Source organism: Schistocerca nitens, chromosome 10 (assembly GCF_023898315.1).
Source record: "Schistocerca nitens isolate TAMUIC-IGC-003100 chromosome 10, iqSchNite1.1, whole genome shotgun sequence".
NCBI lineage: Eukaryota > Metazoa > Arthropoda > Insecta > Orthoptera > Acrididae > Schistocerca > Schistocerca nitens.
The window spans coordinates 151431446-151503534 of record NC_064623.1 but is presented as its reverse complement, the minus strand read 5'-3'; positions in this window follow the sequence as shown (position 1 = coordinate 151503534).

The following is a 72089-nucleotide window of genomic DNA, read 5'->3' as shown; positions in this document are numbered from 1 at the left end:
GATTTCGCTAACGCACGCTTATGCAGCGGCGCTCGATTCGGAGGTAACCCAGTTCGAATCCTGTTGATGGATGAAGTTTTTGTTGTGTCTTCTTCTTACAGTCTAGACACAATGAGGTAGCTAGGTGCACGCTAAACTAACGCAGACGGGCGTGAAGTCTGAAACAGGATACTGGATGAAAACTATAAAGAAAAGAAGGGAGCTTCTTTTATACTTAACTTTAATGAATCCTTGGAATACATCTCTCTTGAATATTCGTTAGCTATAAGCACTGATACAAATGGCGCCTTGCTAGGTAGTAGCTCTGGACTAAGCTGAAGGCTATTCTATCTGTCTCTCGGCAAATGAGAGGAAGGCTTCGTACGTCTGGTCGCAAGCTATGTCGTCCGTACAACTGGGGCGAGGTCTAGTCCGTGTCTTGTGACCTGCCATGTGGTGGCGCTAGGATTGCGATTACACAGTGGCGACACGCGGGTCCGACATGTACTACAGGACCGCGGCCGATTTAAGTTACCACCTAGCAAGTGTGGTGTCTAGCGGTGACACCACAGTTTTAGCTGCCAGTATTTGGCCAGCAGAGGGAGAAGTGATCACAGAATTTGTGCCAATGTCCTGGATTAAAGTGCAAACGTGTCTGCAGAGTGTGATGTAGTGAGGGTGTGCGTCCATCGGATGGGGACATATTGCTCGGCAGCACTGACTTTCACCCCTTCCCTTCCCTTACCGTCGTCATCACACTACACAATCTCTACAGTGTACACGTAGCCGCTATACTCACCTACACTGTGCAAATACAAATACGAGCCAGCTCTCGCATGTCCATATGCACAGGGCCACTGTTGGCAGATGAAGAACATTCTCTCCGTCTAGCTGGCTGAACCCATGCTGTGGGATATTCCTGCCTACACAGTGCCACACGAAATTTACCTTCATTTAATTAAAAATGAGGATCTGTATTGATCAAGACTCTGATGCTCATTTTAATATTTATATAGCCTTTAATGTTTAATGGCAATTTTACACTTGCTCATTTTCGGGATTTTAGTTCTAATGATTTATAAGAGTCGAAACCAATTCACTGAATGCGATCAAGGAGATTGCGAATAGTCTTTTTCAAAACAGATCGTGTGCTCCAGTTTAACAACGTCAAATTTCGTTTACTACCCAGAACTTATTTGGCACTACTGGATTTCTTTTGGTGAGGAATATTCGCTTTTTGTTATGAACTCCTTGGTTAGTCATTCACACTTATGTTTTGCTTCTGTAATAGGATAATTCTTTCATTTCCCATTTACACTCCCCGTAAGAATTTCGGAAACACGGAAACTAATCTTTAAACCGGAATATTTCTGAATTAATAGCATGTAAAATTTTTATGCATATCCTTGAGTATCACGTAAATTAACTTGTTCACATTCCCCCCCAAAAAAGCCAGTTCACAAAACCATGATTTACTACTCGTTGCTTCTTTGTTGAGTTTGATCATAAAGCATCGTATCATCTGCAAAAAAGACTGCTTCAAACGAAATTTTAAAATATTGACACAGAGCAAGAACAGTAATGGCTCCAAAATCGAACCCTGTGGAACGCCCGTTGTTATTTCTCCCCAGACAGACGCTGCGGCGTCCGTTTCCGTGTTGTTCGAACTTACTACTGTAACAGTTCATTCCGTGTGTTTTTCCTAAGTTTGAAGCTAGCCGATTTGTAAGCTAAGCTGAGAGATTAACGACGACCCGCGGCGCAGTACGTAGAGTAGCTACCGCGCTCAGAGAATTATCCTTCTGGGCGAGCGCAGCGGTAGATAACCCGGTGCGGGTTTCGGTCCACAGGTCGGGCTCCGCCCTGGAGCTTAGGGCGTCCTCGTTGGCCGCGGCTGGCTTATCGCGGATCTGCATAGCTGATCCCGTGCCGCGCGCCGCATCCTCAGCTTGTCGCGCCGAAGCCGGAGGAACAGCCAGGCGGCGGAGAACACGGCCGGATGGCTGGCTGGTTTCTGCCCGCCTTAAGTGCGGCCACCTGCAATTAAGTGCTACCGCTGAGCCGCTACGCCCTATGACTTTGCTACGACTGTCACCACTCAAATACACAACTGTCTGTTATAATTATCACTATCTTGTTAGTCCCTTTTTAAATTCGACCTGAATACATTCCTCATATGACTTCTGCTGTGACCATAATTTCAATCGTCCGACCACACCTGTGGGTTCATTGATTGCTCTGGGAGACGGCTCATTTTAACTACCACATACAAAACATTAGTTTACTTTATTACGCGAATGAATAAAAAGGTGTACTTGATACAGTTCTTTGCCACATTGATGCTGGATACTTTCCAGCTGTCATTGACTATTATAGCATCACCTGAAGCGCTATATAACAAACGCTTCTCTTTAAGTACAGTGATTTACAGAATTGCACTTCCGTCTGAGACTTTAAAATATTCAGTGACGTCTGCTTCAGCTGAGGAACGTACTGCGCCAGGGCGCTTCCATGCTCGGCTCTATATTGACCTCCGTGTGAGGGCACTGCTGTGCTGAGAGAGAGGGAGTGACTTCTTCAGCCTCTCCCATTCTTCGTTATCGACTGCAGCGAGATACCGCTAATGTCTGTGGTTTTAGTGTGCACTGCTGACTCTGGTGTGACAGTGCGGTCTCTGAATGATACCATAACTTCAGTGCCAATGTTCTAAAAACTTTCCAATTTTACGCAAGATTTCGAGCCATGAGTGAATATTAAAGCGATCTGCCTTATTTTTATGAGATATTCGATGACAAGAATGACTTTCATAACACAACAATCAAGATCGGCAATCTCGAACATTGTTGTTGTTGTGTTGTTGTGGTCTTCAGTCCTGAGACTGGTTTGATGCAGCTCTCCATGCTACTCTATCCTGTGCAAGCTTCTTCATCTCCCAGTACCTACTGCAACCTACATCCTTCTGAATCTGCTTAGTGTATTCATCTCTTGGTCTCCCTCTACGATTTTTACCCTCCACGCTGCCCTCCAATGCTAGATTTGTGATCCCTTGATGCCTCAAAACATGTCCTACCAACCGATCCCTTCTTCTAGTCAAGTTGTGCCACAAACTTCTCTTCTCCCCAATCCTATTCAATACCTCCTCATTAGTTACGTGATCTACCCACCTTATCTTCAGCATTCTTCTGTAGCACCACATTTCGAAAGCTTCTATTCTCTTCTTGTCCAAACTATTTAACGTCCATGTTTCACTTCCATACATGGCTACACTCCATACAAATACTTTCAGAAACGATTTCTCGACACTTAAATCTACACTCGATGTTAACAAATTTCTCTTCTTCAGAAACGATTTCCTTGCCATTGCCAGTCTACATTTTATATCCTCTCTACTTCGACCATCATCAGTTATTTTACTCCCTAAATAGCAAAACTCCTTTACTACTTTAAGTGTCTCATTTCCTAATCTAATCCCCTCAGCATCACCCGATTATCTCGAACATACGTTTAAGTAATACCTGATCAAGATCGACACACTCAGACCTGATAAAAGTACTTGAATATATACTGCATTCTCTGTTAGAGAGAGAGAGAGCATGCATTGGTGATGTGGTATGACCGCACACCTACTAATAAAAGACATCAGTCACAACTGTCAGTCTCAACATATTCAGGGTCAGTGCATGCCATGAGTTTCTCAGCAGATTAAATATACCTTATACTTCCTGTAATATGCATGCAGAGAAATAACCATACAATCTGACTATGACAGTGAAAGACGTGTGTTTCATCCTGATTGACTATCCACGACTTTAATATTTTATTCGTTTTGCAATTCTTTCACTATCTTACAATTGCAGTGGGGTACCTTACGGCTTGACAATTTTCTACATAATATTATGCTGGTTAGTGAGAGAGGACGTGCGCAGGATATCTTGGTTATTTGTGAACCCAATCTAGCAGTCTCCCTGGAGTGGTCATGATGGCTTCCCTTTTCTCTCGTTGATCGTTGCTGTAGGGAGCGTCTGGGACCAGTTTGAATGCTATATACAGTAATAGTTGTCCTCCTTCCCAATCTCACAAGCTGTGATGCCAGCCCTGAAGCTTAACTTCTCACTCGCTTTTAACGCTCCAAAGTAGCCTCCCTGACGAAACTCTGACCGTCTCCTGACGTATCACGAGCCATTTTCCAGTGTTCGGGCGGCTAGCCATAACAGCATCGTGTTCGTGGCAATCCCGTGGCCTCTGATTGGCCGGGTTAGGAGCGCGCCAATTCTAGCGACCCAGCGCGCACAGGTATCCTTTGGAGACGTGAACCTCGGTCAGTTCTGCTCGCTGGTGGGGACTTGAGGTCGCGATGCTGACTTCGATAAGTATAGCCGTACTCAATGAGTGCCAGCTTGGTTACAGTGCACTTAGAGCACTAGAGATTCGTTATCGAGAGAGCACTATTTTCTTTTCGTTTCTCATAAATTTTGTTTCGTAGATTCGATAACTCGTGAGTAATGTTGGACTTGGCGTCTGATCATTGTCCTTTACGAGAGCGAGGTCAGCTATGGGCCCTATTAGGATAAACATTCTGGTCCTCAGAGTTGCAGTATCTGCTTCAGCATCAATTCTTTAGCCTTTTTCTTGTGATACGCGTATGGATTTTCGTTTCTAGATTGTAACTTCCCTAAATGGACTGATGGTCCTGTTTGCTAGAACACGCGACCACGTGGCGAACGGTTGGTATTGCGTACTGCTAATTCCATAGCAACTTCTCAGCCTTGCAGTGATTTTATTTTCTTCGCTTAAATGAGTCTTGTTATGATGGATATTAACGTGAGTGACCTGGTTTTCGGTGGGGATGCCACTTATTGTTATTCTGGTATGCATCCCTTACCCCGTTCAGGCTATGAAAGTGCCGAGTAGATGATGATAAGTCCACGGTTTTGTAAAAATGGTAGCGTACAGTTGTAGTCACAACCATCAGAACCCATATTCCTCTTCCCGCCACTCCTCTTTCTTCGCCAATGTAGAGAGAGCAGTATGTGGAATCAATCTTTCCTTCCTCCCGCAAAATTATATGTTCAGTAGCATCTGTATGAGAGGAAATAACGACATTATTTTATTGTACTTATGCAAGTTCTTTTTTACGCCCTTTTTAAATAATGATGCCATACTAATGTCTATCTGGATTCATCACTTCAATGAAACTCCCGTCCACACAAGAGCAGCTTGCAACTTCTTTCGTCCTTGTGGTCAGCAAATTAACTAATCAATAAGTGCTTTGCTCAATCGGTCTCCGTAAGGTCGTGCGGATCTCGGGTTTTCCTCTGTTGGAGCCGTTGCGAGCGTAGCACTTACTGAACCGCTGATAAGTAAATCAAAGTCTTTCCTTCTGAATAAGGGGAAAGTCATGGTTCACTGCGAGTCAAGAACATAATTCCACTTGATGCGGTGACAGTTGGTTGCCTTATCCTGAATGGGCTGTAGAGAGTTATAACTAACGCCTCTTTACTAAATTTATTTCTTGAGGAATCTTTCCCCAATTCCCTTAGAAAGGTATTTAAAAGAAACAAGTCACCGCTTTTAACAGTCTGTCTGAATAACGATTCTAATGAAAGCTGAACTTTTCATTGAAACGTGCTCGCATCAGCTACGACTTTAGACAAAGAACAAATGAACACTTCGCAGCTGTCCACGAAAGGATGGTAAATTATGAGTGGCCTTGGGATGAGAAATAAATGAAAAAAATTATTGTATATTTACAATTATTGTATATTTACAATTACAAAAACGCTGCTAAATCAGAGCGTTATATTCCATGCAATAACGTATTTCGGCAAATAGCTACGGTCAGGTTATCTGTAATTAAATGATATATAATTCTGAAGCAATATTTCTAACATCATAAGTAAATATTTATTAGAAAATGTTATTATAAAATTTGTTACATACCTCAAATGGATTTGACATCCATACGTTCTCGTGGCTCTCTCCCAGCCTTTTTGTTTTAGTTACACTCGATTAGCGTTGTTGGAGTAACAACGGTTGGTTATACTAGATATAACTTGTTTTCTGATATAATTTTCTGATTGTCTGCCTTTCCTTTAGAGCAATGTGACAACTTATTTGACAGATGTTCCAACCATTTTGTAAGGTTAGAGTCAGTTTTATTTATTATGCTGTAATTTCGGTAATCTTTGTTAGTGGTGTCGTTGGTGTAATCTACAATATCGCTGGTGTATCTCTCAGATAAGCTGTCACATAATTATTACTCCAAAGAAAAGGAAGAAAATCTGAAAATCGTATCAACATACAGCTTATATCTGGTATAGCTAACCGCTGTTACTCCAAGAACACTAATGTAGAGTAATTAAAACAAAGAGACTGTGACAGAACCACATTGACGTATTGTCAATGTTAATGCAATTCACCAACAGCCGGGTAATTTGAAACGTCCCCTTAGAAAAATTATATACGTGACTGTGCTTAAACTGACACACAATGTTTTTAGCGCAACGAAATCTGACTTTCAATAATCCCTACAAAAGAATGGCCCTGACTAACATTAACCTATACCTTTCACAAATCACTTACCTCACAAAAATCTTCGTTACTCGAACTACTGCAATATAGCTAGCGCCACTACTGCCAGCTAAATAAAAGATTCAAACTACTGAAGGCACTAACTACTGATAGGCATAGTTAACAAATGAAAGATTTTGATAGAGAACAAACAATGTATTTACCTTAATAGTCATAATTGACATCCAGTCTTACAAATTTCAAAACTCTGCCATCTCTCTCCCCACATCCACCACTGCTGGCGGCTCACCTCCAACTGCCGAACGCTATGCGCTGTAAACATCCCCAGCTGCCCAACACTACAATGGCAGACAACAACGCAAACTAGCCACAGACTGCACACAGCACAGCCAGTGATTTTCATACAGAGCGCTACATGGAGTTACCAATAAGAAAACCTAAACAGCCTACTTACATAGCCCCCATGCTCCCCACAAAAAATTTTACAAATTGTTTTTGGCACTGGCCAATAAAGATTTGGAAAAATTTTTCATAATTACAGTAAGAAAAATATTAAATGCACACACTTATTAATACAATGTTGGTCAAAAGCTAAAATTTTCTCACAGTCCATAAAGACAGTCCTGATCATTCATCACCGTAAAACTGCCGTTTCTTTTCTCAAAGTCTGAGCAGTAAAAGACAATGCACATGGAAGTAGTGGATTTCCATACAGTCTTGAAGAAGCAGTGTTGTCCTTCCAACGGAAAGACAGTGCTGACTCTTGACATGCAGACAGGTAATGGGCCACAACAGAGGAATCCCACAGCAGAGTCATTCGACGTTTTGAAGAATATTGGTAGGTAGGTCATCACAGAGCAGACCCACTGTAGTCCTGGTAGAGATTATGGTATTGGTGGGCCACCAGAGGTGCAGACCCACTGCAGTCCTTGTACAAATAATGGTATTGGTGAGTCAGCAAAGGTGTAGACCGACTGTAGTCCTTGTAGAAATAATGGTATTATTGGGTCATCAAAGATGCAGACCCACTGTAGTCCTTGTAGAGATGACCAGCAGCCATCTGTTGTGACTGTGCAGGTGCACAATCACCATTGAAGAGTCTTGCGGATAATGTAGCAAGTCCATAACCACTACTTGTGCAATCACAAAGTTTTTGGGATTGTCCTTAGAACCAACAATGCTGTTATCCAGTCCCTGGCTGAATTATTAACACACGTGCAAACACTAACAGTCCCTACTTCTCACATATTGTCCATATACTATGACCAACAGAAACGTGTGCAGTGAAATGGAACTTACAAGTTAATAATATGATGAACTGGTGTCAATTACAATTTTATAACATAAGAATACAATTACAAAGGTACAAAATACATCATTAAAGAACATAACAATACAGATAACATTTGTAGTACAGGCTTTACAAAAGAATCGAAATAACATATACATCAGTGTTACAGGAATTATGACATGAGTACATACATAAAGATCAGAATAACTTTCGAAACATCTACTTCACACATGAGCATTAAAACAGAACAGAATAAATAATGTCTAAACATCTTTACAAAGAAAATAACATATTATCAGAAAAATTCTACAACATAACTCTTATTAGCTAAACACATTAAGACAGGACAAACACAAATTCACATAGCATAATAACACAAAAATACAGGACAGGGTTTGGTTTCAGTGTAACATTTGATACTGCAGTCCACCCCAAAACTTCATTCCATATATCTTTCCTCTTATTTCAACATTTGTTTCCACCAGAAAAATTCTATCCAAACATGCTTTCGGTATTTATATGTTCACACATTTCTTACCTCATTATTTATTTTCCATTATCTTACCTCATCATTTATTTCCAAGAAAATCCTACCTGAACTTGTTGTCCCTAAACCCTACTTTTCTGTTCATATCCTCTTTCAAAATACTTTTTTGGCCAAACCATTTTCTTATAGCTTCTCAATGCATTTCTTCCAATTCATTATAGTTTCTTATATAGTCTACCCCCTCTTAAGCTAACTTAAATCTACTGAGCTCAGATGCTAAACTAAGGGACGAGGCAATGCAGCAGGACAAAACAATTAACACAAACAGCAATGACAAAAAATTCAAATTGGCGAAGCAATTGCAATATTACAACTAATATAAGGCACTGTGCAGCAAACAAGAAAAATAAATCCGTAGTAAAACTGGCTTAACAGCGTAATACAAAGTCAAATTCAGTAGCACTATGCCTGGCACACAGCAGCAGCAAATGCAATAACTTATATCTAAACATGACAAAGCTCAAGCAGAAAAAAATATTACATTAAAGACAACAATGCAGACAAGGGAAATGTATATTCACATCTTAATGTCTATGTAATTAAAGTGGTGCACCACAAGAAGTTATTCTACCAAAAAAATTGCCAAGTAGTTGAAAAGAAAATTCCGTATGCAATTCCTGTGAAGGGAAATGTCTTTTTATGCTCCTTCGTTTTTTTTTAATAGATCATAAAATTATTTACTGGATCTGTAGGCATAAAATATTTATATTAGTACATCTATTAAATTTTATTTTAACCAATGCAGCAGTGCAGCTAGAAACTAGATATTAAACAAAATGAATAAATAAATACATAAAGCAAGCCATATGGCATTTCTCTCAACTAGCAAGACAATAGCCGTGAAATGTTTCTCATCGTTTCATTAAGCATTTTATTAAATATCATAAATTAAGAGCTCCACAGAGTAATTATATGTTGTCAAGTTTGAGCGTGTCGTATTTGCGATGCTTTCGACAAAGAAATGTCAATAGCGAGGATAATGGCCTCTTTTTTTCTTCTACCTGCGCCTCTGAAAGGCACACACTAATGGCTTTTTTTTCAGGTGACTGTGGCGCAGCTGGGTGCTTACCGTGACCTACCTTCCTTACCGAAATATTTACGACAGCAGTTTCTGCTACAGTGGCAGTCTTATATAAAAAATTTCACAGGTCGAGAATTTGCGTTACAAATGTGTAGAAACAAAATTCTATATACATAACAGTGTTCAAAAAATTTTCGTCGGCGTTGTGATACATTTACACATATACAAACATTTCATAACTCTTAAAGTATGATTCTTGGTTTCCAACATCCTTTTTCACAAGTCAGAGTCCCTAACTGCTACTCATTATTCCTTACCTTATTACGCATATACATATTCGTCAACATTCTTCAATATTTCATCATTATAAATATGTAGCATAATCAAATTCCTCGTATAGCATCAGCTTATTGATCATAAACATACCTCAACAGCATAATACACATTGTCATCATAATAATAACATCATAAAAACTCAGCCAAATCTCAAAAACGTCGTAGCTTTTCAAAACCTAAAGAAAATTCTCTGCTCATTTCAATAGTGTGATCTACCTCAAACGTACTTTAAAAATCATGATCTCATACCCAATACATCATTCAAAGCTCTCATAGTATCGCAATGGTTCCGAAAAAATATGAACAGTTCACAAAGTACAGACAAGATACAATTTCATAAGTGGGAAGTTATCCAGCTGTGTAATTATGTAAACACCTGTCACTGATGTAGTAAAAAAATGTTTGTCTCTCTCAGTTAAATAATCAGATTGCTGTGTAATTCTGTCTTAGAGAACTATGGTACCGATGTGTAAAGTTGTATAAGCAAATACCATATTAGCTAGGGCTCCTTGTGCTTGCCAGACACATGGTACACAAAGTAAGCGTGAACCCCCCTGAGGATTAATGTAATTATACCCTCAGGTGTTAGAGATTACGGCAGTGGAATGAAATGTAGCACGGAAAACTTTCTTTGTAATTCAAAAATCTTGAAAAATAAATGGTTTAAGTACAAAATTAATCACTCAAATACGTGTACTGTAGCGCTAAACTGTGTGTCTTGTTGTAACATAATCTCTGTCATTACTTAAGGGTAAAAAATGTGCCAAGTGTCGTAATTATAGTCGTCGGTAAGCAAAGTTCTGTGGAACTCAATGTACTTACCTCGTAATAAACAAAAGCGAAATCCTATGCGTATAGATATCGTAGTTATCATGCTTATTGCCGTGATGAAGAAAGTACTGTACTGTAACGTATTGTTGTGCTACGGAAAAGGCTGTCTCATTGTAGCTATACCACAAAAGTTACTACTAAAACACGTTTTACTTTCCAGAATAATACATAAAAACTGTGCAGATATAAAACAGATATACCGCAAAAGCAACAATTTAAATTGTGTCACACATTAGTAGCGTCGTGATATAATTGTGTAGCTGTCAAAGAAACTAACCACTGTGTCATCTGGTATCTCACAGAAAGTACTTTAAATCCAGAATGTATTTTCAAGTAAACCAAAAGGTTGCATTAAAATCTCATTAGCAGTACCAGTATATGTCCTAAGTATGTAAGCCTGATAGTCGTTACATAATCGTGCAACTAACAAGCAAGAATGTACAAATACAACACTGTGTCATCTGTTCACTATAACAATGCATTCGTAATTTCTGTTTAAAAATGTTCCCTAGGTTCTAGGCTGGATAGTTAACTTCAAAACATTGTTGCATGTTAACAGTTCCTTAAGTCTGACAAAGCATACTAGAAATGTGAAGTGAAAAGTTTTATGGCAAAGACAAAGTTAAAAAGTAGATTATCTTTCAATAAACGGTTTTACATGTGGAATGTGGTGTAAGCCTTTACTCTTCCTACTATGCAAAGCTCGAGCTTCAACGGAATTATCATGTCGTATACGTCGGTAAAGAATACTGGAATTTTTCTCAAGGTTAGCGTCTATGTTATTTTTCCCTGAGCCAGCGGGCGCACGTGGCTGCCTACGGTGCGAGTCATTGTCTGTTTCTTTGTTGGCGCGCGTCGTTACTGGTATTAGGAGATCTGCAAATTCACCTTGTCGAGAGTGCCCTGCTCTGTTTGAATCCCGCCAGTTCTGATAGAATTCAGGCCTGTCGTTTTGTTGGTAGTTTACGTAGTTTCTTGTTTGTCGGTCATGTGGTGGAGAATTTCTCCCGGAATCGTAACTGCGCGATGAACTGTTGCGTCTTAAGTTATTCTGTCTCCCTTGATAATATTTATTTTGGTTCCCATATTGTCTGTTTCTCTGATTGTCTCTGTGATAGTCATTACTGCGGAGAGGTGATCTTTCCCTGTAGTTATTACTACTCTGCCAACGGTTGTCGTATGGGTGGTGTCTGTTTTGGTCACGATTTGTGTTGTGAGAATAGCCTTGTCATGTCCAGTTATTGTTTCTGTCGTCACGGAATTGTGACGGATGTGACCTGTAGTGATTGTTTTCCTGTTTTCGCATCCTGCGACTGTCTGAGTCAATTTCTAATTCTTGTAAGAGTCCCTGAAAAGCTTCAATGTCGTCTTTGCAACGTCCTGCCAAAATAATATTTCTTAAATGTTCAGGCAATTTCATTAAGCAAATGCGGATGAGTTCTGAAGGGCTGTATGGGTTTGACAGGTATTGATTCTTGTGCAACATGTCTTCAAAATATTTGAGAAGACTGGAAAATTCAGATTGTTCAAAGTGTTTCATCATCATGATACTATGTTTTACTCGGTCTTGCGTAGCTTGAGACCAATATGCTGAGAGGAAGCCATGGTAAAATTCTCCTTCACTGTGACAATCGTGAATGACCGATCGCATTCTTACAGCTGGTTCATTCTCTAAGTAGCCACTCATAAATTCTAATCTGTGCTCTAATGACCAGTTGGGAGGAAAACAATGAGAGAATTGATGGAGCCATGCTTGTGGATGAATGTCGTTGCCAGAATTCTTCAATGGTTTGAATTTACGTGTAGTAATGAACAGCTTATAGTCAAAATCATCATGTCGGCGAGTCGCATGTCGGTCATTGTTACGTCGTTTCGGCGGTTCCATCTCAAAATTCGGTGTACCTTGCCAATTTCTTTCATAATTTCCGAAGTGCCCTGAGTTATTATTTTGTGGCTGTGCCGTATTTCTATGTCCCTCTTCCCGTATTGGAGCGCGAGTGGCCTCTGAAATACGTAATTCTTGTATTACCTGTGTCAGCTGATCTTGTACTTCCCGGATTTCTCTTTGGTGTTGCGTATTAATTTGATTCTGATTTTGTTTGAATTTCCTAATTTGTTCACACTCTTCTGTGTCATTAAAGACTACCGGTTTTGTGTCATTCAGATTATCATCTACCTTCGTAGATAAATTATTTAGCTGATCCGAAAGTTCAACTACTTTCTCTGATAATGAACTAATTTCCTCCATGTGTCTTTCTACTGTGTCCTTTAAGTCTTCCTGAGTTTTTGCAAGTTGCGTAACCGAATCGGTAGATGCAACTGAGTCAATTTTAGCTTGCAAGGTCTCATGATTTTCATAAACAATAATTTGCAGTTCTTTTATGGCTGCTTCGTGATTCTGTAATGCATTTTCATGCCGCGAAAAAATAGGTTGAAAATGCTCACAAATTTGTGTTTTTACGTCGTTACAGACTTTTTGACATTTCGATTCGATTTTATGTAACTCAGTAGTTAAATCTTCACGTGTTTGTTCAAGCGTGGTGTGAAGATTTTGTTCCATTGCGTCTAACTGTTGCTGTGTTTGTCTCTGGTGTTGTTCCATTGTGTCTAACTTTTGAAGATTTTGTTCCATTGTGTCTAACTTTTGAAGCTTTTGCTGTGTTTGTCTCTGATTTTGTTCCATTGTGTCCAACTTTTGAAGCTTTTGTCCCATTTGTTGCATTAATTGTAGTAACAATGCACTGGTGTCTGAAACATGTTCCTCAGTGCTTTTCGACAGTGAATTTGCACCGGAAACATTCACATTTTGACAAGCGGAAAATGTGTCTTGACTCATTTGAGAAAACGGTGAGAACCTAAAACCTGAGTCTACAGTATTTGCAATATTGTGTTCTGTCATTCCCGATTCCTGAGGCGAGCTGCTGCCGACCGATCGATCGATAATGCTTCCTTGTTCACTACCTGTTTCACTGTCTACACCATTATTTGACGCCCGCTCCATTTCCATATGCACAGTTACCAAATTACTACTTTGAATGTCTGTCAATTCATTACACAGTGGTGCTGATAAGCTACGCTCGTCGTCACTATTATTTCTCAGTTTACTTTGGAGCCTAGTGTTACGTTTTTCACACGCCATTATTGTCACAATATTTCACACGATAACACAGAAAATTAGAGAACACATTTGCATAGCGCTGCAAATAATATCTAGTTAATTGCAAGCTGCGAAATACTTGGTGCAAATTTACAAGCGTGCCACACCTGTTTTACTGTACAGCAATGAAAGACTGCAATTACAAAGGAGATTCTCTCTACAATTACGCGCTAGCAATAAACAAAATCTACACTAATTACACAAACTACAAGAAAAAATCAGAAGTTTCCAGTGAGGTATCCTGGCAGGGTCGACATATGAAAGGTCCCCTTTGAAAAATTTATACATGACTGTGTTTAAATTGACACACAATGTTTTTAGCGCAACGAAATCTGACTTTCAATAATCCCTACAAAAGAATGGCCCTGACTAACATTAACCTATACCTTTCACAAATCACTTACCTCAAAAAAATCTTCGTTACTCGAACTACTGCAATATAGCGAGCGCCACTACTGCCAGCTAAATAAAAGATTCAAACTACTGAAGGCACTAACTACTGATAGGCATAGTTAACAAATGAAAGATTTTGATAGAGAACAAACAATGTATTTACCTTAATAGTCATAATTGACATCCAGTCTTACAAATTTCAAAACTCCGCCATCTCTCTCCCCACATCCACCACTGCTGGCGGCTCACCTCCAACTGCCGAACGCTATGCGCTGTTAACATCCAGCTGCCCAACACTACAATGGCAGACAACAATGCAAACTAGCCACAGACTGCACACAGCACAGCCAGTGATTTTCATACAGAGCGCTACATGGCGTTACCAATAAGGAAGCCTAAACAGCCTACTTACAAATTTAAAATGTTATTTTATTTTATTTTGAAGCCTACCAGTTTCAAGATTTCCTATGCCATCTTCAGGCCCCATATGAATCTGTCCAAATAAACGAAAACGTCATGTAGAGCCATAAATCTCTGGACGTCGTGTTTTCAATCTTTACACTACTGCCTCATTTATACACTCAATAGCAGTTCAGTGAAATAGCAATGAAGTGCTGAAACTGGTAGCCTTCAAAATAAGAAAATAACATCTTAAATTACACGGCTGTTGGTGAATTTCATTGACATTGACAATTACTCAACCAGTCGATGTCCCCTGTCCACGATGGACCAACAGAGATGATAATGTGTGGCTGTTAAACCCAGCTGCCATATGTAACAAATTTTATAATAATATTTTCTAATGAATATTTAGATATAATGTCAGAAATACTTATCCAACATTGTATACCATTTAATTACACATAACCTGACGGCGGATATTTGTCGAAATAGATCTATTGAGACGAATAAAACAATGTGACTTAGCAGCATTTCAGGAATCGTAATCACATAATGTTCTTAAAAGGCACATACAGTTCTGCGGGATCAGAAGACTATAAATTGCTGTAATTATTGACCATTACTCTGAAGAGGAACACGACACGTAAGCAATGAAATAAAAGATGTTGTTATTGTGACCACGTGAATCTTGGACACAAAGGAAGCCCATCTATAAAGTTGAAATTTGTGTGAATAGAATATAACATAAATCCTTCTTGCAACTAACGTTCTCGCCATCAGTTTCTGTGTTTTTCAGCCTAGAAATATCCATCGAAATGGAACATTAGACAAGGTCTTCGAATTTGAAGCCATAGAACCATAGGAAGTGCAGGCAGCGTCATCGAAAGGCGCCTGCCCTAGCAGTGGACAGAAATACAAGTGTATTTTGTTTCGGTCAATGTGGGCAAGCTAAACTCAAATCTCAGCTGCTCTGGCACAGGACTGATCAGCCAGGTACACGTCCAAAATTAGGTGTACCGGTATGCTTTCGTTATGGACTCAAAGAATGCAGCATCCCTAGCGGACGAAACAAAGTATGTTTGCACCTGGTCAGCTACTTTGAACTCGTGTAAATGACATGAGAGACGTATTGAAACAGACGAATTTCTGCAAAAAAGGGCTAATTTTGCTTCTCGAGCCGCATAAAATAGTAAATGATCAGCAGAGAACAAAAACAGTTATGGACCTCTGACTGAACCCTGTGGAACACATATGATAGCGTGGCAAGCCTCTGAAAAATTTAAAAAGAAAAAATTCAACTCAGGCCTATCAAAAGAAATGTATGTGGAATTTGTTGGTTTCTTCTGTCCCAATTAATGCACCTCTGTAGCATATTGGCGCTATTAATTGATAGACACACATCAAGATGCTACTCGATTTCTTGCCAACTGCGCTGTTGTACATCATCAACGACGATAATGGCATCAGCAATCATCTGCTTGAGATCACTGATGGCCCATACTTTTGTTCCTTACTGGACTTATTTAACAACTCTATATGGAGAAGAGATAAGTGATAATTGGTGAACCGGGTGGTCATGGAAATAGACCATTTCATCTGGCAAGTATAGCATGACCTTGCAGACCACTGTGCGGTGGTGCATCATAGCTACTTCTCAAATAGTCAGGACATTGTCACAATTATGACATTCTTTCGACTATGGACATTACATTGTGGGTACACCCTATAGTTATAGACTCATTGCTCTTTGTTCTGCTTGGCAATAAACTTTCAATCGTCTACAAAAAAGGACTGATTCTGGGTCTTGACTGAAATAAAACAAAAGTCATCAACGTAGAGTAAGAACATAATGGATAATGATCAAAACAGTGAAATTTTTATGAAACGTGAGCTGTGTGAGAGTCTTTATCGATACAGGCCTGTCTAGCGCAACGTCTTTGGCTGGTTGCCTGGTAACTTCGGGTCGGGCATTTTGCTCGGAGACAGCTATGTAGTGCTCGTGCATTAGCTGCGGCCAGTTCGAGTGTTCACTACAATAGTGCGACTTGTGGGCGGCGACAGTTTGCCGACGAGTCCTTGTAACGGCCGAGGGATTGACTTCGACGGTTGAGGCCTACTGGAGTATCCATGTGGACGTGACGACTGTTTACAGAAGTGGCTGCTCATTTCCTGCTTGGGCAGTGGCGAGTCCGAGGACTGGCGTCCGAGTCCCAGAATGCGCTGCCCTAGTTGGTGGACAGGGGGCTTGTGGCGATTTTAATATCATCCATGAACAACATGGAAACCATGGTGTACATCTACTTTTCTGCCGTCAGGAGCCGGAGAGGGGAATTTCTGAAAAACCCCTGTGTTCTGCCTTAGGTTCCACCATCATGATTACTGGGACTAATTTCCCTGTGTATATGTGACGTAAAGAACCTGTGTGGGCGCAATGGCACTGGTGCTGTCCGGCAAGAAGCACTGCTAACACCCTGCTTGTAAATACTACTCATATAGATATAAATACAAACATATTATAATATAAATAATAGTATTATAATAATATAAATATAATATAATAATATATATAGTATAATGATATAATAGTAATTAGAAAGAGAAGGATGAAATTTTGTGGACATATTAGTAGGATGAATGAAAGCAGGATCACAAGACAAATCTTTGAGATAGTAAACAAGAGCAAAAACAAGACAAAGTGGATCAGTAAAGCAGAAGAAGACATTAAAGAACTGGGGATGACTCAAGACAACATAAACAACAGAGAACAGTTTAGAAACATCATACAGAAACACACACTTAGACATGAACACACGAAGAACAGAATGGGGAAAAGATGGTCGGAGGAACGCAAGAGAGGACACAGTGAACGTATGAAGAGAATTTGGGAAGAACGAAGAAAGAAGAAGAAATCGTGACTACTCAAGTTCAGCCGCTCTCTCAAAAGTCAATAATCGAAAATAATAATAATTATATAATAATAATAATATAAATATAAATTTATAAATATTACTCATGAGTGGCGACTGTGGCTATTTGTAAATGTGCTAGTTGTATTACCGGTCAATACTTAATGATGAAGGCGATGATTTGGCAATGGAAGTTATGTCCCAAACTAGTCACTGTAAATAAAGTATTTATCTCACCGCAACGGTTGCAGACACATTTTTCCTGCATCTTGTTATAGGTTCATAAAATTATTTTTCCTTTAATAAAGAAGTGTGCTGTTTCTTGTTTTGTTCTGTCTTTTTAATAAGCGAGTGTGTTATCCTTTTAATAAGCAAGTGCTTTACCCTCGTTAAATTTTTGCAAAGTTTTCCCTCACATTTGGCTGAGCGTTGCTTTGTCAGCCTACTGGCTGGTGGGCGGACACTGTCCGTATGTATTCAATATTTTTTGTGTTTACAGTGCATATAAAATTTCGTGAGGCTGGTGGTCCTGACAAATACAGCTGACGTTTATTATTACTTGCTTTCGACTTGTCCTGCACCACTTCGGCGTTGATTGATATTTATATTTGATTCCTTCAGCCTCTCAAGTTGGTGGCTACTTACTGTTTGCTCTTCACCGTATCTTGATTGTTATTTGTTCTTACTGTCTGAAGACTAAATATTTGATCTACTTTGTTTCCTTTAAAATTGTGATTCAATCCTGTGTGCTTGTTGAAGTAGTATTTAAAAAAGACTTTCGATGTGTTTCAGGCAGCCTGTTGTTGGTTACAGGCCTCGCACCAGTCAGTAATTAAAACTAGCGCGATGGAGTGCCTTGTTTCCTGAAGGTTCCTTTTCAAGAGCTGCTATCTGCGTTTTGGTAACTCAGGTGAAACATGGTTGGCGACCTGAGGTGGATGGTTAAATTATGATGTTCATTGCTTAGAAAATTTAATCTAACTGCTGTCGTTAGCTAGTTGCCTAATACTGTTTATTGAATTTTACTTTCTTTTGTTGCCAACTAAGCGAACTTCTAATTGCAACTGTTTTAAAATTGCATTTAAACACATTGATTGCCTTGAAAGTAACAAGTCAATTACTGTGTTTATTATTCTATTACCTTTCATTGCGTCTGATAGTTGCAGTTGTTTTTCATATTCAATTGCTCGTGCCCTAATTATTCTGAGTGTTTACCAGATTGGAAAAGTTAATAGTGTCTACATCGTTTATCTAAAGTGCCTACCTGGGAGAATAAAAGAGCTAAAACTTCTTGTAACTTTTTATTTTGATCTTATTGTTAAATAAACTAATTAAAACTGTAACAATTTATTTGATCTTATTGCCAAATAAACTAATTGAAACTGTTACGATCTATTTGTGCCAGTGCCTTACCACTCACCAACCTAGCCCCCTATCGACTCACAAGGACTTCAACAAAGTCTCTTAACAAGTTCAAAAAGTTTTGTGCAGCAAGACCAGAGAGATGTATTTAAATTTTTTATCCCACTTAACAGACCTTATTAATTGTTGGAAGCTTGTTAAAACGGTACTCAATTCGTTGTCATGTGGCCTGTAGGAGGCACTCATCAATCCCGTTGGAATTTGTCGAAGGGCTTGCAAATAGTTTCTGTATCGGGTCCTTTTGGAACATTAAATCGTGTTTGAAAACTGCGCATTGTTGTCATACGACTGTGTTCTAACCTGCGGTGACCCAATAATAGAAAACTCTTTGTGTGATGGAAAACATGATTTCAACTTCTTCCTTCGGTATCCTTTCACGTTTCAGTGGTGGAAATTATCGTACAGTTTATGTGCACTACATATTGCGCTTACAAGACCATCAGATAACAGATTTTCGAACTACTTCGAAACTTCCGTATAACTTCCATATAATATTCTTATAGCTTTCATAATAAACATACCATTTGTTACAGTTGCCTATCTATCTGAGTTTTCGAGATATTTAATTTTGGAATCATGGATTCCTTCACTGGACGCTCCCTGTGAACACCATGTTGAATCCACACTTAAAACGTTGAACACTTGTTAATATTTCCATGACTAGACACAGAAATGTGACTTAAATTGATTTGCACATAGTCGCTTTAAATAAAGCGGCTACATGGTACAAATATTATTGTCTGTTTAAAAAACTGTAACTCATTGTTGCATTTCATGGAAAATAACCAAATAAACTACATTGGTATGATGCCATTACATTTTCTAGGAGACATATGAATCTCAACTTTATCTGTGATAAGGATGGATGCTGAAACAATGAATAAAATTTTTGACACAAACGGAACATACCTACAATAGCACAACAACTTTGTACATACTGGGGATCCTGTCTGTAGGTAGGTTGTACTGGGCGTGTCTGGTCAGCACAATGCTATGGTATGTAGTGATGAGCAAATCTTGTCTCAAAAGTAGAAGTATCTGAGAAGTAGAAGTAAAACATATTCATAACCCCACAGAACAAGTTTCTTCTGTATATCTACCTGAATAAATGTTTCATTCACTTATTATGAGTTACAGGGAAAACAGATTATTTGAAACACCCTGTAAGTACAGTGTCCAGATACATTAATGTGACCACATGTCAAAAGCCTGAATAACCACATTCCGCAGTGCAAAGCATTGTGAGATCAGGAAGGGAGCCAACGATGTTCTAGAAGGTATCGATAGGGATGTGGAGCCATTGCGGCCCCAATACCATGGCCAGCTAGGCATCTCGGTTGAGGATCCATGGTGTGTACAACCCAATCGAGGTGGTCACACAGATGTTCGATTGCGACTACATTCGGGAAATTCGGTGGCCTTTGAGTTGTGTGACACATTGCGTTGACCTGCTGGTAAATACTAACGTGCAAAGGAAAAACATGTTGGGGTGTACATGGTCCCAAGCGCTAGATTGTGTTGATCCATTGTGCCTTCTAGAATGACAAGATCACCATAGGAGTGCCATAAAAACATTCCCCAGAGCACAAAGCGCCGTTCTCTAGCCTGGACCATTCCAATGACTAGTACAGTGCGTCTGCTTTCAGATGTTTCAAGCCATACAAACCACCACCCATCTGTCCCATGGAGCATTAAATGTGCTTCATCTGAAAACACCTACTGTCGCCACTCACTGGACGTACAGTTACGAGTATAATGATGAAACTTCCTGGCAGATTAAAACTGTGTGCCGGGCCAAGACTCGAACTTTGGACCTTTGCCTTTCGCGGGCAAGTGCACTACCAACTGAGCTACCCAAGCACGACTCACGCCCTGTCCTCACACCTTTAATCCCGCCAGTATCACGCCTCCTACCTTAAACCCAAACTTCGCAGAAGCTCTCCTGCATACCTTGCAGAAATACCACTCCTGGAAGAAAGGAAGAGGCGTTAGTCGGGCTTGGGTAGCTCAGTTGGTAGAGCACTTGCCCGCCGAAGACAAAGGTCCCGAGTTCGAGTCTCGGCCCGGCACACAGTTTTAATCTGCCAGGAAGTTTCATATCAGCGCACACTCCGCTGCAGAGTGTTGGTAAGGAAATTATAAGCCTTCATTTTTGACGAAGGAAAGCAGCCTGCTACGGCGGAGGACCATTTATTAATGCGAGAACCGAATTCTGTCAACAATGGATTGGTTAGTAGATTGTTTTGTTTTCGTTCAGTAGGTTTTTTCAGTGAAATGAAACATCCGGTTGAAACTAGTCTGCAGCTACATCGATCTCTCCAGGTTCGAGAGGTTTCACTTAATGTGAGACAGCCAAGTAACTCAAGTATCTGTCGGTATGTCAATTATATGAATGTTTTCAATCAGTGTCTGGGGTTTGACTGAGCTGTTTTACATTTTTTTATCATTTCCAGTGGGGGGAGAGCGGCGCGGTGTGTGTGGCGCTGCCGCCATAGCCTCCTCCTGCTGCTGGCAGGGCCAGGGCAGCAGCCGGAGCGAGGAGGTGGCGCGGAACCGGTGTGTTGCGGCGCTGCCGAAACCAATCCCCAGATGCCGTCGCGCCACCTCTTCGTGCCGGCTGCCACCCTAGCCTTGTCCGCAGTAGAACGCTGACGTGGAACGTGCAGTGCAGGACGGGACGCACGCCGCCCAGTATCGAATTTTTATTTAATTAATTAATTAATTAATAATGGATATCATCACTCCTTTCCACTTAAACGAATGCAAACAGTCGCAAAACACTGACATTGTTGCTTTCTTCTTTACATATCCCTAAGAAAATGTAGTGAAGGCAGCAGAGGATCAAGTAGGTAAAAAGACGAGGGCTAATAGAAATCCTTGGGGTAACAGAAGAAATATTGAATTTAATTGATGAAAGGAGAAAATATAAAAATGCAGTAAATGAAGCAGGCAAAAAGGAATACAAACGTCTCAAAAATAAGATCGACAGGAAGTGCAAAATGGCTAAGCAGGGATGGCTACAGGACAAATGTAAGGATGTAGAGGCTTGTCTCACTAGGGGTAAGATAGATACTGCCTACAGGAAAATTAAAGAGACCTTTGGAGAGAAGAGAACCACTTGTATGAATATCAAGAGCTCAGATGGCAACCCAGTTCTAAGCAAAGAAGGGAAGGCAGAAAGGTGGAAGGAGTATATAGAGGGTTTATACAAGGGCGATGTACTTGAGGACAGTATTATGGAAATGGAAGAGGATGTAGATGAAGATGAAATGGGAGATAAGATACTGCGTGAAGAGTTTGACAGAGCACTGAAAGACCTGAGTCGAAACAAGGCCCCGGGAGTAGACAACATTCCATTAGAACTACTGATGGCCTTGGGAGAGCCAGTCATGACAAAACTCTACCATCTGGTGAGCAAGACGTATGAGACAGGCGAAATACCCACAGACTTCAAGAAGAATATAATAATTCCAATCCCAAAGAAAGCAGGTGTTGACAGATGTGAAAATTACCGAACTATCAGTTTAATAAGTCACAGCTGCAAAATACTAACGCAAATTCTTTACAGACGAATGGAAAAACTGGTAGAAGCGGACCTCGGGGAAGATTGGTTTGGATTCCGTAGAAATGTTGGAACACGTGAGGCAATACTTACCTTACGACTTATCTTAGCAGAAAGATTAAGAAAAGGCAAACCTACGTTTCTAGCATTTGTAGACTTAGAGAAAGCTTTTGACAACGTTAACTGGAATACTCTCTTTCAAATTCTAAAGGTGGCAGGGGTAAAATACAGGGAGCGAAAGGCTATTTACAATTTGTACAGAAACCTGATGGCAGTTATAAGAGTCGAGGGGCATGAAAGGGAAGCAATGGTTGGGAAAGGAGTGAGAAAAGGTTGTAGCCTCTCCCCGATGTTATTCAATCTGTATATTGAGCAAGCAGTAAAGGAAACAAAAGAAAAATTCGGAGTAGGTATTAAAATTCATGGAGAAGAAGTAAAAACTTTGAGGTTCGCCGATGACATTGTAATTCTGTCAGAGACAGCAAAGGACTTGGAAGAGCAGTTGAACGGAATGGGCAGTGTCTTGAAAGGAGGATATAAGATGAACATCAACAAAAGCAAAACGAGGATAGTGGAATGTAGTCAAATTAAATCGTGTGATGCTGAGGGGATTAGATTAGTAAATGAGACACTTAAAGTAGTAAAGGAGTTTTGCTGTTTAGGGAGTAAAATAACTGATGATGGTCGAAGTAGAGAGGATATAAAATGTAGACTGGCAATGGCAAGGAAATAGTTTCTGAAGAAGAGAAATTTGTTAACGTCGAGTATAGATTTAAGTGTCAGGAAGTCGTTTCTGAAAGTATTTGTATGGAGTGTAGCCATGTATGGAAGTGAATCATGGACGATAACTAGTTTGGAAAAGGAGAGAATAGAAGCTTTCGAAATGTGGTGCTACAGAAGAATGCTGAAGATAAGGTGGGTAGATCACGTAACTAATGAGGAGGTATTGAATAGGATTGGGGAGAAGAGAAGTTTGTGGCACAACTTGACTAGAAGAAGGGACCGGTTGGTAGGACATGTTTTGAGGCATCAAGGGATCACAAATTTAGCATTGGCGGGCAGCGTGGAGGGTAGAAATCGTAGAGGGAGACCAAGAGATCAATACAGTAAGCAGATTCAGAAGGATGTAGGTTGCAGTAGGTACTGGGAGATGAAGAAGCTTGCACAGGATAGAGTAGCATGGAGAGCTGCATCAAACCAGTCTCAGGACTGAAGACCACAAGAACAACAACAAGAAAATGTTTCCCAACCTGAGAAGTAAAAAACGAAAGACCATTCCTGTTTTATTATTTCGAAAAACTGTATGTAATACTGATTGAATACGTGGCCAATATTGCACTTTTTTTTTTTTTTTAAATTCTGGCAATAACGCAGACATAATGCGAAACGAATGTATAAACTCCTCACAAGGTCCACCCAACCACTACACACATATTCGTACTTTGTTCACGGCTATTAAAGCTAATCTATACGAGCAAAGTCTAGACAAAAATTTAGGTTTCAGAGATAAAAAGGAACTGTAATTTGTCGCTGCTATTGGTTCCCTGAAACTATCCTCACATTGGCTATAAGAGCTGCCGCGATACCATCCGACGAGCAGTCCTGCTGGCGCTTGCTTGCGGATTGTAGGTGACAAAAAAGGATTCCAAACGAAAACAGAATGATAGCAAGAAAAATGAAAGCGAACAAAAAACGTGATACGACTTGGAAAATGACACGCAAAGTATTGGAAACATAAAGTTACATTTAAATCATTTAACTGAATAAAAGTATTGATGAAAGTATTTTGATTAAATTTAGAAAAAAAAAATGTGATATCATTGAGATTTGAACTCAGGACCTTCAACATAACAGCTTTTCGTGCTAACCACTGCACCGTGACAGTAAAGCGGTAATCGGTGCTACATTTTTGACTCTAGTAACCCAGTAGCAACAGTTACTTGCAGCCTTCACCAATTCGGCTTTGTGCAATGTCGTGCAAAGCTTATTAAAGTAGGCCTACCTCTGTGACTATAATAACTAAATATATAACACTGAACCCGTCTTGTGCGGAAGCATCCAGTAGTGTGTATGTGTGTGTTGCTTTTGGCGTGATATGATGACCACCATGTGTGATGAAATCGGATCCAAACAAATCAAGAAAGAAAGCCAGACAAGAAGGCGGAATTGAACTGAATTACTGTTGTGGTAGTCTGGCAACAGTGAATACTTTGGACGAGGCGTTGAGCACTCTGACTGGAAGAAACCAGATGCATTAAGTGTCAACTATCAAGTAATTTTTATCAGGTTATAGTTACATGTTCATTGTACCTGGAACAATTTAATGCAGAGCAATATATTTCTCTGTTTATATGGTCAGAAGAAGACTTAATCATTCAGTACATAGTTAAAGGAATTTTTTTTTTGTGGTTTTTAGGGCGCACAACGTCAACGGTCATTAGCGCCCAGACTACTTTAGGAATGCACCGCGAGTCACAAGTTTAAAACAGCAACGAAACGGAAAACACGATGAAAGACATACTGACAGGCATAGGATTAAAAAAGAAAATAGCATAATCAAATGTCCTTTGAGAGGGTTGTCAAATTGATAAAATGAAGAACGCGAGCAGCTGCTCGTGCGTCATCCGCTAAAATGGCTTCTACAGTACATGGCAGGCCAAGATCGAGACGCAGGGTGTTAAAATCCGGACACGACGTTAAAATGTGGCGGACCGTCAGCAATTGCCCACATGGGCAGAACGGCGCCGGCGCAGCCGTCAGCAGATGGCGATGGCTGAACCGGCAGTGGCCAATTCGCAACCGGGCCAAAACTACCTCCTCCCGCCGAGAAGGGCGTGAGGAGGACGTCCAAGCCACGGGAAGAGCTTTCAAGGCCCGAAGCTTGTTGTCTGGAAGTGCAGCCCAATCGGCATGCCACAGCGATACAATGCGCCGACAAATTACCCTGCTACAATCTGACGAAGGGACACAACAAGAAGCTGTCCGAGGCTGGAGGACCGCAGCCTTGGCCGCGGCATCTGCAGCTTCGTTCCCAGGGATACCGACATGGCCAGGAACCCACATAAAGCTAACCGGAGAACCGACGTCCACCAGCTGCTGAAGAGAGCGTTGGATCCGGTGCACGAAAGGGTGAACCGGGTACGGATCACTGAGGCTCTGGATAGCGCTCAGGGAATCGGAGCAGATGACATATGCAGAATGTCGGTGGCGGCAGATGTAAAGAACAGCCTGGTAGAGGGCAAAGAGCTCAGCTGTGAAGACCGAACAATGGCCATGGAGCCGGTATTTGAAACTTTGTGCCCCGACAATAACAGAACACCCGACCCCGTCATTGGTCTTAGAGCCATCTGTATAAGTGAAGGTCATATTAATGAACTTCGAACGAAGTTCGACAAAACGGGACTGGTAGACTGAACCGGGGGTAACCTCCTTCGGGAGCGAGCAGAGGTCAAGGTGGACGCGAAACTGAGCCTGGAGCCAAGGTGGCGTGTGGCTCTCGCCCACTCGAAAGGTGGCAGGGAGTGAAAAATTAAGGTGTTGAAGGAGGCGACGAAAGCGAACTCCAGGGGGTAGCAGGGCGGAGACATACAACCCGTATTGACTGTCGAGAGAGTCATCAAAAAAGGAACGATAAGAGGGGTGGTCGGGCATTGCCAGTAGCCGACAGGCATACCGACAAAGCAGTATATCGCGCCGGTAGGTGAGTGGCAACTCACCAGCGTCAGCATGAAGACTCTCGACGGGACTAGTATAAAACGCTCCGATCGCAAGTCGTAAACCCCGATGTTGTATGGAGTTGAGGCGGCGTAAGATGGATGGCCGTGCAGAGGAGTATACGAAGCTTATTTTAACTTTGGCAAACCCATTCATATCGATGTCTTCATGTACACCTGAGGTGTGTGTATCCCAGTTAATATTGTACACCACTCCTTTGCTTTACCCAATTAAAGTGGCAAGAGTGGTTCCCCTCAGATGGGTAATGCGGCCAGTTAAAGCACTAAAACAGTGCTTTCAGTTGAATGACGAATGAATACAAGCTTGAACTGACAGTTATCCAAGTGAAACCAGCCTTTAGATTTAAAGACTGGTTTCACTTGCAAAGACAGATGAATAACTCAGTCAGTACTCAAAACACCACAGGATTGTGTCGATTGTTTTCATTCAGTTGCTCCCAGAGATTGGTTTCACGAGAATGAATGAATAAAAATGCAACCAACGCGTAAAACTACAACCGACTGGCAGTTATCAAAGTGAAACCAGCCTTTAGATTTAAAGACTGGTCTCACTCGGAAAGACAGATGAATAACTCAGTCAGTACTCAAAACACTACAGGATTATGTCGACTATTTTCATTCAGTTTCTCCCAGAGACTGGTTTCACAAGAATGAATGAATAAAAATGCAAGCAACGCGTAAAACTTCAACAGACTGATGCGACTGTTTCCAATTGCTTGCTCCCATCAACAGGCCCATGTACAGTAAAGTTCGCTGAATGTTAGTGGAGGAGACACTGCTTGTAGCCCCTTCTTTAATATCGGTCACTAGTTGCTCAACAGTTGCACGACTATTCACCCGCACACACCGCCACAGTTCAGTTCTATCATCTATGGCCCATGGAGCAGCCTCAGTGCTCGTTTTGAATAGCGCCATTTTGCCATGCACGGTATGCTTTAATCACAGTGGCAGGCATAGAGGCTATGCTTTCACCATTGGCCCGAAAGCCAGTCCTCATGCCCTTTGGGACGTCAGATAAATCGCTCTGTTTGCGCATTACGACAAGCAGCGCACTGTCCCTGCGCCCCCTTACAATCTTTTATACAGCCTGAACTGCTAGTGCTGCCACCTGCTACCCGTGAGTGGTTATTGCACTTTGACTTGGGAACATACGACTAGTTGGTCTTCACACTAATGTGACTGGACTGTGTACTTTCTGTAAGCAAAACCGGCACTGATTCAGCTAATTTGGTTCACACTCCTTACATAACTCTGTTCGGTGGTTCCGCAACCAAGGCCCTAATTTTCCGCTTCTCCCCTCCCACTGTTTCCACAAGCTCATACCACACACACATATACACTGCTGGCCACCGTAAATGCAACACCAAGAAAGACAAGAGGTAGCACAACAAGATTTATTTTGTAGATAACATGTTGACCAAGTATCAAATGATTACGTTTACAGACGTCTGTGACATGTGGTTCCTGCCAGAATCAGTAGCCAGAGTAGCCGCCATTGTTGGAGATCACCGCTGCCACACGTCTCGGCATTGAGTCAAAGAGACGTTGGATGTGTTCCTGGGGTACAGCAGCCCAAGCAGCTTCCACACGTTGCCAAAGATCATCTGGTGTGGCAGCTGGGGATGTAATCTGGGTCACTCGTTGAGCAACCATGGACCACATGTTTTCTATCGGCGAAAGATCCGGAGAGCGAGCCGGCCAGGGAAGCAATTCAATCTGGTTATTGACGAAGAACCTTTGGACAATGCGTGCCACGTGTGGTCGCGCATTATACTGTTGAAATATGGCTGTGGCCGAGCCCTGAAGGTAAGGAAGGACAACTGGCACCAGCACCTCGGATATGTGGTGCCGGCTATTTAAAGTACCGGCAATGCGTACTAGATGCGTGCGAGAGTAATATCCAATACCGCCCCATACCATAATACCCGGTGCAAGACCAGTGTGGCGGTGTATAATGCAGCTGTCCAGCATCCTCTCTCCACGGTGTCTCCACACTCGAATCCGACCATCGTGGTGCTGCAGACAGAAGCGTGCCTCGTCAGTAAAGACAACGTCATTCCATTCTGCCGTCCACATCCGTCTGTCATCACACCATTGGCGACGGAGACGTCTGTGGTTCTGCGTCAATGGTAGACGAAGCAATGGACGTCTTGCGGACAGACCACTCTGCTGTAAACGGCGTCGAATGGTACGCGCAGACACTGGATGATGCGTTACAGACGCAATGTGCTGTGCTATGGTTCGGGATGTCACTGAGCGATCCGTCACTGCCATGCGCACAATTTGCCTATCAGCACGTGCAGTGGTGCACCGAGGTGAATGCAATCGACCACGTCGGTCCGTCGTACCCTCCTGCATCCAACGGTCACATATCCGCATTACAGTTGTTTGGTTTCGTCCAACACGACTAGCGATTTCTCTGTATGATAATCCACAATCTCGGTAAGCCACTATCCTTCCTCTGTCGAACTCGGATACATGATCAAAAGATGTTCGCTGTTGTCTACGAGGCATAACTGATCGTCTTGTGGAACAACCACAAGGTAAACACACGTGCCGAACGTACACTCGTCGAAATCGCCAAGCCTTAAATGGCGCTATGAGGTGGCGCCACAGGCGCGCGTGATGTGCGTCTGCGCTGAAATTCTAATCATTTGCATATATCATCGCTGCAAACCCATGGTGTAAATTTCACTTGATTCGGATGCTTCCTTCAGGGTGTTGCATTTACGGTGGCCAGCAGTGTACGACAGCTAACACAAGGCTCACCCCAAGAGTAGCATAAACGTGTTCTCTTTCAGTGTATCATCTAAGTTTGGTGCTGCATGAATCAACATATAAGGCACATAATGTCCATTGTGCATAATCGTACGTCAAGGTTTCAGTTACAAGGCATAATTCTGTCAGTACTGTCATATGAGTGTTGCAAAGAAAGTAATGCACCACACTTTTTTCTTCAACAATTCTTTATTGGACATAATGAGATTTACATATATGAAAGAATGGTATTTTATCTACACACCCTATTTTTCCACGTAATCTCCATCCAGTTCCTATGACCTTCGTCCAGCACGAGACAAGAGCGGGTATGCCTTGTTGGTACCAATCCTTGTCCTGGTAAGGAAGCCAGTGCTTGAACTGACAGTTATCCAAGTGAAATCAACCTTTAGATTTAAAGACTGGCTTCTCTTCGAAAGACAGATGAATAACTCATTCAGTATTCAAAACACCACAGGACTGTGTTGACTGTTTTCATTTAGTTGCTCCCAGAGACTGGTTTCACGAGAAAGAAATGAATGAATAAAAATGGAACCAACGCGTAAAACTACAACAGACTGATGTGACTGTTTCCGGTTGATTGCTCCCATCAACATTGCCATGCACAGTAAAGTTCGCTGAATGGTAGTGGAGGAGACACTGTAGCCCCTTGGTTAATATCGGTCACTAGTTGCTCAACAGTTGCGCGACTATTCACCCGCACACACCGCCACAGTTCAGTTCTATCATCTATGACCCATGGAGCAGCCTCAGTGCTTGTTTTGAATAGCGCCATTTTGCCATGCACGCTATGCTTTAACCACAGCGGCAGGCATAGAGGCTATGCTTTCACCATTGGCCCGAAAGCCAGTCCTCATGCCCTTTGGGACGTCAGATAAATCGCTCTGTTTGCGCATTACGACAAGCAGCGCACTGTCCCTGCGCCCCCTTACAATCTTTATACAGCCTGAACTACTAGTGCTGCCACCTGCTACCTGTGAGTGGTTATTGCACTTCGACTTGGGAACATACGACTAGTTGGTGGTCACACTAATGTGACTGGACTGTGTAATTTCTGTAAGCAAAACCGGGACTGATTCAGCTAATTTGGTTCACACTCCTTACATAAGTCTGTTCTGTGGTTTCCGCAACCAAAGCCCTAATTTTCCGCTTCTCCCCTCCCACTGTTTCCACAAGCTCATACCACACACACATATACGACAGCTAACACAAGGCTCACCCCAAGAGTAGCATAAACGTGTTCTCTTTCAGTGTATCATCTAAGTTTGGTGCTGCATGAATCAACATATAAGGCACATAATGTCCATTGTGCATAATCGTACGTCAAGGTTTCAGTTACAAGGCATAATTCTGTCAGTACTGTCATATGAGTGTTGCAAAGAAAGTCATGCACCACACTTTTTTCTTCAACAATTCTTTATTGGACATAATGAGATTTACATATATGAAAGAATGGTATTTTATCTACACACCCTATTTTTCCACGTAATCTCCATCCAGTTCCTATGGCCTTCCTCCAGAACGAGACAAGACCGGGTATGCCTTGTTGGTACCAATCCTTGTCCTGGTAAGGAAGCCAGTGCTTGAACTGACAGTTATCCAAGTGAAATCAACCTTTAGATTTAAAGACTGGCTTCTCTTCGAAAGACAGATGAATAACTCATTCAGTACTCAAAACACCACAGGATTGTGTTGACTGTTTTCATTTAGTTGCTCCCAGAGACTGGTTTCACGAGAAACAAATGAATGAATAAAAACACAACCAACGCGTAAAACTACAACAGACTGATGTGACTGTTTCCGGTTGATTGCTCCCATCAACATACCCATGCACAGTAAAGTTCGCTGAATGGTAGTGGAGGAGACACTGTAGCCCCTTGGTTAATATCGGTGACCAGTTGCTCAACAGTTGCACGACTATTCACCTGCGCACACCGCCACAGTTAATCTTCACCTCTATCATCTATGGCCCACGGAGCAACCTCAGCGCTCGTTTTGAATAGCGCCATTTTGCCATGCACGGTTGCAACTGTTGAGCAACTGGTGACTGATATTAACGAAGGGGCTGCAAATAGTGTCTCCTCCACTACCATTCAGTGGACCTGCTCATCAACCTCAAAAGGTCTTCCACGAATGGCATCCTTTAATGGCCCAAACGAGTGGAAGTCCGAGGGGACTAGATCAGAGCTGCAGGGTGGATGGTGTAACACTGCCCAACCCTGTTTTGCGATGTGTTCAGCAGTCCTCAGACTTGGGTGGGGCCGAGCGTTATCGTGTTGCAGCAAAACATCTCCTGGATTGCTGGGGCGCCAAAATCGTCAGAAGCGTTTCTTGAGTTTTGTTAATGTATTGACACATGCTTCTGAATTACTTATACCGCCTCTTGGCATCACATCAATGAGAATCACACCTTCACAGTCCCAGAACACGATGATTATGACTTTACCGGCGGACGCAGTTGCTTTGAATTTTTTCTTCTGTGGGGAGTGGGAAAGGCACCATTCCATCGACTGTCGTTTTGTTTCGGGCTCAAAATGGTGAACCTAGGTTTCATCACCTGTCACAATCCTGGACGAGAAGGCTTCGCCCTCAGCTTCAAAACACTGCAACAAATCAAGACAAGTGGTTTTTCTTGAGCGATTTGTGCTCCACCGTTAGACACCGCGGGACCCATCTTGCACACACTTTTGAATATCCAAGAGAGCGGATAATTGCACCCACACTTCCTTTGCTAATTGACAGATGCACGCCAATTACCGAGTCGTAATGCGTCTGTCCTCGCGAATGACAACTGCAGCTCACTGCAACATGTCAGGTGTGACAGCCGTGGATGGTCTCCCCGACCCCTGAAAATCGTGGAGCTCCGCCGAACCGCCTTCTGATGACCTCACCCTCCCTGCCCAGCAACTAACTGTACTGTCGACAGCAGATGCTCCGTAGACTTTGCACAAGCATTTGTGAATGAACCACACAGTTTCTTTCTCTGCAGTGAGAAATTCAATGACGACACGTTGCTTGTAACGTACATCACCTACACACGCCATTTTGAAACTGTCCTGCAGCTACGCTATCTGTCGGAAGTGACAGAAACTTGGCGCGCCCACTCAGCAGACTTGAAATAATACACTCCTGGAAATTGAAATAAGAACACCGTGAATTCATTGTCCCGGGAAGGGGAAACTTTATTGACACATTCCTGGGGTCAGATACATCACATGATCACACTGACAGAACCACAGGCACATAGACACAGGCAACAGAGCATGCACAATGTCGGCGCTAGTACAGTGTATATCCACCTTTCGCAGCAATGCAGGCTGCTATTCTCCCATGGAGACGATCGTAGAGATGCTGGATGTAGTCCTGTGGAACGGCTTGCCATGCCATTTCCACCTCGCGCCTCGTGCTGGACGTGCAGACCGCGTGAGACGACGCTTCATCCAGTCCCAAACATGCTCAATGGGGGACAGATCCGGAGATCTTGCTGGCCAGGGTAGTTGACTTACACCTTCTAGAGCACGTTGGGTGGCACGGGATACATGCGGACGTGCATTGTCCTGTTGGAACAGCAAGTTCCCTTGCCGGTCTAGGAATGGTAGAACGATGGGTTCGATGACGGTTTGGATGTACCGTGCACTATTCAGTGTCCCCTCGACGATCACCAGTGGTGTACGGCCAGTGTAGGAGATCGCTCCCCACACCATGATGCCAGGTGTTGGCCCTGTGTGCCTCGGTCGTATGCAGTCCTGATTGTGGCGCTCACCTGCACGGCGCCAAACACGCATACGACCATCATTGGCACCAAGGCAGAAGCGACTCTCATCGCTGAAGACGACACGTCTCCATTCGTCCCTCCATTCACGCCTGTCGCGACACCACTGGAGGCGGGCTGCACGATGTTGGGGCGTGAGCGGAAGACGGCCTGACGGTTTGCGGGACCGTAGCCCAGCTTCATGGAGACGGTTGCGAATGGTCCTCGCCGATACTCCAGGAGCAACAGTGTCCCTAATTTGCTGGGAAGTGGCGGTGCGGTCCCCTACGGCACTGCGTAGGATCCTACGGTCTTGGCGTGCATCCGTGCGTCGCTGCGGTCCGGTCCCAGGTCGACGGGCACGTGCACCTTCCGCCGACCACTGGCGACAACATCGATGTACTGTGGAGACCTCACGCCCCACGTGTTGAGCAATTCGGCGGTACGTCCACCTGGCCTCCCGCATGCCCACTATACGCCCTCGCTCAAAGTCCGTCAACTGCACGTACGGTTCACGTCCACGCTGTCGCGGCATGCTACCAGTGTTAAAGACTGCGATGGAGCTCTGTATGCCACGGCAAACTGGCTGACACTGACGGCGGCGGTGCACAAATGCTGCGCAGCCAGCGCCATTCGACGGCCAACACCGCGGTTCCTGGTGTGTCCGCTGTGCCGTGCGTGTGATCATTGCTTGTACAGCCCTCTCGCAGTGTCCGGAGCAAGTATGGTGGGTCTGACACACCGGTGTCAATGTGTTCTTTTTTCCATTTCCAGGAGTGTATATACGTAATGTGTTGCATTCGTAACACTGTTTTCGCCTGAGAAAAAAATGCGGTGCATTACTTTCTCGGCAACCCTAGTATTAAAGGAGACGTTAAACCTTTTCATCAAGAAATGGGCTCATTGCATTCAGATGATACCAAGTCCAAGCCAGATCTCTACGTATGTCTCACTGCTTTCAGGGACAACAAACATTTTATTTTCAGTATTTCATATGACTGTTGACCGAGTTAAAAAATTTAAAATACTGTCCTAATCTACTCATGAAGAGGAACAGTCTTACGTTAAAGACTGAACACAATAAGTGAGCTGTTCAAGTTAGAAACTGTGTTTGCATCTTGAGGCGGCTATGTCTGTGCAGTATTTGAGAATGGGAGCACTTAGCGACTGCCAAACAACTTCACCTCAAGCAATAAATCTTCAGCATCACGCATGACGTTCCAGATGGTGATCCCAGGGGCCTCGACGCCACAGGTACAGCCGTGGAAGGTATACGGCTACCGATGTTGGAAGAACTTGTGAAAAGATTTTTCAGATCTAGTTGTTGGATGATTACAATGTCAGTCTCTGCTTGAGAAAGAATATAATCAAGCTGCAGTCACTAGTATATAATCAGTTCTCTTCGACAAAGTTTAACAATGTACTTAAATATGCCTGATGCAAACAAGATATTTAGAGGACAGCACGCCACAATTTGAAATTCTATTGAATTCTGTTGTACACTACTGGCCATTAAAATTGCTACACCATGCAGATGATAAACGGGTATTCAATGGACAAATATATTATACTAGAACTGACATGTGATTACATTTTCATGCAATTTGGGTGCATAGATCCTGAGCAATCAGTTCCCAGAACAACCACCTCTGGCCGTAATAACGGAATTGATACGCCTGGGCATTGAGTCAACCAGGGCTTGGATGGCGTGTACAGGTGCAGCTGCCCATGCAGCTTCAACACGGTACCACAGTTCATGGAGAGTAGTGACTGGCGTGTTGTGACGAGCCAGTTGCTCGGCCACCATTGACCAGACGTTTTCAGTTGGTGAGAGATCTGGAGAATGTGCTGGCCAAGGCAGCAGTTGAACATTTTCTGTATCCAGAAAGGCCCGTACAGGACTCCCGTACATGACCTGCAACATGCGGTCGTGCATTATCCTGCTGAAATGTAGGGTTTCGCAGGGATCAAATGAAGGGTAGAGCCACGAGTCGTAACACATCTGAAATGTAACGTCCACTGTTCAAAGAGCCGTCAATACGAACAATAGGTGACGGAGACGTGTAACCAATGGCACCCCATACCATCACGCCCAGTGATACGCCAGTATGGCGATGACGAATGCACGCTTCCAATGTGCGTTCACCGCGATGCCGCCACACACGGATGCGACCATCATGATGCTGTAAACAGAAGCTGGACTCATCCTAAAAAATGACGTTTTGCCATTCGTGCACCGAGGTTCGTCGTTGAGTACACCATCGCAGGCGCTCCTGTCTGTAATGCAGCGTCAAGTGTAATTGCAGCCATGGTCCCCGAGCTGATAGTCCATGCTGCTGCAAACGTCGTCGAACTGTTGGTGGATATGGTTGTTGTCTTGCAAACGTCCACATCTGCTGACTAGGGATCGAGACGTGGCTGCACGATACTTCACAGCCACGCGGATAAGATGCCTGTCATCTCTACTGCTAGTGATACGAGGCCGTTGGGATCCAGCACGGCGTTCCGTATTACCCTCCTGAACCCACCGATTACATATTCTGATAACAGTCATTGGATCTCGACCAACGCGAGCAGCAATGTCGCGATACGATAAACCGCAATCGCGATAGGCTACAATCCGACCTTTATCAAAGTCGGAAACGTGATGGTACGCATTTCTCCTCCTCACACGAGGCTTCACAACAACGTTTCACCAGGCAACACCGGTCAACTGCTGTTTGTGTATGAGAAATCGGTTGGAAACTTTCCTCATGTCAGCACGTTGTAGGTGTCGCCACCGGCGCCAACCTTGTGTGAATGCTCTGAAAAGCTAATCATTTGCGTATCACAGCATCTTCTTCCTGTCGGTTAAATTTCGCGTCTGTAGCACGTGATCTTCGTGGTGTAGCAATTTTAATGGCCAGTAGTGTTATTGTGTTCTTCGCGGTGTATATTATGTGAAGGAATTTTGTTCAGTTTATATGCATGGTGTATAAAAGTTATGTTTTAAGCATTTCTGTTCAAATTGGTTCAAATGGCTCTAAGCGCTATGGGACTTAACATCTGCGGTCATCAGTCCCCTAGCCTTCGAGCTACTTAAACCTAAGGACATCACACACATCCATGCCCGAAGCAGAATGCGAACCTGCGACCGTAGCAGCAGCGCGATTCCGGAGTGAAGCGCCTAGAACCGTTCGGCCAAAGCGGCCGGTCATTTCTGTTCATATTGTCATTATTGTAAACAAGGAAAAAAAAGATCAATGTAAAACGTAAAATAACACATTAAAAGATAAAAGAAACATAGGTAAATAAGTAATTAGAATAATAATGTTTGTCTAGGTATTTTAATTGGGAATGTTGAAAATACTCCGACAGCGCGTTTTGTACTGCATAGTTTCCAAAAATTCTATGTCAGAAGCGAAGTTTATTACATGTGGATAAATGTGGCTTGAAAGCTTCTATCACCTATGTCTTCATCTTTCAAAATTAATTGACGGTCATGGGGTATTTTTCAAAATTTCAGACTATTCCAGAAGTTAAATGAAGTTGAATGTACAGTTCTCAAGATCGTTAAATATATATCAACTTTTAGATGACAAACATTTTTTATATGTCATCGTTTCGAAGATATTCTCTCTAAACCTAATATGCCAAATTACCTTTTGGTATGTGTTTCACCCCTTAAAAGTGAAAATGGGCACAAACAAAATAATACATACTGAATTATTTTTCTCCGTTTAAAGGCTCATCTAGTTCCATTACGATAGTTTATTGGAATATATGAATGTTCCTTTCCAAGCCATTCCAGCTAACATAATGAATCACAATCATACAGCCTGGAATATTCACCAGCAGCAAGACATGCAGCTGTGAAGCTTCCCTTACATGATTACCAGCTATGATTTTGACTTTTTCATTACTCTTTGGGTGAATAATCTGAAACTAGTAAAACCAACGTAATAAAACCAAAGTAATCTTTGGTCCCCTCCCCCAAAAGCAACCAACCAATTAGCCAACGTAATCGGGGTTCTTCGTCCTCAGCTATAAAGCTAGCACGTGTAATGTCAAATAATTAACACATTAACCCATTTGTGAAATGATTAAATGGCCGAAGCTGATTTATACATGGGAGTTAAATTCTGTAAACAATCAAGATACGGCCTGACTTAGAGTATTCTGTTTATATTCAAGACAAACTTCTGATTTGTTTAAATTCTAGATTCATGCACAGTGAGTTGTTTTCAACCCTGGTTGTTGCGACACTAGAACATTTCATTCTACAAGCATTTTGTATGTTTCTTACACGGGTTGTTATGGAGGATGATCTCCATACTACTTGTGTGAACAACTATAGCACTCTAGAACTTTAGCATGCCTACAGATTCCTGTCTCTGAATTACGTTTTTCATGATGTAGTCAGGCAAAACGTTTCGATTAGTGTGTACATGGTTAAAGATTATTTATTACTCGTTATAAACGTTATGACGTTGTAATAGTTGAGCGGAGAACTGTCTGATCACATCGACATTAGTATAATTCACCAACCGACGGCTCCACAACCTGAAAAATCATTTGCTTTTGTTCCTGCAAATGGTAAGAAAAAATTTAATGCTCCAGAAATATTTTGGCTGTTGCATAACATCTATGTGAAATTTTATATAATAAGACCCCTTAACAAAACCTCTAGAGGGGTGTAACATAAATTATAAAAGCTAATCTCTACGAGCTAAGTCAACACAGAAAAAATTCAGTTTCAGCTGCTATTGGTTCCCTGAAACCATCCTCACAGTGGCTATAAGAGCTGCCGCGTTACCAAACGACGAGCAGTCCTGGCTGGCGCTTTCTTGCAGATTACAGGTAACAAAAAAGGATTCCAAACGAAAAACTGCTGTGCGAATGGATTTTTCGTAGTTACGTATATCATCTTCTTGCGTGAGTTATAGTATCAACTCGGCCTCCTCTAGAAGTTATCTAAGAAGCCACCACAGTGGCGACGAGTGTTTTAGCGTCCGACACAACGCAGTTTCTGGGGCTTAACACCCGACCCGCAGCCGCAACAGTACCTCGGTCCCCAAGTGCCCGCTTGAGATGTAGCAAAACTCTTTGCGATCAAAAGTATCCGGACACCCCAAAAACATACGTTAGTGTGCATTGTGCTGCCACCTACTGCCAGGTACCCCATATCAGTGACCTCAGTAGTCATTAGACATCGTGAGAGGGTAGAATGAGGTGCTCCGCGGAACTCACGGACTTCGAACGTGGTCAGGTGATTGGTTGTCATTTGTTTCATACGTCTGTACGCGAGATTTCCACAGTCCTAAACATCCCTAGGTCCACTGTTTCCGATGTGATAGAGAAGTGGAAACGTGAAGCGACACATACAGCACGAAAGCGTACATGCCAACCTCGTCTGTTGATTGACAGAAACCACCGACTGTTGAAGAGGGTCGTAATGTGTAATAGGCAGACATGTATCGAGAACATCACACAGGAATTCCAGACTGCATCAGGATCCACTGCAAGTACTATGAGAGTTAGGCGGGAGGGATATCATGGTCTAGCTGCTGCTCATAATCCACACATCACGTCGGTAAATGACAAACGACCCCTCGCATGATGTAAGGAGTGTAAACATTGGACGATTGAACAGTGGAATATCGTTGTATGGAGTTACGAATCACGGTAGAAAATGTGGTCAACCGATGGCAGGTTGTGGGTATGGCGAATGCCCGGTGAACGTCATCTGCCAGCGTGTGTAGTGTCTAGAGTAAAATTCGGAGGCAATGGTGTTTCGGTGTGATCGTGTTTTCTACGAAGGGGGCTTGCACCACTTGTTGTTTTGCGTGGCACTATCACAGCCCAGGCCTGCATTGATGTTTTAAGCACCTTTTTGGTTCCCATTGTTGAAGAGCAATTCGGGGATGGCGATTGCATCTTTCAACACGATCGAGCACCTGTTCATAATGCTCGGCCTGTGGCGGAGTGGTTACACGAGAGTGGAAGCTGTCAACAAGGCTAAGGGTGGGCCAACACCATATTGAATATCAGCATTACCAATGGAGGGCGCCACGAACTTGTAGGTCTTTTTCAGCCGGGTATTCGGATCTTTTGATCACATAGTGTATCTTTTCAACATGGGTGTCAATGGGCATACTTTCTGTGTCCACAGAACGTGAGAAATATAGCTGTATTTCTGTCAAGCCAGTCCAGTGTATTACAGTCTCTTCTACACAATGTGTGCTACGTCCTCCGGCAATGGAAGACAATTCAAACTCGGTACGAAGCTATAAATTGTCCGTGTGTGCCTGTACGCATTATCAGGAAAGCTTCTTCAGTTTTCTCCTCCATTTTGATGTTTCGAGGTAAATTGATTTGGTGCAATGGCTACAAGTTTGCTTCCTTCAAAGGGAGATCAGATTGAGAACAGAGAACTTTGTATTTTTACCATTCTTTTCCAGGGAGTCATCCTATGCCGACTATCACTTGTTTCTTGGCTGTCTTGGCAGTGCTCTTTCAGATGTAAGTGTCGCTTTTGTTAACAGTAGTTTTATATTTCTGAGTCCATATTCCGAACAGCTTGCATGTACCTGGTAGTTTGTGCGTCTTGGATGAAGAGTACGTTGTGTTATTTCTCTTGTAAATTAAAAATGCTAGCTGGGCATACGAGGAATTCTGACTTCTTCTTTCAATATTCCCAACGATGTCCATCAAAGTCCAACATTATTAGCTTCAGTTTTTCATGTGGACTTTGTGTTTTATTTTCAGAGTATAACACTGTAGTAAGAGTCCGTGTAGTTTGTGAATATGAATAAAAATTTAGTAGCTTATAAAATCGACTTTCGTTTAGTAGCCTTGCTTTCCTAGAGCTTCTCCCATCAAAAGATGAACCTTATTTAACAAATAGAAATAAACGAACCGTTGTATCACTGTAATGACGTTTGTTTTGTGCATAAGAGCCAGATTACCAATGGAATATTGCATAACATGCAAAGATATTTTTTGCTGTGACGAATGGGTAGTTATCGCAAAGTTATTACTTCGAAGCTCAAATTATTACTATCGCAAACTAGTTTCACTTTTCTTCATGTTTTTCTCGAGAAATCGGAAATATGCTATGTAATAGATTTCAAGAGAGCAATAGGCTCACAAAATTGTCGGCACCACCTGATACATGTAACCGCCAATCCGCTGTATGTACAAGGCGTATCGCCAGTTTCATTATATTCTGAAGAGCAAAAGAAACTGGTACACCTCCTTGAAATCGTGTAAGACTCTCGCAAGCACGCAGAAGTGCCGCAACACGACGTGGCATGGACTCGACTAATGTCTGCAGTAGTGCTGGAGGGAACTGACACCATGAATCCTGCAGAGCAGTCCATAAATCCGTAAGAGTATGAGGGGCTGGAGACCTCTTCTGAACAGCACCCTGCAAGGCATCCCAGATATGCTTAATAATGTTCGTATCTGGGTATCTGGAGACCAGCGGAAGTGTTTAAACACAGAAGAGTATTCCTGGAACCAGTCTGTAGCAATTCTGGACGTGAGGAGTTTCGCATTGTCCTGCTGGAATTGCCCAAATCCGTCGGAACGCCCAATGGATATGAATACACAGTATTCTTATGTACGTGTCACATGTCAGAGTCGTATCTAGACGTATCTGGAGTCCCACATCACTCCAACTGCATAGGCCCCACACCATTACAGAGCCTCCACCAGCTTGAAGTTCGGTACACAGAGAACACGGAGTTTGATTAGTTATACAGTAGGTAACAAATATGGAGTAGAGAAAATATCTGTTGACATGCAAGGTCCATGGATTTACAAGGTTGCCTCCATACCCTTACACGTCCATCCGCTCGATAGAATTTGAAACGAGACTCGTCCGACCGGTCATCAACAGTCCAATGTCGGTGTTGACGGACCCAGGCGAGACGTAAAGCTTTGTGTCGTGCAGTCATCAAGGGTACACGAGTGGGCCTTCGGTTCCGAAAGCGCATATCGATGATGTTTCGCACGCTGACACTTGTTGATGACCCAGCAGAAAAATCTGCAGAAATTTGCGGAAGGGTTTTACTTTTGTCACTTTGAACGACTTTCTTCAGTCGTCGTTGGTCCTGTTCTTGCAGGAATAGGATAATTTTAGTTCAGTATTTACCCAGATGTTGTTGAGACTATGAGTCATCTATAATGGGAGTTGTTGTTGTTGTGGTGTTCAGTCCTGAGACTGGTTAGATGCAGCTCTCCATGCTACTTTATCCTGTGCAAGCTTCTTCATCTCCAAGAACCTACTGCAACCTACATCCTTCTGAATCTGTTCAGTGTATTCATCTCTTGGTCTCCCTCTACAATTTTTACCCTCCACGCTGCCCTCCAATACTAAATTAGTGATCCCTTGATGCCTCAGAACATGTCCGACCAACCGATCTCTTCTTCTAGTCAAGCTGTGCCACAAACTCCTCTTCTCCCCAATTCTATTCAATACCTCCTCATTCGTTATGTGATTACCAATCTTCAGCATTCTTCTGTAGCACCACATTTCGAAAGCTTCTATTCTCTTCTTGCCCAAACTATTTATCGTCCATGTTTCACTTCCATAAAATGGTTGAAAATGATGTAAGTATCGTGAGAGTTCACAGTTTGCATGGTATGTTTGCCATTTGGCGTATCTTTGATGCAAATATCAAGAGAAATCACAGTTATTCGGAATGTTTATCACTTGGAGCATCTTTGCATGCCTAACACGTGGGTGATTACGTCTTGTTTGGCTCCCAGAGGTTGAAGTACGTATTATTGAGCAGAGCTTGGTCGAGCGAAAGAGTCGGTAGCAGTTGTCGGCCATGCAGGGTCAGAGTGTTGTGGCGCGATCGAGTAAGGAACTTGGATGGCGGATGTGCCACACAGAGACTTTTATAATCCACAACGCATAACTGAGGACAGCGGATTGATTTTATCTGATTGTATAGAGAGATGGCTCATTTGAAAAAAAAATTGCAATGAGTTTATTTTGTTTGAAATACTGGTTTAGTAATGACTGTAGTGTGAAGCTTTCTTTGTGTTTAACAATATCTATGTGTTGGTATCCAGAGAGAATAGTAGTCATGTGTTCAGTATTCCCCACCAATATTAAGTTAAAGATATTTCATCAGGAATCTAAAATAGTAAATTTTATGTGATTTAAAAAAAGTGTTAAAGGAGTTCAGTATGGTACAAATCAGTGCTGAGAATGGTTATGCTGAGAAAGAATTATTGTTCATGTTATTTCGAGTTTTCTTTTGTGTCATTAAAAAGGCAGAAATACTTCCAGGCCTCTTCATTTACATATGTTTCATTGAAATTTATCCTCACCAATTGCATGAAAAATGTGGTCGGTGAAAGGCTGTGCTGTCACACCTTTCACCACACCGTGAGCGGTGATTACCATTTACGAAAAAGGAAGAAAGTTTAATTTGCTAATGCAGCCTGGTAAAATAATTGAAAAGGCAGACTGCGGGCGCAGTGGTTTATTTCAGTTCTTCAGTTTTGCAGTGCAGACAGAGCAAAGCCGAGTTACCCGTTACATGGTAAGAAACAATTTTAGGGTCTAAACGAACCTCTTATGAGAATATTAGTAATACGTTTCATTACAAAAATTTTATAGAAATTCAACAGATGCGTTTTTATAACAGAGCATAGTTCTCATTACGTAACAGTTTACCATCTCCTGCAATTGTTTCATGTCAGGTACCGTCGTAAGAGTGGAACTGTCAAACTACTGTCACATCGTAATTAACATTTTACTTTCAACATACTGACATCATCTTATTAAGACAGTCCTTTAACGACGGAATATGGACGTCACATCAGTCTAAACGTACTTGACAATGGCGATAAAACCGAAACTGCCGTAAATGAAGATTACTGATTATAAGCAGCTATTTGGTGCATCTACTGTACTAACCATGACAAAATGTTTCTGAGAGTCATTGATAATCGTTCTGTACATTCATTTACAGGTAGTTAGATGCAGTTTGGATTAACTGGTGTCTCATATATCAAAATTAATTCCCTCAGTTATGTTTATATTTGAAAGTAGCGCAACAAAGGCGATTCTACATCAAAAATCGTAATCGGAATTTAAAAATAGTCTCTTTCACATTACTAGCCAGAGGTTTTGTCACACGCAGCTTCCATTACTAAAAGTAAAAGCATATTACTTTCAACGTCGTCAGCTTAAATTCAAAGGGAATGAAAATGTTTCTTCACATTAAGGTACATAGGCCTGTTAATGTAAAGTAATGAAACATGACGAACTGACGTATTTTATTTTTAGCAGGTGAGAAGGCAGAACAAGTAGTTACAGAACATTTTAAACAAAATAATGTTGTTTTTTCTATGAGTTGAAATATACACTCCTGGAAATTGAAATAAGAACACCGTGAATTCATTGTCCCAGGAAGGGGAAACTTTATTGACACATTCCTGGGGTCAGATACATCACATGATCACACTGACAGAACCACAGGCACATAGACACAGGCAACAGAGCATGCACAATGTCGGCACTAGTACAGTGTATATCCACCTTTCGCAGCAATGCAGGCTGCTATTCTCCCATGGAGACGATCGTAGAGATGCTGGATGTAGTCCTGTGGAACGGCTTGCCATGCCATTTCCACCTGGCGCCTCAGTTGGACCAGCGTTCGTGCTGGACGTGCAGACCGCGTGAGACGACGCTTCATCCAGTCCCAAACATGCTCAATGGGGGACAGATCCGGAGATCTTGCTGGCCAGGGTAGTTGACTTACACCTTCTAGAGCACGTTGGGTGGCACGGGATACATGCGGACGTGCATTTTCGTGTTGGAACAGCAAGTTCCCTTGCCGGTCTAGGAATGGTAGAACGATGGGTTCGATGACGGTTTGGATGTACCGTGCACTATTCAGTGTCCCCTCGACGATCACCAGTGGTGTACGGCCAGTGTAGGAGATCGCTCCCCACACCATGATGCCGGGTGTTGGCCCTGTGTGCCTCGGTCGTATGCAGTCCTGATTGTGGCGCTCACCTGCACGGCGCCAAACACGCATACGACCATCATTGGCACCAAGGCAGAAGCGACTCTCATCGCTGAAGACGACACGTCTCCATTCGTCCCTCCATTCACGCCTGTCGCGACACCACTGGAGGCGGGCTGCACGATGTTGGGGCGTGAGCGGAAGACGGCCTAACGGTGTGCGGGACCGTAGCCCAGCTTCATGGAGACGGTTGCGAATGGTCCTCGCCGATACCCCAGGAGCAATAGTGTCCCTAATTTGCTGGGAAGTGGCGGTGCGGTCCCCTACGGCACTGCGTAGGATCCTACGGTCTTGGCGTGCATCCGTGCGTCGCTGCGGTCCGGTCCCAGGTCGACGGGCACGTGCACCTTCCGCCGACCACTGGCGACAACATCGATGTACTGTGGAGACCTCACGCCCCACGTGTTGAGCAATTCGGCGGTACGTCCACCCGGCCTCCCGCATGCCCACTATACGCCCTCACTCAAAGTCCGTCTACTGCACATACGGTTCACGTCCACGCTGTCGCGGCATGCTACCAGTGTTAAAGACTGCGATGGAGCTCCGTATGCCACGGCAAACTGGCTGACACTGACGGCGGCGGTGCACAAATGCTGCGCAGCTAGCGCCATTCGACGGCCAACACCGCGGTTCCTGCTGTGTCCGCTGTGCCGTGCGTGTGATCATTGCTTGTACAGCCCTCTCGCAGTGTCCGGAGCAAGTATGGTGGGTCTGACACACCGGTGTCAATGTGTTCTTTTTTCCATTTCCAGGAGTGTATTTTACATGAAAGGAGAATTTTTGACGGCAGATAGACATGAAGTTCTAAACAGTCTTCTTTCTGTTGCATGCATCGTAAACGGAACTATATTAATGTAGTCAGTTAAAGAAGGATTTTGGTACACAGAAAACATAGAGTTGGTGTTGGATTAGTTATACAGTATCCAACAAATATGGAGTGTATAAAATATAATAAGCAAAAAACTACATCGGAAAACATTTTATTTCACATTACAGTGGTCTCATCCGACGCCGAGCAAATGTGACAGTTGGATGATGACGCCGAGACGTCGGTTACTTCGTCTTTCAAAGAGGATGTATCATATTCCACCTTTACGAAATGGTATTGTGTTATTTCGCGTATACAGCCTGAAACCTTGGCCTCATCTCGAATTATAAATTGATTCATAGCGAATATTAGTAAATCCCGCATTACACGACGTGTTTCCTCAAAGCAGTGGTCTCGTTCTCCACACACACACACAGACACACACACACACACACACACACACACACACACACACACTCAAATCCTCGAAGCACACGCCTGGAGATTAGAGCAGTGGAGCACTACAGTTATTGCCTGAGACCAACAGTGCATGGCTGAAAAACAGATGAGATATTTTGAGTACAGGCTACACTGTGATACTGTAATTAGCTCATGCTTCAGTGCTATTTGGACGAAGACCTAGACTTCAGGCAGGTAATGATTTGTATTACAAGTATCTTTTCCTGAATTTACACAGTAGGCAGATATACACTCTTCCGAATAAAGTGGTCATTTTTCTGACTGATACATATATTTTTTGGCGTGACCTACCATCAAATTTCCAGATTTTGAGTCCTAGCAATTTCACTCATTTCAAGATTAGGCGCGACTCGACTAACATTTCCCAGATCAAGTTTGTGTGTTTGTGTGTTGATGAGATTGAAAAAAAGTATATATACACCTATGTTGTCCTGTCTGTGCTAGAATGTTTTTAAATTTTTCAATCCCATCAACACACACACAAACACACACACACACACACACACACACACACACACACACACACACACTTGGTCTATCAGTAGCGCCAAATCTGGAAATGGATAAAAGGGGCAGGACAATATAATATGAAATTTTCAATCCCATGAACACACCACACTCGGTCTGCAAAATGTTAGTCCTCAAGCCAAATGTGGAAATTGTGGTGAAAACGGTGTATATATGAATTTACAACAGAAAATTATAATAACAGCCACTCATTGTTATGGTATGTTCCTCCTGATTGTTGGGCAGTCCAAATAAACTCAGTGTAGGAGACTGTTGCTGTGGCTCATGGAACATTACTGTGTCCTGGTCGCGGACTTCTGCAAGCATTGGATTAGCTGCCCTTCGGGGGTGCGGCTGGTTGATGTGGTTGTACTATGACGTAGTCGAAGGACTGCGGGTCCAATAAGTCAGGCAAGCATCCTGAGGCACTATCACATTGCGTATCCTCGTGTGTAATAATGACAACGAAAACCTAAGAATAAACACTATTAATTTATCCCATTAGGTCAGTACATTGTAAAATACACGTTTAATAGTGATGGCTCTCGATCTTCCACATAATCGAGTCCATCAAGATGAGGTGGCAAATATGAGGTAGCCAAGGAGGTGGAAACGTGGGTTTTACTATGCTAAGAGTGCTTGGTAGCTACAACAGGAAAACACAATTATTAGCAGGAGTACAAACAAGAAAATATTTATTACTTAACTTTGCAGTAGTCCATGATCAGTTGGTTGACTATTATAGAAGACGCGACTAGACTAAGCGCCTGTAGAATGACATAATTTACGAGTCACAAATCTTGCAGTGATGAATTAATGTCTCATAATCTTGAATGTCCGGTGAATTTGAAGACTAACTTGGAACGGAGCTACAAAGACTTGATGGCCGCAACGACTGAGCTGCAGACGAGGACTAACATCGGCGCTGGCTGACCACTGAGCGTGGCTACGAACTGTAGACTGGCACAGCTGCACTACTCTCCTGCTGCACATGAAGTGGCCTAGCGGCGAGCATAAATATCTTTGCCTAGCTCAGCCGTTCTTCTGTTCCGTGAATCGAGAGAATCGCATCCGGCGGATTGACCTCTCATGCGGCGGTGCGACCGTATGACTGACGACATCACAAATACACTCCTGGAAATTGAAATAAGAACACCGTGAATTCATTGTCCCAGGAAGGGGAAACTTTATTGACACATTCCTGGGGTCAGATACATCACATGATCACACTGACAGAACCACAGGCACATAGACACAGGCAACAGAGCATGCACAATGTCGGCACTAGTACAGTGTATATCCACCTTTCGCAGCAATGCAGGCTGCTATTCTCCCATGGAGACGATCGTAGAGATGCTGGATGTAGTCCTGTGGAACGGCTTGCCATGCCATTTCCACCTGGCGCCTCAGTTGGACCAGCGTTCGTGCTGGACGTGCAGACCGCGTGAGACGACGCTTCATCCAGTCCCAAACATGCTCAATGGGGGACAGATCCGGAGATCTTGCTGGCCAGGGTAGTTGACTTACACCTTCTAGAGCACGTTGGGTGGCACGGGATACATGCGGACGTGCATTGTCCTGTTGGAACAGCAAGTTCCCTTGCCGGTCTAGGAATGGTAGAACTATGGGTTCGATGACGGTTTGGATGTACCGTGCACTATTCAGTGTCCCCTCGACGATCACCAGTGGTGTACGGCCAGTGTAGGAGATCGCTCCCCACACCATGATGCCGGGTGTTGGCCCTGTGTGCCTCGGTCGTATGCAGTCCTGATTGTGGCGCTCACCTGCACGGCGCCAAACACGCATACGACCATCATTGGCACCAAGGCAAAAGCGACTCTCATCGCTGAAGACGACACGTCTCCATTCGTCCCTCCATTCACGCCTGTCGCGACACCACTGGAGGCGGGCTGCACGATGTTGGGGCGTGAGCGGAAGACGGCCTAACGGTGTGCGGGACCGTAGCGCAGCTTCATGGAGACGGTTGCGAATGGTCCTCGCCGATACCCCAGGAGCAACAGTGTCCCTAATTTGCTGGGAAGTGGCGGTGCGGTCCCCTACGGCACTGCGTAGGATCCTACGGTCTTGGCGTGCATCCGTGCGTCGCTGCGGTCCGGTCCCAGGTCGACGGGCACGTGCACCTTCCGCCGACCACTGGCGACAACATCGATGTACTGTGGAGACCTCACGCCCCACGTGTTGAGCAATTCGGCGGTACGTCCACCCGGCCTCCCGCATGCCCACTATACGCCCTCGCTCAAAGTCCGTCAACTGCACATACGGTTCACGTCCACGCTGTCGCGGCATGCTACCAGTGTTGAAGACTGCGATGGAGCTCCGTATGCCACGGCAAACTGGCTGACACTGACGGCGGCGGTGCACAAATGCTGCGCAGCTAGCGCCATTCGACGGCCAACACCGCGGTTCCTGGTGTGTCCGCTGTGCTGTGCGTGTGATCATTGCTTGTACAGCCCTCTCGCAGTGTCCGGAGCAAGTATGGAGGGTCTGACACACCGGTGTCAATGTGTTCTTTTTTCCATTTCCAGGAGTGTAGTTCTCTATGGAAGCAGTGTGTGTGAAATCTTATGGGACTTAACTACGAAGGTCATCAGTCCCTAAGCTTACACACTACTTAACCTAAATTATCCTAAGGACAAACACACACACACCCATGCCCGAGGGAGGACTCGAACCTCCGCCGGGACCAGCCGCACAGTCCATGACTGCAGCGCCTAAGACCGCTCGGCTAATCCCCCGCGGCTATGGAAGCAGTGTAATGTTAACAGCGGCACTGGAGTGCTGTAGCGTCCACACGCAAATTGGTGGGTTTTTGATAACAGTAAGCATACTGTTACAACAAATATTTGGCTCTTCCCAGCTGACCGCTGCTGCTGCTAAATTTCATACTGGGTGTCCTTCCAGACAGTTAATGAGTGTACATGCAATCTAAATATAAAAATTGAAACTGTCCGAAGGGTGGGCGGCCAAACATGCTCCCTATTGGTGGTCCGGTGCCTCTCGGTGAAACGCCATTGACTGAAGGGAAGAGAGGGAGGGATTACATCATTGCACGATCAGTGGATGGTGGCGTCACCAGTTCTGGAAAACCTGATGTTAATGTCATCAGTTGCAGCAACGCTGATGCTCACATCAGCTATCTTTGAGCTTGTTCTCCCAATGATCTTGTACTTATATTTACTCCTAGGTATACCTTCCAATACGATCTCTGATTTCGGAATATTTGTCTTTCGAAACTTCTTGCGACTCCTGCTTTTTTATAAGTATACCTCCTCCTCTCATGATTTTTGAAAAGACTATTCGATATTACTATCCGAAATTTATTGTAGAACTCAACAAGCAACTCTTTTTTCCATCGTAAACCCCCTCCCTCATGCCCCTCCTTGGCAGTTCTTTCTCGGAGATCTGAATGGGGTCTAATCCGGAATCTTTTGCCAATGGACAGATTATCATGACACTTTTTTGACTAGACTATTCGATATTACCATCCGAAATTTGTTGTAGAACTCAACAAGCAACTCTTTTTTCCATCATAAACCCCCTCCCTCAAGTCTCCTTGGCAGTTCTTTCTCGGAGATTTGAATGGGGTCTAATCCGGAATCTTTTGCCAATGGACAGATTATCATGACACTTTTTTGACTACAGGCCACTTGGCCTATGGGTACACTTTATGTTTCTTAAATGCAGTGATGTCTGTTGTCTTTTGAATCCTCATGCTGCTGATATTTATTGATTGTTCCACCTTTCTTGCGACAGTTTCTCAACGCAAGAGCAAGAGATTGCTCTGAACTTTTGTTCATTTCTACGCCATCTTTGGCAAGGGTGTGGACAGAATAACGGGAGTCTCCAACCACCGTTGCTGACGACTTTTTCTCAAAGATTTAAGCACAGGGTGGGTTCGAATCCGGGACCCATGCCTTTTTATTAATAATTTAAGACGCTACCCCTAGATCACAGGTTCATCTTTCCGCAGTACCATATTTCAGAAGCTTTTACTTTCTTTTTGTCTAGATTGCTTATCATTTACTTTCCTATTCTTTACAAGGCTACAGACCAAACGAATACATTCCAAGAATACTTCCTAACACTTAAATTTATCTTAGAAGACAAATTCCTCTTTTTCAAAATGCTTTCCTCGCTGTAGCCTGTGTGCATTTTTATGTCCTTTCTATTTAAGCCATCATCAGTTATTTTGCTGCCTAAATAGCTAAATTCATGCAGTACTTTTCATGTCTCGTTTCCTAATCTCATTCCATCACAATCCCCTTATCAATCGACTACATTTCATTATCCTCGTTTTACTTTTGTTGATGTCCATCTTATAATCTCTTTTCGAGACACTCTTCATTCCATTCAACTGCTTTCGTTCAAGTTGTTTGCCATCTGTGATAGAACTACAATGTCATCACCAAACGTGAAAGTTTTTATTCCTTTTGCAATTTTTTTTTGTTTCCTTTGCTGCTGGCTCAATAATATCGTGAACAGGCTACAACCCTGCTTGACTCTCTTCTAAACTATTGCTTCCTTTTCATGTACTTCGATTCTTGTAACTGCAACCTGGTACAAGCTGCATATAACGTATCGCTCTCAGCTTTTTATCCCAGCTACCATCAGAATTTCTAGAAATGTATTCCAGTCAATATTGTCAAAAGCTTTCTCTAAATCTACTAATGCTACAAACGTAGTTTTGCTTTCCATTCAACTGTCTTCCAGGAGATGCCGTAGGGTCATTATTGCCTCGTGTGTTCGTATATTTCAAGAGAAGCATTGGACTCAGTACGAGAGCTACGCTTATTATGAAAAGTACGATCATATGAGGATGTGAGGCGAGATGTGTGACTGAATTGAGGATATCTTGGTAGGAAGACGCAGCATGTCACCTTGGATGGAGACTCATCAACGGATGTAGAAGTAACTTTGGGTGATCCCAGGGAATTTTGTTGGGTCCCTTGCTGTTTATACTGTATATTAATGATCTTGCTGACAATATTGATAGTAACCTCAGACTTCTCGCAGATAACAGAGTTACCTGCAACTAAGTACAGTCTGAATTAAGCTGTACAAAAATTGTCAGACCTTTCAAAGTGGTGCAAAGATTGACAGCTTGCTTAAAATGTACGAAAATGTAAAACTGTGAACATCACAAAACGAAAAAGACCTAGTATCCTATGAATATTATGTTATTAAGTCACTGCTGGAATCTGTAAACTCATACCACTAGTTGGGTGTAACACTCGGTAAGAACACGAAGTGGAACAATCACATAGGCTGAGTCCTGGGTAAGGCAGGTAGCGAACTTCAGTAAACTGGTAGAATACAGAGGAAATGCAGTCTACGAAGGAGACTGCTTACAAATCACTTGCGCGACCCATCCTAGAATTTTGCTAATGTATGTGGGAGCTGAACCAAATGGGACTAGCAGTGGATATAGGCCGTAAAAACTGAACAGCAGCATTGATGGTCACAGGTTTGTTTGACCCGCGGTAGAGCGTCACTGAGATGTTGAGGACACCGATCTGGCAGGCTCCTGATGGTAGGCGGAAATTATTCCAAGAAAGTTGAGAGGTGGCATGAGCCCCCTCTCATATTTCTATCTTACGATTCTCCTCTCTAATTGCATGCGGTGAAAAGTTGCTAATCCTTCACACGCGGACTTCCCACGCAGCGTCTCTCGTCACCCGGGTGGTCCGGTGACAGGAGGGCACTGCAGATTTTGAAAGGGTGTGAGGGAGTCGAGTGAATGCTTTCCAGTCGCCGACATTGTCAAAAGACACGCCCGGAGGGGCCTGACGTAGTGGCTGGGCTAGAGGTTCCGTTACTTCGCAGAAACTTAGCGAAAACACTTTCTGGTGGGCTACCAGCGAGGCGTGGGAATGACTTGTGTACCCAGGCAGTTGTGGCGGGAAAATTCCCGCGCTTTCTGCAAAATAGTAACTGTGATTGGCTTGCTCAGGGCGTAGCTCCGTGACGTAGCAAAATCAGCGCAGAAATTGGCGCCAAGAATCTCCATTGGTGGAATGGTAGTGCTCCGGCAATGGAGTGGAATTTTCCGCCGGTTTTCGAGTTGCTGATTGGAACGTTTAACCACGGCCACTGTCGAGGGGGCGGGAATGTTGTGTGTTCAGCCTGTACGGGTGCTCTAGGTAGTCGGCTCTCGCCTTTCGGTCGAGGACGTTGAAGCAACCAGCCATCGCCTCCGGTACGCCAGATCGTGTTCTGGCAGTTAAGAAGACAGTTTGGTAATGTATGTCCGCAGCACCGGCAGATAGGGATTTTCCTAGGTGATAATCAGAGCTCAGCAGAGCGCGCCTGTTCGTCTTTTTATAACTTTGTTCTGTCTTGAGTAGCAGCAATTAACGTTGGGTTAGCTGTGTGTCTCTCTTAAGATTTGAGTGGCAAGGAATTGGCTCCACATACCACTTCGTCATAATCCTCACAATCTAGTTTAGGCACAACTTCACATTCACAGCGTTTGTTTGAGTATCCAATTTGAGCCAATTTGATGTATTGTAAATGTTTTATGTGTTTTTGTTTATTATTTTGTGTTTAGTCTTAATAAATCATATTGTTATTTTGGACAGAACTTTCATTCTGTTAATCGGTAGAGCAACCCTATCATTCCTCACTATGTTAATGAAACCTTCGTTTATTTAACTTATTTATCAAATTAAATTATTGTAGGTGCCAAACTCTCTTCTACTCCACTGGCAGGGTTGATTAGAGTCAGTTCGCGTATTTTTTTTTAATCCTTGTGCAACAGCAAAAGTCGGAGTTACAATAGGGGGGGGGGCTTAGAGCATCATTTACATATGTAGATTCTAGAAGAATTTAGTGTTAAATACACTGCTAGCCCCGGCACCTCGCAAAGTCTGCTGACAAAGTTTCGAGAACTGGCTTTAACTGATGACTCTAGGAATGTACGACAATCCCATCACTGAAAACGAGGGAACTGGTTTTGATTTCACCCGGCGAAGTCATCTTGATCTAGAACCTCGTAGAACTGTGTTGTGAAGCTGATTTTCCAAGAAGGGGAGAAATATGGCAACGAATATTTTGATCTGGTTTAGAGGAAATGACCCACGAACCATAACCTGCTGTACTAGTCGAGAAGGGACCGTTGTTCGGGTAGTCATGCCTGAGAAGTTTGGTACGAGTAGCACAAAGACACGACCAGTCTAACGGGTGGGCAGGTGTTAAGTAATTTTAAGTAAGGTTAGTCTGAACACTTTACTTTGATAAAAGGTTATCTTTTCTGCTGCTGTAACATCTCACTATCTAGGTTTATATAATACATTGTAAATTTCTTTTTTGCAGGCTGTGTGTATTGACGCAGTGTAATAATTACCCGGAATAGTGGATAGCTCTCAGGTTAATATGTTGGCAGCTGTTCTTGGTAAATTGAATTTTATGAATTGTATTTCCTTTGGTCAACTAACTATAAATGATCGCATGAGAACTGAAGCTGATCATTTTCTGCGTCTGCTTTGGTTAAATTATTTGTTATCAAGAGCTCTCGTAAATGTTCTTAGTAGAGTAATTTAACTTGTGGAAATTTAATGGCAAGTTTCCTCTGGAGCCGGCCGGAGTGGCCAAGCGGTTCTAGACGCTACAGTCTGGAACCGCGCGACTGCTACGGTCGCAGGTTCGAATCCTGCCTCGGGCATGGATGTGTGTGATGTCCTTAGGTTAGTTAGGTTTAAGTAGTTCTAAGTTCTAGGGGACTGATGACCACAGCAGTTGAGTCCCATAGTGCTCAGAGCCATTTGAACCATTTTTCCTCTGGAACTGTTAGTTTATAGATGGTTCTAAAAGAACTTTCTTCTGGTATTGTCCGAGTTTTTTTTATTTCCACTTAAGGCATTGAAATGCAGTTTCGTTCAATGGAGGTTGTTTTAGAAACGCGTTTTAATATTGTTTAAACATTTTTGGGCATTGTGTTTGCACAATCTTTTCTAAGTGAATGTTAGAAAACAAAAGCATTTCAGTCTATGGAGAAACTGATTAACTAATGATTGTTGGATCTTAAATAAGGGAAGAGACTAACGCTTCCCTTTAACGAAATAAATGAAATGGTAGGGCACGGTGTTAACTGTTCAGCAAATGTAAAAAAAGAATGTTGGGCTACTGAAAATTAATAAACGTTCGCAATAAGGAGTGATCTAAATTCAGTGTACAAGCAGTCTTCTCCACTTCCCCACTAAATTCGTGTCTCTGCCTTTCACATGTAAACAGCCATTTTCCCGCGCACTATGCGAGAATGATGGAATGGCTCTGAGCACTATGGGACTGAACATTTGAGGTCATCAATCCCCTAGAACTTAGAACTACGTAAACCTAATCAACCTAAGGACACCACACACATCCATGCCCGAAGCAGGATTCTTACCTGCGACCGTAGTGGTCGCGCGGTTCCAGACTGAAGTGCCTAGAACAGCTCGGCCATACGAGAATGAAACGGAAAAAATCCCTAATAACTGGTACATTGGAAAGTACCATCTGTAATGCACTTCAATGTTTTGCAGAGTGTAGATAAAGATGTAGAAACCCGAGTTGATCTTCCCCAAAGTAGGTCTCGACGAGTGTTTTTTCATCCATCGGTACATTTCCATTTTTATGTATTTCCATTCTTCGGTATAATCATTCTTCGACACGTGTGTGTACTGACTGCATCTGTGCCGACGGTATTCAGAAATGAACAGAGAAAATTTGTTGCTACGTTTGCCCGTCTGGACGCCACAACGGCCTGGGTTGGTCCGACCAGATGAGGTCTCGTGTAGGGCGCCAGCTCCTCTCTCTATAGGCAGCCCGCTAGCACGCGGTCTGGCGAACCTCTGCCCCTTTGCCTGTCCGCTTCCCTCCCTCCCACCCACTGCGCTGCGTTCCGCAGATTTATGGCTACCCCCGGCGCCCGCAACTTGGCCACCCGCGCCACAGTAACTTGAGACAAAAGACGGCCGCCGCCGCTGTTACTCGTTCCTCGCGAGCCGCGCAGCCCCACCCGCTGGCCCCCACACCACCCACACCGCCCAGCCAGCCAGACACTTCGCCTGCACCCAACTCGGCGGAGACTTGCAGAATTTCTCCCGCCGCGCAAGGCGAAGCTAGCGCTGTGTATAGATCCGCCGGGCAGTTGTGGTGTAGCGCCCGTCACCTGCTGCCACTGAGGTCAGATGGACCGATAAATAAAGGCTTATTCGTAAACATCTACTGGGTTTCAGGAGACTTCTGTGCGCCATCTGTAAGCAATACAGTAGAGAGATACAAATCAATGGATAAATCATCTCTGCAAATTTTGATCAGTAAAGCACGCTGTGACGTATTTACAGAGAGCGCACCACTAGGGGTATGTGTGTTACACCATGATAATTTTACCACGGTTTAGGGCCACAGTCGTCTAATACTTTTTAAGTGAAAGTCCTACCGTTTGACTGTATGACTGTTTATTCTATTGTACAATCATAATTTCAGAATTTGGTCATTCTCAAGTACCGTAATATTGATCGTGATCAGACTTCCAAAACGAAGTCATCGTCAAAGAATTTACACTGAAGAGCCAAAGAAACTGGTACACCTGCCTAATATCGTGTAGGGCCCCCGCGAGTACGCAGAAGTTCCGCAGCACGACATGGTGTGAATTCGACTAATGTCAGAAGTAGTACCAGAGGGAATTGACGCCATGAATCCTGCAGGGCTGTCAATACATCCGTAAGAGTACGACGAGGCTGAGACTTCTTCTGAACAGCACGTTGTAAGGCATCCCAGATATGCTCAATAACGTTCATATCTGGGTGTTTGGTGGACAGAGAAAGTGTTTAAACTCAGAAGAGTGTTCCTAGAACCACTCTGTAGCAATTGTGGACATGTGTCGCATTGTCCTGCTGGAATTATCCAAGTACACTGTAATGCACAGTGGACATGAATGGATACAGATGATCATACAGGATGCTTACGTACGTATCATCTATCAGAGTCGTATCTAGACGTATAAAGTGTCCCATATCACTCCAAATGCACACGCCCCAAAGGCTCACCGAGACTCCACTAGCTTGAACAGTCCCCTACTGAGATGCAGGGCCCATGCATTCATGAGGTTGTCTCCATACCCATACACGTCCATCCGCTCGATACAACACACAACAATGGTAACGAGACACGTCCTACCAGGCAACATGTTTCTAGTCAGCAACAATCCAATGTCGGTGCTGACGGGCACAAGCGAGGTGTAAAGTTTTGTGTGTTGCTCCATTCATTTTTGGAACACAACCTACGACCAGCAAGACAGAAGTGATGACACTTTCTGCAGGACCTGACCATCATTTTGCAGGACAATGCTCAAGCACGTACAGTGTAAGCTGTTACTGATTTTTTTGAGTGATGGGCTGCTAAGTGCTATACCACCTACTGCCCTCCCCTGACTTAAGCCCTCTTAAGTTCAACTCGATTTCTATACTGAAGGAAAGACTTCACGGCATTCGCTTCAGAACTGCTACAAATTCGTTGGGCAACAGACCGCGCCACTCGATCTCTCAACACAACGGGCACTGCTATGAGTATTCTACGACTTCCACATCGCTGGCAACGGGTTATACATAATGCTGGTGACTACTTTGAAGGTCAGTAAAATTTTGAAACATCTATCTGTTTTGTACGAGCTGTAAATAAATAGTTGCCACTATTAAAGTTCCAACTCTCGTATTTTTGTGTGTGTACGTTGTTTTTCTTCACTTGCTACTAGTCTCCATAAATCATATTCTCTATATACACTACTGGCCATTAAAATTGCTACACCAAGAAGAAATGCAGATGATAAACAGGTATATATTGGAGTAATGTATTATACTAGAACTGACATGTGATTACATTTTCACGCAATTTGGGTGCATAGATCCTGAGAAATCAGTACCCAGAACAACCACCTCTGCCCATAATAACGGCCTTGATACGCCTGGGCATTGAGTCAAACAGAGCTAGGATGACGTGTACAGGTACAGCTGCCCATGCAGCTTCAACACGTTACCACAGTTCATCAAAAGTAGTGACTGGCGTATTGTGACGAGCCAGTTGCTCGGCCACCATTGACCAGACGTTTTCTATTGGTGAGAGATCTGGAGAATGTGCTGGCCAGGGCAGCAGTCGAACATTTTCTGTATCCAGAAAGCCTCGTACAGGACCTGCAACATGCGGTCACGTATTATCCTGCTGAAATGTAGGGTTTCGCAGGGATCGAATGAAGGGTAGCGCCACGGGTCGTAACACATCTGAAATGTAACGTCTACTGTTCAAAGTACCGTCAATGCGAACAGGAGGTGACCGAGACGTGTAATCAATGGCACTCCATACCATCACGCCGGGTGATACGCCAGTATGGCGATGACGAATACACGCTTCCAATGTGCGTTCACCGCGATGTCGCCAAACACGGATGCGACCATCATGATGCTGTAAACAGAAGCTGGACTCATCCGAAAAAATGACGTTTTGCCATTCGTGCACCCAGGTTCATCGTTGAGTACACCATCGCAGGCGCTCCTGTCTGTCATGCAGCGTCAAGGGTAACCGCAGCCATGGTCTCCGAGCTGATAGTCAATGCTGCTGCAAACGTCGTCGAACTGATCGTGCAGATGGTTGTTGTCTTGCAAACGTTCCCATCTGTTGACTCAGGGATCGAGACGTGGCTGCACGATCCGTTACAGCCGAGCGGGCAAGAGGCATGTCATCTCTACTGCTAGTGATACGAGGCCGTTGGGATCCGGCGTTCCGTATTACCCTCCTGCACCCACCGATTCCATATTCTGCTAACAGTCATTGTATCTCGACCAACGCGAACAGCAATGTCGCGATAAGATAAACCGCAATCGCGATAGGCTACAATCCGACCTTCATCAAAGTTGGAAACGTGATGGTATGCATTTCTCTTCCTTACACGAGGCATCACAACAACGTTTCACCAGGCAATGCCAGTCAACTGCTGTTTGTGTATGATAAATCAGTTGGAAACTTTCCTCATGTCAGCAAGTTGTAGGTGTCGCCACCAGCGCCAACCTTGTGTGAAAGCTTTGAAAAGCTAATCATTTGCATATCACAGCATCTTCTTCCTGTCCGTTAAATTTCGCGTCTGTAGCATGTCATCTTCGTGGTGTAGCAATTTTAATGGCCAGTAGTGTAGAAGAAAATAATAAGAAAGTAAATGTAAATGTCGTCTGTGGAAACAAAAATAGAAAACATAGTATTTAACTTATACTGGCTTCAGTGTAATGTCCCTGACTCTTGAGTCGAGATCGCCCTAGTGTGTATTCTTATCAGTGACCTTGAGATAATATCACTATCTCAGCCAGTTCTCTCTGTAATATACTACTGCTTATCATATCACATGTAACCTATCGTCACCTAAAGTGCCTGTTTTTGAATCGCCAGCTATTATACTTGGCCTTCTTCTGGAGCTGCATCTCTGGATCTACTATTTTCTCAGGTAGCAAGTCATTAAGTTTCATAAAATCGCTATAGGTGAATTTTTCTCATATGCTAGCCTCAGTTTTGCTGGATTAGTTTTATGGCCTTTATGGACTACCGAGTTGAAGGCAAAGCTGAGCCAGCCCAGCGACTTCTCATAATTTTCTTGAGATTGGTTATGGAAAATAACTAATGCAGATTTTAAATTGTGATTCGCCGTTTCTGGAAATGAAGGTTGCGGATAATAGGGAACAGTGGTGATGTATACTGCATTACCAAAACAAAACTTACGGAACTCTCTAGATATGAATGTAAGGGCGTTATAACTCACTGGCACCATCGGCGGACGAAATCAGAAAAAAATACCACTTAAATGTAAATTAGTACTACTAGAGGTCATCTCCCTTCTAGGAAGTAACCACAGAAAACAACTACAGGCGTCTACCACAACCAAGCTATAACAATTCCCACTTCTGGGTCAGGACATTGGCCCCAGATAATCGACAAAAAGCATGTCCATGGGTTTCAGTTCCTGATTAAAACTTAACAAAACTTTACAGATATTCGAGGTAGGCTTGACACAAATTTCGAATACTGACCACAAGCTTCCTCACGCCATAATTCAAAGTGGCCACGTTAAATGCTCCTTAATTTTTTAAATCATTTTGTAAGTCCGTAAGTATCCACCACACAGTGATCAGTGGAAGTACGGAAAGACTGCCAGGACAAGCTGCTTGAGTAAATAAAACTTTGGCTTTTCACCATAGCGGGTATAATAACAGATGAACCCTGTAATCAGCTGGTATCCACTCACTGAGTTAACCTTCCATCAACTGCCTCTCAATCCTTTGAAACTCTGTGGTTTCCGTCTCAAACCACAGTTTTATTCACTACCAGTGCCCTTAACATGGACCACTGATGCTACAAAAGCCCAGGTTCAGGGTGTTGTTTGAGGCAGAACCCACTGAGCCTCAAATGGTTAATGGTCCCCAAACGCTCATCAACATCCCGTGTTTCCTGTAAATTTTCGAATACATTAGAATCACAGCTTTCGATGACACATGTTCACCCAGTTCCTGCAGCTCGACAGCAGTTTGCTCCAACTCGAACGTACAAGACAAAAGTGCTCTGTTCCCAGAGCCTCTCTTGTGCCTCACCTAAATGCCAACACGAGGAGTGCGCAATGGGTTACTGTCCGGGATTTCTGGGCCTCGGCAAAACCCTACTCAGTGCTTATTATCAGACTTCAATTTAAAGTGGTTATGCTTGAGACAGAAGCAGAGTTTCACCAAGCCAAATAACATGGCAAGAGCCTCCAATTCATAAACTGAATATTCGCTTCAAGGAAAGGATGTTGCTCCTGAAACAGAACCTCTGCTAGCCCAGCACTGATCACTAGAACCGACTCACTGCATACAGCCACCTCTAATGTGTCAAATACAGCCTATTGTCTCTCAGCTCAGCAAAAGTCTTCACTTTTCCTAAAAATTGCAAAAATCGGAATGAATTTTCGAAAGGAATTGAACATCCTGATAAATCGAAGCATTCCCCTTTTGTCTTGTGTATGTGCGTGTGGCGGGGAGGAGGAAAATTGTAGTGTCGGCAGACTTGCCAACACTACGCACACTAATTGAAAGAGGCGGCCAAGATGCACGCGCTAACTCACGAAGGATGGAGTGAGGTCTGAAACAGGAGACTTAATGAATGTGATAAAGAAAATACGTATCTTTGGAATATACTTAACTTTTAATACATCCTTGTATACATCGTTCTTGATGAGACATCTGGAGATTGTGGCGATACAAGTGACTCTTTATATACAAGCTATTTAAGGCTAATGGCGCCTTGCTAAGTCGTAGCCATTAACTTAGCTGAAGGCTATTCTAACTGTCTCTCGGCAAATGAGAGAAATGGCTTCGTCCGTATAGTCGCTAGCAACGTCGTAGTACAACTGGGGCGAGTTCTCGTACGTCTCTCGAGACCTGCCGTGTGGTGGCGCTCGGTCTGCGATCACACAGTGGCGACACGCGGGTCCGACATGTACTAATGGACCGCGGCCGATTTAAGCTACCACCTAGCAAGTGTGGTGTCTGGCAGTGACACCACAAAAATCACGAACAGCTTTGACACTTTCCTTACTAGTTTTAATGCCTTGAGTTCAAACCAGCTGTGCCAGGAAGGAAATCAAAGTTGGTAGTCTTTAAGACACCAAAATTTTCCTTCAGAGATCAAGATGTTCCGTAATGCTACTACTGTACGTGACCATATCACTCAAATAATTATACACAAACTGAAATTTAAAGCCTGCAATATGGAATACAGTACGCAGGACAGCACAGCAGCACCTGTTGCTAAGGCAAGCACACTCTGGTGAATTCAAACAGATTCCAATAAGTCCAGAAGGCTATAAGGCACGTGGATTCTTCGGGTTACAGGTACCTGATAATAGGCCTCATTTACATGAACTACTGTGAAATAACGGCCTCTCGTAACCTTGTAAAGCAGTTGTGGAGATTCGGTAATGAAGAGACTTTAATGCAAACTTCTGGTTCAAGACTCGATAATGCACTGCCACTTGGCATCCCTTACCTACTTCTTTAGGAACTTAAAACGTTGGAGCTGCGTAACGTGAAATGGAAGACCAAATGACTCCATTCTATAGCAACCGATTAATAACCTGTTTCAGCTTCCACATCTTGTGTGGCGACAGACATTAAGGTTGAGAGGCACCCACATGCCTTGCTCATACTGTGCCATCAAGCAGTCAGGCCTGCAAGATGAGTGGTCTGCCAAGCGAGTGGATTTATTCTTATTTATCGCAAAACATCAATGACTGATTATGAGCTCTAATACTCACAATTAAGCTAGAAATTAATCTCATGTTTGAATATTACGCAACGGAAACGGATAACACACATCTGACTATTAGTAATTTACACAACTCTGATTGTTCACTACGCACTGGCAATACCACATTTTCTTTCTTACTCAACGGCTTTGATCAACACGTGGCCATCGCACTGAATGTGAATGGCGCACACATTATAAATTATGGATATCATGACTACACACTATTCGAAGAACAAGGCCACCAATCTTTTTCTTTTCACTATCTTTTTTTTAATTCTGATAAATTCTATTATTCTATTATTACATTTTTATACAGTAATTACACACGAGAAACTCTGCCCAGTGGGCATGGCATTACATTGGTGATTCTCTATCTTATGGTCTCGTAATTATCTAACGCTACGGTGCACTTTCTGGATAGGATGGTGGATCCTTTGCTATATCTCACACTTCTACTCTCACACCCATCATCACGAAAATTTACTCCAGACCGAGCGGCACAAAAAGGAACATGCATAACCCACTGCCACTGAACCTATCTTGCTACTCTCCCTGCAAACCACACATACTTATATTACATGAAATACATCACACTGGCAACATACCATGCAACACAAAGAATAGTCACAACATTAGAATCACATCACTTTCAGCTTTCCCACTTCAATCAGTATTCATCCCAGTTTCACACGACACTGCCCCACTTCGTAACTTTTCTTTCCTACTACGAACTCTTCCTGTGCAATTCAAGCCATGTGGCGTTGCTGGATAGACGGATGACTCACCTTGCTTCACTCTCAGAGTATTAGAGTTTGAATCCAGCGTCACACGGAAACATAACACACAAAGTAATATTAAGAACATATTCGTCACACACGCGAGTCCTCAACTGATACCATGGACGAGTACTTCTCTTTATCCTTTGTCTCATACACAGTACTCACCACGTGGAAGTACTCGTCTCTAATTTGAAGTCCTGCACACGCCATTTCTTCAATATTTCCAACTTATAGTACACACACCAGTAATTCAGCTTATCTTTAGCACTCGGAAGTATTTCAAGTTAGTACTAGCACTCGCAAGTATTCCAACTTAGTACTGGCACTCACAAGTATTTCAGCTTATTGCTACACGTGGTTTCACTGTGACCGTTGGTCACTTCTGAAGATTACTACGATCCTCTTTATATTACCTGCCTGTCATTTAATTTTCCCCCCAAAAGTTCCTGAAATAGAGAAATAATTATTTCAAACTACTCTTAAGTATTTCACATGCATACCATTTTCTCCACTCTTTTGTCTTTACGGAGCACACTTAAGAAAGGTCTTACCAACACAAGATCCAGCGCCAGAGTGCTGAAACATGGCTGTTCTTCAGGTCATCTCGCACCTCTGCCGAAGTGGGGAAGCACCTTGCTACCGTATTGGTCAGCCACATTTCAGGCGCTCAAAGCTGAGGCAAATTTCATCTCTTTGGTTCCACCAAAGATGGCCAAAGGACCGTCTCAAAGATGATCACATATTGCACATTCTCTATCTGCGGTTAGCAGACGACCACACATTCATTCATTTCACAGATCTCACCAAATTGGATGTAGGGATTTATTTTGTGGGAATGTACATGTGATCAATTAAAGAAATAAATTGTCATTCTTTCCTACTCTGGTATCCGGCTTCTGTGTATTAAGTGAAATTGAGTTATTATTACAAAAAATATGTTGTTCTGAGAAGAATAACGAAGAATGTGGTACCTATTTTCAATGTCGGGGGATACTGTACCCTTTCAAGGTGACTGCCGCACTGGCATCTAATCCGTTAGTCGAATATCGTATACGATATTGTCTGTAATGCCCAACCTGTCTGTCCAAATATAAGGGAACTAGAGTCAAAACAATCTACATTTCCTAAGTTTCTCGTGGTTTAATATGGTATAATTGAAATTTCTTTCGGCCCCTTCCTCTGCATTAATACCGAGGGCCTGCTTGTGCTCTCACAATTTATAATTTTTCCTTGGTCCAAATTTAAGCAGGAAATTTGTCCTAGCATAATCCAGATCACATTATGTCTGTATTACAAAAAGTCACAGCCCAAAGCAACACGAAGAAAGATACCAGCAACCAGGAACTGCAATGGGTAAGACAAATCCTGAATTATCACGTTGAAAGCATTTTGTCGAGCAACGACAAACTTTCCCCATTCACTGTACAGCGCTTGTGATTAACCAACTGAGTAGGCGGTAATTTACAGCTTTGGCTATGTACCACTGATAATTCATTAAGGAGCAGCTACACTCTGACTGAACTCAGCTGCAAACCTACTCCAAGTTAATAACAGTACAAATAAAGGTAGCGCTGAGGTTCAGCCCAATGATCTTACTACAATATTTTGATTGCTAACTGCTTCGTCGATACCGTCAGCTGTTCTTAAGATCAAGGTGCTGAAACTTACAACCTCTAACCATGTGCCCCAACTGAATTCACCGAAAACAACTGCCTATGTGAAAATAAACTCACCTGTTTCTTTTCACTCCCAGGTTCACTGGACTTGCTGCTATAGATCTGTGGTCTGTTGTACTCCTGTTTCCGTAATTATAGCGAGAGCTTTCCATGGTTGCTACTAGTCGATCAGGTTCTGCAAAATTCTTATGTTTTCCCACGATAGCCACCAGGGAGTGACCCTCAGGCCGCATGCCTACCAAGTATTGTTATATTTGTCACTCTGTGGTCTCTAGACATAACACAATCTAATCCAGCAGATGTGAACAAAAATTTGTTTCCCTCCTGAAACAATACTTATTAGTTACTCACTCCTACATCTACTGGAAAGGTTTTCACGAACTATTATCCTCTGCAATCTCTGTAAGGGCATCTCCTAACGCATAATTTGCTCAACAACTCCACTTTATCTGCCCCTGGTGAGATAACACAATAACTACATCGTTCCCACACTAGACTCAATAGAAGAAACCTCTGCTCCTTGTAGTATACTAGCAATTGGACCGCGAAGGTTATTAAATCAAGGCCACACTCCCATACCACGACCTCCAGTTACGGCACTGCACTCCACATTTACATCAACCACGTCTTCTGACTCTTCCTGCAAAAGCAAGCCATTTCTTTGAATTTCCATCACGTTACCTCGTAATTTCTCTAACGTTGGGACTTTCTGCTAGGTCACATTCATCTGAAAAAAAGTCGTGAACCCGGTTGGCCAAGTGGCTTAATTGAGCTTGAATACACAATATTTGCTTACGATAAGGGCAGTTATCCTTTAAAAACTAAATATTGGCTTGCACCGTGGTGAGGTATTCTGAGTACAGGTTAGCAGCAGCAGCTACCTCGGTTACGTAGTGCTCCTCGCAGTGCAAGAATTCCTTCTTCAGATGGGAGATGCCGTCACTTCTCGAGCATCCCTGTTTGCTAGCGGAATAACCTGTAACACAACACAAGGAACAGTACCAAGCCATGATAGTCTAATTTCCACACTTAGCTAAATTTCCTTAGTGTTTCATAGCTCGCAAAAATGCTCTTCCTACTAGTGATCATGACTAGCAACGCAGTGATCAGTAGGGTATTACACTCCAGAAAGGTAAATTTATAACATGACTATAATACAAGTATTGGCAACCATTTTAAAAAAAATCTTCAATAGATCTAAATACATGTTAAGACTATTTGAAAACCAGAATCAAACTTGTCACATTCAAATGGGCAGTGAAAGATATTTACCACAGTTTTAACGAACAGTCTTTAACTAAACCAGTTAATTACACGTTGCGTAGCTCATTTGAACAATTCTTTTATTGAAATGATGTAGAACGCCTAGGTTTACAGGACATGTATTCATGATTAGTGTTAACATTAATGAACACATTATTTTGGTAATCCTACTCAAGTAAGGTCCTTTTTTACCAGTTTTTAAGTAGTAATTCGTCAACGGAATAATGAAATAGAAACATGATTATAAGTTAGATTTAAAAGTTACTTTAGTGCCTGTCAGACTTTTTGTTATTGGCCAAATGATCAAAGATTTTTTTCTGCTGCATACTGAACTGCTTTCTAAGCCACTGAAAGTAGTAATAAAGAACTAATATAGCTCATTTTCCCCCTTCTAGCGTATTAAGTATGGACATCACTGTGCTCAAAATTTTTATGACGAATTTCATTAGTGAATATACGTATTATGAAAGCGACGTTCGAATGCCTAACTCCTCGAAGTACTTACGTGACGTCGTTTCGTGAACACCACATATTTTTACTGCTCGCTTTTGTACAATTAGTATTTTCTTTCTAAGTGATGAGTTTCCCTAGGAAACTAAAGCGTAATAAATTGAGTGGAAATATACAAAATATGTTTGGAGTTTGATTCGTTTGCTTCCAAGCTTAGCGATTATGTACAGAGCAAAAGTAACTGTAATTAACTGTTTGAGGAGCTCAGTAATATGCTCCATTGAGTGTAATATAGAAAATATGTCTAGAGTTTGATTCGTTTGGTTGCAAGATTAGCAATTATGCACAGAGCAAAAGTAGCTGTGTTCAACTGTTTGAGGAACTCAGTAATATGCTCCTTCCAGTTCAAGTTTTCATCAATATGAAGACGGAACCCAAAAATTTGGAGAATTCCACTCTGTTTACTAACTACTGCTCATGTGCAACTTCAATTATTGCTATGACTCTGTTATACAGAATTGAATAAACTGTGTTTGTACTTGAATCAGGGAGACTCACTTTCCTGATAGTCACTTTATAATTCCTATTATTTACGAAAGCAGTCTTGTAGGGAATTAGCACAGTTAGAAAGGAAATATTCTTCAATTGAGAACTGGAGTCACTTTACTATTTTCCCGAGTAACAGAATAAAAAAATTCTGCAATTGAAAGTAATAACAGAGTTATAACCTACTTCTCTGTAGTAACGCCGCTGATTCAGCAAATCAGTCAAGCTCGCTTCCTTGCGTGGGAACGCATAGTTTAGTAATTACATAGGCAACTAGCGCTAATCGGCCACTTTGCAGAGTCAACATAATCCAGCTACGTCCATGAAATTCCAGTAAACCATCAGTGAAATACGCCTCACAAGGGAACCTCCCCATCGCACCCCCCTCAGATTTAGTTATAAGTTGGCTCAGTGGATAGACCTTGAAAAACTGAACACAGATCAATCGAGAAAACAGGAAGGTGTGGAACTATGAAAAAAATTAGTAAAATATACAAACTGAGTAGTCCATGCGAAGATAGGCAACATCAGGGACACTGGAAGCGAAGTTGCTCCGTGATCCCGTGGTTAGCGAGAGCAGTTGCGGAACGAGGGGTCCTAGGTTCAATTCTTCCTTCGAGTGAAAATTTTAATTTTTTATTTTCAGTTTATATGACAAACTCTTACGTTTTCATCAATATTTTGGGAGTGATTATCACATCTACAAGAAAACTTAAATCGGGCAAGGTAGAAGAATCTTTTTACCCATTCGCTAAGTCTACAAGTTAGGTGGGTCGACAACATATTCCTGTCATGTGACGCACATGCCGTCGTGTAGCATGTATCAGACGTGTTTTCCCGTGGAGGAATCGGTTGACCTATGACCTTGCGATCAAATGTTTTCGGTTCTCATTGGAGAGGCACGTCGTTTCGTCTACTAATCGCACGGTTTTGCGGTGCGGTCGCAAAACACAGACACTAAACTTATTGCAGCGAACAGGAACGTCAGTGAACGAACGGACAGATCATAACTTTGCGAAAATAAAGCAAGTAAAAGTTTCAGTCGAGGTAAGACTTGAACCAAAGGATCTCTCGTTTTGCAGCTACTCACGCTAACCACGGGACCACGGCGCTGTTGAGCTCGCACCCTCCTTGATGTTGCCTATCTTGCGTATGGACTACTCAGTTTGTCTATTTTACTAATTTTTTTCACGGTTCCACATAACTTCTTCCTGTTTTCTCGATTGATCTGTGTTCAGTTTTTCAAGGCCTATCCACTGTGCCAACTTATAACTAAATCTGAGGGGGGTGCGATGGGGAGGTTCCCTTGTCAGTAAACTACAGCCGAGAGTTTAGTGGCCAGCCTTCCGTCCAATGCGACGCACCGCCCACAGGGATGATTACTGTTAAGTGCCCACGCTCCCTAGCGGTCCGCCAAACTCCACCCCACATCGGCTGAGTATTCAGCCCATCGCGTGGCATATCACTTGAGCACGCAGGCGCTATCAGCACTATGCCGCGTGCGAAGCAAGACTGCCCAGCGCAGGCGTATATGGCGCTAAATTTTCCTCGCCGCCTCTTCTCCCAGCGGCGAAGAAACAGACTCCGGCCACACTCCCAACTTATCAGCATCAGCCGGTGCACGGCTCAACAAACGACGCCCAAACTGAGGCACCTACAATGTCAATTATAAACTCGAAGTGATGTTCCATCCACTGATGTGTGTGTGTTTCCCACGCGTTTCGTAGTTCTGACGCAGTCTTCTTCGGAAACACCAGGGGTACTTATTGTGGTGTCACAGCCAGACACCACACGTGCTAGGTGGTAGCTTAAATCGGCCGCGGTCCTGTAGTACATGTCGGACCCGCGTGTCGCCACTGTGTGATCGCAAACCTAGCGCCACCACAAGGCAGGTCTCGAGAGACTTACTAGCACTCGCCCCAGTTGTACGGACGACAGAGCTAGCGACTAGACGTACGAAGCCTTTCTCTCTCATTAGCCGAGAGACAGAATAGCCTTCAGCTAAGTTAATCGCTACGAACTAGCAAGGCGCCATTAGCCTTACAGTGATTGTAATTAGAGTCTCACTTGTGTTCACCATAGAGATGTACAAGAAGACATTAAAGATAAGTATATGAGAACGTTCTTTTCTTCATACCATTAATTACGTATCCTGTTCCAGTACTTCACGTCCGTCTGCGTTAGTCTCGCGTGCCCTTTAAGCCACCTCTATCTACAAGGTGTTGGCCAGCTGCCGACACATCACATATCCCATCCTCGTCGCCATGTGATGTGTCGGCAGCTGGCCAACACCTTGTAGATAGAGGTGGCTTAAAGGGCACGCGAGACTAACGCAGACGGACGTGAAGTACTGGAACAGGATTATTAATTAATGCTATGAAGAAAAGAACGGAGCTTCTCATATACTTATCTTTAATGACTTCTTGTACATCTCTATGGTGAACACAAGTGAGACTCTAATTACAATCACTGTAAGGCTAATGGCGCCTTGCTAGTTCGTAGCGATTAACTTAGCTGAAGGCTATTCTGTCTCTCGGCTAATGAGAGAGAAAGGCTTCGTACGTCTAGTCGCTAGCTCTGTCGTCCGTACAACTGGGGTGAGTTCGAGTCAGTCTCTCGAGACATGCCTTGTGGTGGCGCTAGGTTTGCGATCACACAGTGGCGACACGCGGGTCCGACATGTACTACAGGACCGCGGCCGATTTAAGCCACCTCTATCTACAAGGTGTTGGCCAGCTGCCGACACATCACTTATGAATAACCCTGCACTGGTGGTGATTGTCCCTTCAAACGACAGTGCTGGCCGCGAAATTCACTACACCAGGGAGGAGAGCAAAGAAATTTTACCTTCTGTGCATGTACACTGAGGTGACCAGAGTGATAGCCATATACACGTATGCAGACGGCTGTAGTATCGCGTTCACAACGTATAAAACGGCAGTACACTGGTGGAGCACTCATTTATACTCAGGTGTCTCCTGTGGAAAGGATGAATTTTCTCTTAATGAGAATATTAAAGGGCGATCCGCATTAATTGTTAAAATCCACTCAAAAACCTAGATCGCTCAAAGTATTTTTCATTCAAGACAAACGGTTTCAATAGTCTTATCTGTCACCTTAAAATCTAAAACATTTTATAGCAAAACGTGTCCATTTTATACTGAACCTCATGCACAAGATGTCAAGTGGATAAAATGGGGCACATTATAAACGTTTCTCATCACTAAAATAGTGAAATACACACAGCACCTTTTCCAATATTACATGACCATATACAAATTGCTCGAAGATGCTTGATACATGAAACAAGTACGGTACACAATAGCACATTTGTACCTAGACGACTACAAAACGGTCGCCTGGTCAGATGAGGCCCGATTTCAGTTGCTAGTTGCTTGTAGAGATCCTTGGGTAACAGAGGAGATGTTGAATTTAATTGATGAAAGAATAAAATATAAAAACGAAATAAATGAAGCAGACAAAAAGGAATACAAACGTCTCGAGAATGAGATCGACAGGAAGTCCAAAACGGCTAAGCAGGGATTGCTATAGGACAAATGAAAGGCTGTAGAGGCATATCTCCCTAGGGGTAACAGGAAAATTAAAGAGACCTTTGGAGAAAAGAGAAACACTTCTATGAATATCAAGAGCTCGGATGAAAACCCAGTTCAAAGAAGGGAAAGCAGAAAGCTTTCCACCTTATAGGGTCTATAAAAGGACGATGTACTTGAGGACAATATTATGGAAATGGAAGAGGATGTAGAAAAAGATGAAATGGGAGATATGATACTGCGTGAAGAGTTTGACAGAGCACAGAAAGACCTAAGTCAAAACAACGCCCCGGCAGTAGACAACATTAGAACTACTGACAGCCATGGGAGAGCCAGTCCTGACAAAACTCTACCATCTAGTGAGGAAGATGTATGAGACAGGTGAAATACCCAAAGACGTCAAGAAGAATATAGTAATTCCAACCCAGAGAAAGCAGGTGTTGACAGATGTGAAAATTACCGGACTATCAGTTTAATAAGTCACGGCTGCAAAATACTAACACGAATTCTTTACAGACGAATGGAAAAACTGGTAGAAGCTGGCTTCAGGGAAGATCAGTCTGAATTTCCTAGAAATGTTGGTACACTTTAGGCAATAGTGACCCTACGACTTATCTTAGATGAAAGATTAAGGAAAGGCAAACCTACGTTTCTAGCATTTATAGACTTAGAGAAAACTTTTGACAATGTTGACTGGAATACTCTTTAAAATTCTGAAGGTCGCAGGGGTACAATACAGGGAACGAAGGGATATTTACAATTTGTACAGAAACCAGATGTCTGTTTACGAGTCGAGGGGCATGAAAGGAAAGCAGTGGTTGGGAAGGGAATGAAACAGGGTTGTAGCCTGTCCCTGATGTTATTCAAACTCTATATTGAGCAAGCAATAAAGTAAACAAAAGAAAACTTCGGAGTAGGAATTAAAAGCCACGGAGAAGAAACAAAAACTTTGAGGTAATTCTGTCAGAGACAACAAAGAACCTGGAAGAGCAGTTGAACGGAATGGACAGTGTCTTGAAAGGAGGATATAAGATGAACATCAACAAAAACAAAACGAGGATAATGGTTCAAAAAATGGTTCAAATGGTTCTGAGCACTATGGGACTTAACTTCTTCGGTCTTCAGTCCCCTAGAACTTAGAACTACTTAAACCTAACTAACCTAACGACATCCATGCCCGAGGCCGGATTCGAACCTGCGACCGTAGCGGTCGTACGGTTCCGGACTGTAACGCCTAGAACCGCTCGGCCACCCCGGCCGGCAAACGAGGATAATGGAATGTAGTCGAGTTAAGTCGGTGGATGCTGAGGGAATTAGATTAGGAAATGCGATGCTTAAAGTAGTAAAGGAGTTTTGCTATTTGGGGAGCAAAATAACTGATAATGGTCGCAGTAGAGAGGATATAAAATGTAGACTGGCAATGACAAGGAAAGCGTTTCTGAAGAAGAGAAATTTGTTAACATCGAGTGTAGATTTAAGTGTCGAGAAATCGTTTCTGAAAGTATTTGTATGAAGTGTAGCCATGTATGGAAGTGAAACATGGACGATAAATAGTTTGGACAAGAAGAGAATAGAAACTTTCGAAATGTTGTGCTACAGAAGAATGCTGAAGTTTAGATGGGTAGATCACATAACTAACGAGGAGGTATTGAATAGAATTGGGGAGAAGAGAAATATGTGACACAACTTGACCAGAAGAAGGGATTGGTTGATAGGACATATTCTGAGGCATCAAGGGATCACCAATTTAGTATTGGAGGGCAGCGTGGAGGGTACAAATCGTAGATCAAGAGATGAATACACTAAGCAGATTAGAAAGGACGTAGGTTGCATTAGCTACTGTGAGATGAAGAAGCTTGCACAGGATAGAGTAGCATGGAGAGCTGCATCAAACCAGTCTCTGCACTGAAGACGACAACAATAACAACAAAAACAGTGGCTGATGGTAGGGTTCCACGAACCGATGGGCCTAAATTGTCAACATGGCATTGTACTAGCTGGTGGGGGCTCCATAGTGGTGTGGGCTGGAGACCAATTACAGCTATGGACTACATGTTCCCAAAGAACTATGGAATTGTTATGAATGACAATGCGCCATGTCACCGGGCCACAATTGTTCGTGACTGGATTGGAGAACATTCTGGAGAATTCGAGTGAATGATTTGGCTACCCATATCGCCCGACATCAATCCCATCAAACGCTTATGGGAGATAATCGAGTGGACAGTCCGTGCACAAACTCCTACAACGTCGACATTTTCGCAGTTATGGACGGCCATAGAAGCAATACGGCTCAGTATTCCCGTAGGTACTTTAACGATTTGTTGAGTCCATGCCACGTCGAGTTGCTGTACTACACCAGGCAAAAGGAGGTCTGACTTGTTATCAGGAGGTACACCATGACTGTTGTCACCTCAGTGTACAGTACATTGGGATTTGTCTGTACACGGCAGAGCAGGGTACCGTACCAATATGTTCCAAACAGCGGCGCGCATTTTTTTCCCATGTGGTCATACCTTGCGTTCTGTCGATCACAGAGCTAGGGATCTAGTGCTTTGGATAGGCCTTAGCTCTTTGCCTAAGTACCATTTGTATACCTGTTGGAAGAATGCGCACACTGTAGCTATCATACAGTACAGGGTCAAAATTTAAATATTACACACTTCGTCCAGCCGAGGCAAATTGAGCAAATCAGTTGATTCTTCTGCACTGGTTGAGGCCTAGTGCGACCCTTTGGTGGCTTATAAAAGCAATATTTTTCATGGATTGTTACTGAGAAAACCCCAAAGAACCATTATGTTTGGGTGCTAAAAGTACCATTTATGGGGATGGCCACTTCTATAATTTTTGTTCACGGCAAATGGTTCAAATATATACGATAAATTCCTAAGCTGCTGCTCTCGGGAAACATAGAAAATTTTTTCTTTACCTCGTCAGTGAGATGCAGATGTTCAGAGTTACTATACTTATGCAGACATCAAAATTATTGGTTTTAGTCGCTTTTGCAACTTAGGCCGCAATTAGCTAAATAACTAAC